At 33.9% G+C, this 71,854-nt stretch overlaps 6 protein-coding genes across 11 annotated transcripts; 4 read left to right on the top strand and 2 right to left on the bottom strand.

Annotated features, from left to right (window-relative positions):
- The first annotated feature begins 1,234 nt into the window (after positions 1 to 1,234).
- On the top strand, positions 1,235 to 6,152 carry LOC140825797 (MADS-box protein SOC1-like). Of its 4 annotated transcripts, none has more exons than XM_073187791.1 (8): positions 1,235 to 1,515; positions 2,130 to 2,327; positions 3,484 to 3,562; positions 4,045 to 4,106; positions 4,227 to 4,326; positions 4,797 to 4,838; positions 5,163 to 5,204; positions 5,874 to 6,152. In XM_073187791.1, exons 2-8 carry the CDS (start codon positions 2,146 to 2,148, stop codon positions 6,000 to 6,002), a joined length of 636 nt encoding a protein of 211 aa, XP_073043892.1. In that variant the 5' UTR covers positions 1,235 to 1,515; positions 2,130 to 2,145; the 3' UTR covers positions 6,003 to 6,152. The 4 variants fall into 4 exon arrangements, with proteins under 4 accessions (XP_073043892.1, XP_073043883.1, XP_073043877.1 ...); XM_073187782.1 differs by having other exon boundaries at positions 1,235 to 1,673; XM_073187776.1 differs by having other exon boundaries at positions 1,236 to 2,000; positions 2,119 to 2,327.
- A 9,488-nt stretch (positions 6,153 to 15,640) lies between these two features.
- On the top strand, positions 15,641 to 19,124 carry LOC140825780 (uncharacterized). 3 transcript variants are annotated; one of them, XM_073187747.1, is made up of 5 exons: positions 15,641 to 15,742; positions 15,915 to 16,279; positions 16,394 to 16,509; positions 16,901 to 17,992; positions 18,160 to 19,124. In XM_073187747.1, the coding sequence occupies exons 2-5, from the start codon at positions 16,045 to 16,047 to the stop codon at positions 18,922 to 18,924; spliced, it is 2,208 nt and encodes a 735-aa protein (XP_073043848.1). In that variant the 5' UTR covers positions 15,641 to 15,742; positions 15,915 to 16,044; the 3' UTR covers positions 18,925 to 19,124. The 3 variants fall into 3 exon arrangements, with proteins under 3 accessions (XP_073043848.1, XP_073043856.1, XP_073043840.1); XM_073187755.1 differs by having other exon boundaries at positions 15,675 to 16,279; positions 16,901 to 17,986; XM_073187739.1 differs by having other exon boundaries at positions 15,675 to 16,279.
- Positions 19,125 to 39,692: 20,568 nt separating this feature from the next.
- LOC140810924 (gibberellin 20 oxidase 1-like) lies at positions 39,693 to 41,587 on the top strand. Its single transcript, XM_073168850.1, has 3 exons — positions 39,693 to 40,398; positions 40,622 to 40,943; positions 41,092 to 41,587. Exons 1-3 carry the CDS (start codon positions 39,857 to 39,859, stop codon positions 41,374 to 41,376), a joined length of 1,149 nt encoding a protein of 382 aa, XP_073024951.1. The 5' UTR covers positions 39,693 to 39,856; the 3' UTR covers positions 41,377 to 41,587.
- A 6,022-nt stretch (positions 41,588 to 47,609) lies between these two features.
- Positions 47,610 to 50,578, bottom strand: LOC140825771 (mitochondrial metalloendopeptidase OMA1-like). The gene is made up of 3 exons (XM_073187729.1): positions 49,345 to 50,578; positions 48,953 to 49,101; positions 47,610 to 48,169 (listed from the first exon to the last, which is right to left on the bottom strand). The coding sequence occupies exons 1-3, from the start codon at positions 50,305 to 50,307 to the stop codon at positions 47,920 to 47,922; spliced, it is 1,362 nt and encodes a 453-aa protein (XP_073043830.1). The 5' UTR covers positions 50,308 to 50,578; the 3' UTR covers positions 47,610 to 47,919.
- A 354-nt stretch (positions 50,579 to 50,932) lies between these two features.
- Positions 50,933 to 57,299, bottom strand: LOC140825757 (DEAD-box ATP-dependent RNA helicase 7-like). Its single transcript, XM_073187705.1, has 14 exons — positions 56,639 to 57,299; positions 55,903 to 56,037; positions 55,409 to 55,549; positions 55,203 to 55,314; positions 54,954 to 55,024; positions 54,662 to 54,816; positions 54,406 to 54,517; positions 53,465 to 53,566; positions 53,290 to 53,350; positions 53,035 to 53,203; positions 52,856 to 52,952; positions 52,678 to 52,772; positions 51,933 to 52,066; positions 50,933 to 51,413 (listed from the first exon to the last, which is right to left on the bottom strand). Exons 1-14 carry the CDS (start codon positions 57,137 to 57,139, stop codon positions 51,184 to 51,186), a joined length of 2,115 nt encoding a protein of 704 aa, XP_073043806.1. The 5' UTR covers positions 57,140 to 57,299; the 3' UTR covers positions 50,933 to 51,183.
- Positions 57,300 to 57,990: 691 nt separating this feature from the next.
- LOC140825765 (K(+) efflux antiporter 5-like) lies at positions 57,991 to 64,527 on the top strand. Its single transcript, XM_073187718.1, has 20 exons — positions 57,991 to 58,376; positions 58,571 to 58,614; positions 59,091 to 59,158; positions 59,268 to 59,352; positions 59,461 to 59,522; positions 59,712 to 59,787; positions 59,947 to 60,021; positions 61,122 to 61,193; positions 61,281 to 61,364; positions 61,453 to 61,521; positions 61,628 to 61,705; positions 61,799 to 61,887; positions 61,973 to 62,069; positions 62,500 to 62,553; positions 62,800 to 62,895; positions 62,996 to 63,184; positions 63,253 to 63,330; positions 63,751 to 63,795; positions 63,874 to 63,969; positions 64,154 to 64,527. The coding sequence occupies exons 1-20, from the start codon at positions 58,157 to 58,159 to the stop codon at positions 64,181 to 64,183; spliced, it is 1,707 nt and encodes a 568-aa protein (XP_073043819.1). The 5' UTR covers positions 57,991 to 58,156; the 3' UTR covers positions 64,184 to 64,527.
- The last annotated feature ends 7,327 nt before the right edge of the window (positions 64,528 to 71,854 follow it).

The following is a 71,854-nucleotide window of genomic DNA, read 5'->3' as shown; positions in this document are numbered from 1 at the left end:
GGTGATTTTAACGCGTTTCCCTTCATTTTGATAGTAAATTGTAAGCAAAATAAAATTGAAAATCTTGGGAGTTTGCACGTTTCCTTTTGTCAATAAATTTTGTGGGCAATATGACTCACTCGCAACACAGGAAATAATAATTGCATATAACCACACGGCTTAAATTCACTTATTATTATTTATATATAAAAATAAAACATTTAATTCACCTAATATATATCAATAAGATTTCATAAAAACTTTGTGCATTATTCTGTATAATAATAGTGAATAATATTTATGCTATAATAAGCTGCAATCCCATTGGTCGAGGTAAATAATATTGTCTAATAAAAGCTGTATGTGTTGTCTCCACTCCATTTGTTGGCACGTCACCTCGTAGTACGATGATGTTGACACTAGGATTCCAATTTATTCACACAATTAACTAAATTTGATCAAAAAAAAATGAGCAAATCACAATGAAGTTTTATTGATATTATCCCTTTTATGGATTCAAAATTGTGAAATTATCAATATATGCATTTTTTTTAATATCTGAGGAGGTGACTAATTATGTCCTAAAAACATTTTTTCTCATGATTATTTTTTTAAAATATATAATATCATACTCAAAGTTACTTGTAAAACTATAACTCAAAGATATTCAAACTCACGGCACCAACATAATAAATAAATGGTCGCATTTGATAAACACAATATAATTATTGTATATTTGTCTCGTTTTAAGTTGTAAAGTTTCAATCTTAGTTCGATATACTTTTTTTTTTGCTAATTTTAATAATTTTTCCTATGTGATTTTGATCTGACATTTGACCTGACTATGTTGTGTCACATCGACGTTCTTAATGAAAAATGACTAAAATTTATCACAGTCGGAAGATAAATTATTGAAAACTGAAATTTGTTTACATAAAAAACCCAAATTGCAAAAAAATAAACGTAAAAGGAAAATGATGCAATTTTTCTGATTAAATAATCTAATTATTATACATGTGACGAATATATAAATGATTAATATATTAAAATATATTACGACGATCTGGCATTATCGGGTACTAGAAAACGACGCATCACAACTTCTGAACAAATTTGGAGCATATAATAATAATAATAATAATAATAATAATAATAATAATAATATGTCTCTAAATATTATTATTATCCAAAAAATTCCTCTTATGCCGACGGCGCTTCTCAATATATAATTTCTGTATTAGCTGTAGTCTTCAACCCTTTTCAGGAACCATCTTTCTCAATTTCTTGAACAAGAAATAACACTGAAATGTCATGTTTTTTTAGTTTTTTTTTTAAAAAAATTTTGATCATGATTATTTTGAGTTATTACTTTCGTGCGTGCCATTTTTGTTTTGCCTTTTTTGTGGGTAAGACTCGATGAAAAAAGCCAGAGAATAACAGATTTGTGATCAATATGGTAATTTTGGGTTTTGTGGCCTGAAAATAAAGAGAGCGTTGCATCAATTACTGATTCATTTCAAGATAAAAAGATCCCTGGTTCTTCTTCATCTTATTCTTTACACACACACACGCACACATATATAAATTTTGAGCTCAAGATTTTTTCTGGGTTCTTTAGTTTATCATCTTTTTTCTAATATCTTGCCGTTCCTAGAGTAATTAAATCTTGAGAGCTAGCTAGCTAGGGTTTGTAGGTTGTAGCTTTCCTTATTTAAATTAAGTGAAAATTTGAAATTTTGGCACTAGATTTTGCTAGGTTTTGTGGGGGGTTTTCTGGTGTGCTTGGATATAAATCTGAGCACTACATACAGGCATTAAAATCTCTCTATTATATTTTTTTCTTCTTTTTGGGGTCTTGTGGATTTATTTATCAGTACAAATCTTCAAGATTTCTCCTTTTCTAGAAGATTATTTTTTTTTATTTTTTATTTTAAGTTTGGCAAGTTACTAGATTCTGATCAGCCGAAGGGCTAGCTACATCTTATCGATCAAGATTCTTGAAGTATATTAATTGCGCTCTGGTAAGATTAGGAAGTCTCTGAGGTTATCTTATGGTTATTCTTGATAAGGGGTTTTTTTTGTTATGAGCTTAATATAATATTCAATTTAATCTAGTAAAAGGGACTTAATTTCGGATAGATTCTTTGCAGCTAAAAAAGAACAAAAATGGTGAGAGGGAAGGTTCAAATGAAACGAATCGAGAACGCGACGAGCCGGCAAGTAACGTTTTCTAAGCGTAGAAATGGGATCTTGAAGAAAGCTTATGAGCTCTCAGTTCTTTGTGATGCAGAAGTGGCTTTGATCATTTTTTCTCAGAAGGGGAGACTCTATGAATTCTCAAGCTCGAGGTGATTATGTTTCGATTAAAAATAATCCGATTTTCGCGGTTTTCTCAAATCCTATCATATTTCTTAATCAATCTCTATGAAATCCCATCTGAATAACTTTTTTTAATCAACAAGTTTCACTTTATTCAATGTGTAGTACTGATTCTTGGGAGGCTTTTTGGAAGCCTTTGTTTGTGTACTCTTTGGCCATTGAGTACCATGTCGAAGTACTAATTAAAAACACTAATTTCTTGATCAGAAGATGGATCAATTTAGGGTATTTTCCTCCTATATCCTTTGATTCTTGAACAGATACTTTATCATTGATTTGTCTCCATTTTCTAGCTTGTTGGATACTTGGAAAACGAGCTAGCTTGTACCCTATATTCTTTTGAGATTGGTCTCGGTTTCTTCTTTTATACAAATCTATGAATAATTTTTTTTTATTTGCAACCTTTGGCACCCTTTAATTATTTTATATTTTTTTCCCCCAAAGCTTTGATTTTTTGGTGTGTAGTTATTGCTCAAGAAATTGGAAATTAGGTTGTGTGAGTGTGTATTTTAAGTTTTTACACATAATTAATGATGGCTACATATGCAAATAGTTTATATTGTGAAATACTGCGGTTTATTATTATTCATTCTACAAATAATTTCATAAAAACTATTCGATCGAGAAATCCAGTTTTTAATTGAATTATGACAAACCGATTATGCTTTTATATGGTTTGGTAATTTCGCATTAGATTTATATCATCTTCTTTTAGGCTGATTTAAATAAATTTTACGTACATTAAAAAATTAATAGCTAAGAAGTAAATATTAGATATCTCAAGCTAATTACTTAAGTTTAATGATTATGATTAATTAATAAACTTGTATATGCGCGCGCGTATGCGTGTGTACGTGTGAGAAATCATCGTATGCTTAATATTCTCAATATATTTTGTTCTAGCTACAAATCGGTGTGTTATATGTGCATATACATTTACCTGATAATATGATTTTCTCCAACATTTAATTCACAGTCGATTGGGAAATTAAAGTGTATAATTAGTTATCGTTTATACATTTATGGATACATTTTCATATACTTGCAACATTGTACAATTGATTATCATAATTTTTTTAGGTGGCTAATTAAGTATTTGAATAAACTGTGATTGAATTGATTCAGCATGCACAATATAATAGAGAGATACCTGGAGCATGCTAAAGAAGACAGAAATATTACCACAGGAGTTGAAGAACAACAGGTTTATAACTGTTATTTATGTTTTATTTATTCTACGCGATATATTTATTTATTTTCTCCAGTCCTAGGTCGAGATTTCGTCCCAAACTTGAAACGTGATTGACAGATGAGTTATAAGTCATCGGCCTCTTTTACACAATTTAAACCTAAACTCCATAGGAAATTGTTCTCATACAATGAAAACACCCCAGAAACATGAATAAGCGGATACCTCATTATTTCTCCAAAATCTTGTACTCTCAGATAGGATTATAATTAATCAACTTGTCTCTAATTCTCATGAATCAGACTTAACTTATTCGACACATGAAGAACTCGTGTAATGAGTCGAAAACTTTGCTATATTATAAATATTAAATATACCGATCGTGTTTATATAATTTTTGTGACCAATTCTTCAAACTCGCCTCGATATAATATCACTAAAAATATATCACCAAGGCTGTTGGTATTGATTAAGAAGCTAATAATCGTTTCATGCAGCACTTGAAGCACGAAGCAGCCTTCATCTCAAAGAAAATAGAGCTCCTTGAGAATGCCCAAAGGTCCTCTTATTTATTTATTTATTTAATAACTAATCATTAGTTTCATGAACATCTGTGTTGTTCCCCCTTTTACTTCTTCTTCTTCTTCTTCTAAATTTGATTGAATTTATGGGTTGATAGAAAGATTTTGGGGCATAATCTGGCAACAAGTTCATTGGAGGAGCTTCAAGAAATTGACAGTAATTTGGAAAAAAGTCTAAAGAACATCAGGGAGAGAAAGGTAATTCCGCTTGGTCGCCTTCGAATACTCGTTTGACTCGAATCAAATCGGGCCTATCGAGCCAGTTAGATTCAACCTTGACCAACTTTTCTCGAGCTCGAGTTAATCCAGTACTATATAGCATTTTGGCATTTACATTTTTCTTGATAAGAGCATTTTGACATTTTTGCTCACAAATTTAGATCATCAAATATCTAGAACTTTTTGCTGTTCCCTTTTCCAAATCTCTTTTTCACAATGTTAACAAAATGCAAAAAATTTCACTATCAATTTTTATGTCTGAAAAAGCTCACAATCAAATTTATATATTCGAGCTCGAATATTAATTTTTTCAGCTCATTAAGTTAGATCTCGAGTTCAATCTATATCTAATTAACACAATAATTCATTTTTTAAGACATTACCTTATATGTAAATATGAAGATTTGAAAAATAAACAATGTCATGATATTTTCTTGTTTGTTTTCCAGGATCAACTCTACAAAGAGGAACATGAAAAATTACAATTGAAGGTACATATGATAGTTTATAATCATGCAATTGTCACGTCTCGATCGTGTCTACGAATACGCTCGTTACCAACTCTAGCTCGATAATTTTGGCTTAGCGACAAGCGTTATTTTTCGTACAATCTCGTGCTTGGTGACGGACCTAGCAAAGGAGGAGGGAGTCGCCCTAAAAGTTTAGTTTTTATATGTAATTTGCACCCTTAGCAATTAGCAATATTCCCTCAACCATTTTCGTTAAATTTCTAGTTTCGCCCCTCATCGCTTTAGTTTACTATCATAGCTTTGGATGTATTGGTTATTAATTGAAACTTTATTACCATTCATCAGGAGAAGCTTCTGTTGGAAGAGAATGCAATATTATGTGAAAAGGTGAGTAAAATTGCCACACAACCCTTGTATTCTTATATAGGCTGAGCTTTCGGTCAAATTTTTTTCCCCTTTTTTATTCACTTATATGAGACGGTCTCACAGGTCGTATTTTGTAAGACAGATCTCTTATTTGAGTCATCAATGGAAAAATATTACTTTTATGCTAAGAGTATTACTTTTTATTGTGAATATCGGTAAGGTAGACCGGTCTCACAGATAAAAATTCGTGAGACCGTCTCACAAAAGACCTGCTCTTTATTTTTTGGAGGGAAAATTTTTAATTTTGGCTTTATATATTTGACTATTTGTTATTTTGGTGCTAGCTCTATATCGACGGATTTAAATTTTCGTCAATTATCTTTTAATTTTTGACAGTTTTAATCAATTTTTTCTGTGAAGTGTTAACTTGACATTACATATATTATTGTCATGTTGATGTCAAATCATTGACTCGTCAGCATCATATGGAAAACAGATTGAAGTTGCAATAAAAAAAAATTCAAAGATAAAAAACTAAAATTGAAATTTGAAAATATGTATGACTGAAATCGCAAAAAAAATAAAACAAATTATATTGATTAATATGATTGAATATGTTTGTAGAGGATGACATTTTTTGGTCACGAATATATATTATTTTAAATTTCTGACAAAACATATCAATTGCAGATCGGGTTGGATCATAGGCAGGCAAAAGGAAAGCATAAAGAAATGGGGAGTGGCAGCCGAAGCACAGTAAGCACGGAGGTTGTGACTGACTTGTTTATTGGGCCCCCAGTTACACGAAATGGGCCTTGATTGTTTTGTCCAATTATTACAAACATACGATGAATAATTTTGATTATGATGATGATTGTTATTATTATTATGGTTTAATTAAGATACACGCTATAGTGGAATTTTGTTTGTCGCATTTTTATATGAGAAAATTTCAAATTTATTTTTTTAGATTTGTCTATTTATTTTGGGGTTTTTAGTTGTCAAAATTTAAAATAATTTTGATAATAATAATAAATAAAACTGCTTAGTCTAGCAAATTAAAAGATTTGATAAATTTATCATAAACGTTAATCTATTTATTGTCTACAAGGGTTGGAAATATATAAATAAAAATGCTTCTAAATAATAATAATTGTATTTTAATTTATATGAGTTAATATGAATTTTTAATTCATATCAATTTTTACAACTTTATTCATAACTAACCAGTACAATTTTGTACAAAAAGAGTTTTTAAAGGTTCTATTGTCTACTACTGGTCCGAATCATGTAAAATCATTCAAATTATATTTATAAGAAATTATATTAACTTGATATTGGAACCGAAACGAAAGTATGCTAACGATGTGAGGATTTCTATCGATTTATTCAATAATAGAGTTTGACATTTGACATCTAACATGAAATTTATAGTAGAGTTTCATAAATTAATGATTCAATCATATATCACATTATATTATGCATTTCTTAATTTATCGGTCATATTGTACTTTATATCGGATTTCTGGATTTATTGGCTCTTGACTGGTTATCGTTCGGCTATTAATAATTTGAATGACTGAATGAACTGAGCCTGAACAACTATTTATGTACCAGATTGCTAGTCCACTGGACAATGCGGCTTCGACATAGAAATGTGATTCTAATGAACACCGAGTTTAAAATCTGGCATATGGTTCATATGAACAACATGATTTTAGTCCAAAAATATGAGTTCGCTTTAGCTCGTGAATGATCGATTATACGGATCCTACTTGAGTATGTAGGGAAAAGTGATACAACGAACATTGATGGAAGTCACCTTTTTAGACAATGATATTCAGTTCAAAGTCCTGAATATTCACTTGATGTCATTTAACATTATATTTTCATTACGATACGTTACTACTGATCCATATCATCTCATGTTGAATTATCGAACTAATATATTGTCGTCTGATTTGTTAACTATGTATAAGACCGATTTATTCTCTCACTAAGTCCAAAAAGACTCAACCTAAATTTTCTTTCTATTTATTATAAATTTCAGATACAGGATTTCAGAACTCCAAATATGATGTAAATTGTGAAAATGAAAATGTTGGCTTAGCAAGGCCATGAATTTTCTGTTAAATTCATATTTTTGTTATCTTTTGTAAATTAAATGATTGTACACGTTTTAGTTACTTTTTATAAGTTAAAGTGATAATAAATATTATGATTTGACAAACCTACAATTTGCGATTTTTGTGTTGTATATTGTCAAATTCAAGTATTTGTCTTTTATATTTGTTTTTTTTTTTTTTCAATTTTGGTTCTTTTTGGCGGAAATCTGATTCGGACTGCTCACGTATGAGTGTCACATCAACACTTCTGTTAAAAAGTAACTAAAATTATAAAAGAAATTGAAATATTAATTATTAAAACATAATTTTAGAACATGACCAAAATTCTGACAAGACGGATATTAAGGATGAAAATCTTTGTTGATGGACATCGAAGTCTCAAAATATTCTACAAAGTTTGGTTAAAAATTCATTTACAAGAAATCCAAAAACGGAGAATATATGCTCGAAAAGGGGAATGGTTATGGCCATGGGGCAAAGTAGAGGATGCTTTATTGTTTTTCATGTTATCCATTTTTTTCATGTTAATAGTTAATGTACGACGTGACATCGAAAAATGAGAAGAAATTGAAATTTGATTTAAATCCAATTGTAAAGTGATTCAATTTTTAAAAAAAAATATAAATAACATTCAGTTATTAAATATTATTATCGAATAAACTTATTTTTTTCTTTTGCATAAATTCAGATTTGTTTCGATTGATTAATTTTTCTATCTATTGTATATATATATATTTTAAATATATATACCATGTCTGATTAGATTCTCCACTGATAGATGAAATGCGAAATTAAATAATATCACGATTTCATTTAAAGAAATTCCCTTTAGTCAAAATACTATTTTTATTTATTTTTTAAAAATAAAAAAAAAAAAAAAGTTGTCGTTAATAGCTGCCAATGATTCAATCCACACATCATGCAGCATGGGAACACAAATGGCTTCAAAATTCAAATTTCACCTGATTACAAAAGTGAATAATAAAATTTTGAAGTGGAATTTCATTTAATCGTGACCAAATATATATCACGGTAAGATTGATTCGATTGATATTTTGGAAGATATATTTATCACTTTCCGATCATATATCATTCTCCCGTAATTACACGAATTTACGATTTAAGAAAACCGAATGATTGAAATTTACTTCGATGTCAATCGTGGGATCGAACTATTTATGATTTAACCAAAGTTATAGATAATTATGATAAACTATATAGTAACTTGGACATATCTATATAAGAATTATTGACATTTTTGTAGGTCGTGTCACGAGGATAGAACTTTTAACTTGAAATTTTGAATCTGGACAGTAGATATGTTAGATTATACATACTCCTGTGTTTTGATTACGAGAATTTCACAAAATTTAGTCGAAAATTATTTTCAAGAGAATTGTTTTTTCGTTATTTATTTTTGGTTCTTTGCGATTTTGATTAGTTACATTGTCAGAATTGAGTTGTAATTAGTTACATATCTTTCAATTTCTTTAGGCAATTTTGATGCTTTGTTTTGAAATTGTAGTTTTTTTTCATGGAAGTGCTTACAAGTTACATGTCATCGAGCTGATCAAAGCCACATAGAATTTAAAAAAGGCTAAGGCAGTGTTTTCAAATACTCTAAAAAAAATGATTACCAACTTTTTCTTCACAAAGTTTTGCAAATTTGTAATGGAAAATGTCATAATCACTTATTTTTAAGTATTTGAAAACACCACCTAAATTTCTTAAAACTGAAATTTGATAAAATATAATGACAAAATCGCATAAAGGCAAATATAAATTATCAAATTTGTAATTTTATTTTAAAAAATGTTATGTTTTTTCATGTGCCAATTTTTTTTAAAACATCTTAATTTAATATATATTCCCTTCATAAACTTAATTAAAATATATCACTTTTAATAAAATACTTGAGTTCATTTGACATCAATATTATATGATACCAAAATACTTCGTATTCTTGATAACTTATAGTCCATTTGATATCAATATTCCAATTTTGAGACGTAATCTTGAGTTCAACACCCAATTGTAACAATCCCCCCTCCTAACTCAAAAAACAAAAATCAACACTCAAATATACAGAAACTAAGATCGAATGAATGGTCGATCAATTATATTTTTGAGTAGGTCTCTTGTGAGACGGTTTCACTAATTTTTATCTGTGAGAAGGGTTAATTATACCGATATTTACAATAAAAAGTAATATTTTTAGCATTAAAAGTAATATTTTTTCATAGATAACCTAAATAAAAGATCTGTCTCATAAAATACGACTCGTGAGACCGTCTCACACAAGTTTTTGCCTATACTTTTTCACCTAATTTCGAAGTTCAAGGATCAATTAATTTTTTATATTATGATACCATTTAAATGTGATTTTAGTTATAATTGTTATTGTGTGTCATTTATTTCAACAAATATTATTCAACAACAAAAAATTTAAATTTTATTGATACCTTTTTTTCGCCCACTAATTTAGTTTATAATATTTTTAAAAAAAAATTATGTAATCGAATCAAAATTTCTTTAAATTTTATAATGAAAAAAAATTTGTTTCAAATTTTCACTCGCTTAAAACATTATATTGATTGCTTTCTTCTATTATAAACGAGGACTTATTATCGCAACATATAGATATTACGATGTCAAAAAACTTGAATTTCATTTCTATCATATTTATATTTACTATGTAAAAAATATATGTATTACTGTAGTTATTTACTCCATATATTATTTTAATTAATAACTAATAACAAATAAAATATATCATTTTTCGCTTTAAAAAATTATTATCGATAAGAACAATACAACTCAAAATTTTTAACTATAGGACAAGTAAAATATTGTATTTCGATTGAATTCACATTATAACTAATTATTGCTCCTAAATAATGTCCTTCACAATAGTTGCACAATCTTATAATGTATGAGAATCACGATCATAATATTGACTCTTATATCAATTGTAATAATAAATTTGTCGTTTTTCTAAAAATTAATTTCGGTCTTAATTGAACAACTCAAATTCTTTTTATTGGAGGAATTTTTTTTAATCATATAACTTTTTATCGATCGTTAATAATGCTTCTTAGCTTGTTACTTGCAATTTTTTTCAATTTTAGTCATTTTTCATCGGAGTCGACATTGTATCAGACACACCAACAATATCAACTCGCCGCATTAGCATTTTTAAGTGTTCCATCAATATTCCGATGAAAAAAATACTAAAATCGAAAAAAAAATTAAATTAATATACTAAGACGGTGAAATTGAAAAAAAAAATATGATAAAAAATGAAAAATATGAAGATGAAATCAAAATTGTAATCTTCTCCTTTTAAATCTTTACTAAAACTCAATATTAGTTATTACTTCCCGAGTAAAAAAAAAAAAAAAAACATCTATATTAATCATCTTTCTCACAAATTTTTCCAGTAAATTTATCTTTAAAAGGTAGAATTGAAAATGGTCCCCAACCAACCATACGAGATATTCGAGAGTATGGTGGGACATACCTCGTACGGAAATGACTATTATTTCAAAAAACATTATACAATTTTTATTATTATTTATCGAACATGTTTTATGAGATGAGTTAACTTGATTCATATTTATATTAATTTTTTTATGGATCAGATCGAATTGGAGATATATATCTCAAAATTGACTTGTGAGACGATGTCATAGAAAATTTTTGTGTTTTCATTCATATAATTTTATTTGGAATAATTTAATTATTTGTGAGTCAAAACACAATATGAATTTAGAAAATATATGCATTTAAAATAGGCTGAAAAAATAAAAAAAAAAATAATAATTCAGGGGATATGGTTCATGTATCATGGGCGAATATGTCCCATTCATGGAGGGCCTGTGCTGTCGGGAATCCTCCAGGCATTAGCATTCATTTTCACTATTGTTATTTTTGCAGTATTATTAATTTAATACAAATAATATTTAGTATGTTCAGTATATTTAAAGCATATGGACTCGCAATTTTTTTTTATAGAGAAAACGATGTTATTTACACTCTATTTTATGTTATATAAATTTTTTAAATATAAAGTTGAGTATATATGATATTTAATTAAATAGCTGTAAATGATCTCATTATTTTAAAAATGATATGATTGAATATATTACAGTGGTTGACGTGTATATTCATATGAATAAGATTTCAATTTTTATTAACGACAAAATTTGACTATCACATCATCCGATGGCCCGACACATATTTTATTAATTTAAGTAATAATTAACTAAATTATATTTAAAAGTTTTCCATCACATGTTAAAACGAGGGGTAAGTCTATGTTCCATTGTAGGTTGATGAGATGCTAGCATAAGGGTAGTACCCTCACACCACATCTAAGGGTTTAATTTTGATTTGGACATGTGGGGTCTACATAAATTTATGGACCCCACATATCCAAATCAATTTTGGGCCCTTGGATCTAGCATTAGGGTACTACCCTTATGCTAGCATGAAATAATCCGTTCCATCGACTGTAACATATTAGATGGAGCACAATTGTAATTCTAAAATTCACGGTTCAAACACGAACTCTACCGGATGAAAATTATGAGCACCTTCGACACATTTGTGTTTCCGGATAAATCAATACAAAATATTGAAAATATGGTACTAATTTATTATATATATGAGTACCTTCTATTTTTGATTTGGTATTATTATATGATTTTTGAGTACTTAAACATTTGTAACATGTTAGTTGTCCCACATCGGTTAGATAAAATACCTGAAAGTTGCATATAAGGATTTGGACAATCCATCTCTTTTGAGCTAGTTTTGGGGTGGAGTGAGACCCAAATTCAAATCTTAACCTAGTATCAAAACTCAGGTTTCACCGATTTGGATTGCCTATAGTTGGGCCATATTTTCTGCCTATAGTTGTGTCATTTGTAAACTCCACGCTCCAGATGTTCATTCCTGGGCGTGAGAGGAGTGCGTTAATTATCTCATATTGGTTGGATAAAATATCTAGGAGCAGGGACGGATCCAGGAATAAGAGTTGGGGTGGGCTTGAACTCAATATGATAAGTTATATATTATTAAAAAAAAAGTACATTATATCGTTCAACGAAGTTGTGCCTTACGTGATTTTAAAACATAAAATTCATCAATAATAGAATTTACATCAATATGTTTAGCTAAATCTCGTTCAATATAGAGTGTCAAACAATCGGCAAGAAAGTCATCCTCCATTTTATTGCGAAGTGCCGTCTTCACATGCTTCATTGCTGAAAAAGCCCGTTCAATAGTGGCAGTAGACACAGATAATGTCAAAATAAGATGAATCAATCTAGTCAACATAACATAAACACTTGACCGTCCACTCTCGGTCAATTGCTGACACAACTCAACAAGTGTAGAAACCTTTAAATTTTGCATCATATCGAGTTTATAAATGTATCAATTCATACTTCAAAACAACAATTTCTTGATCTGTGAAATCTCCAGGATAAAACTTCTTCGCAAGCTTGCAAATATCATCACTGTTAAATGAGTCAAATGAATTTTTAGGATCTAAAGCTATACTAAGAGAAAGAAGTTTCACCGATGACTCATTGAACCGAGTATTTAACTCCATCAAAATGAAATCTATTGCTGCATTATAAACATCAAAGTGGTAATGATGTTCTATTGAATAAACCGTCGCTAATTAAAACCGCCGATCCACCTTTTTTTTATTTTTTAATAATGTAGCGACGGTTTTAGCAATAAACGTCGCTAATAATTGCGACGGTTTTTGATAAAACTGTCGCCGTAAAACCGTCGCAAGAGTAGCGACGGTTATCAAAAACCGTCGCTAAAACCGTCGCTAAATAAAAAAAAAAATGGGCTGGGCTACAGCCCAGTATAGCCCTAGCGTAGATCCGTCTCTGTCTAAGAGTTGCATATATGGGCTTAGACAATCCTACCTGTTGAGCTAGCTTTTGAAGTTGAGTTAGGTTCAAGTTCTAATCTTAACCTAACATACTTTAATATTAAAAAATTGTTACAATTTTATACTCAAAATCTTATCTTTTGTATTTGATCTAAAACAATTGACACTAAAATATTATATTGATATCATATTTTCAATATTCTGTGCTGATTTTTATCGAGTGAAAAAAATACGAACCTGGTGAATACAGAAATATTTTTTTTGGATAAAAAATTGTAAACACTTATTTTTTCAGAGAAAAGCTGAATGTAAAAATAAGTTTGATTGGGAGGATTTAAATCAAATTCGCTCTGGATTCAAATTGGGTTACGGAATAATTTTTTGTATATGTTTATATAAATAAAGGTAATAAAAAAATAATGGGGAAGTTACTGAAAAATCCCCAATCAAAAAATTTCTTTGGCTTCACTCCCTATCCACAAAATTGTGGTACTGTGTCATACAAAATGTGGTACACTTCATGTGAAAATGTGGTATATTTCATGTGGAAATGTGGTACTAAAAAAATACCTAGGGACTGAACACAAAAAAAAATAGCGGCCGAGGACTGAACCCAAATTTCCCGAAGAATAATAATATAAAGTCACGTCACGAATATACATGAGGAGTCACAATCACATTGCAATGATATTGCAGAGATCCCTAGTAATAACCATTTCAAATATGTAATATTATCCATTTATTAGCTGCTTCTATCCTATATTCAATGTTTCTCTCTCACACACACGTGTATATATATATATATATATATATATATATATATATATATATATATATATATATATATGTGTGTGTGTATGTATAATTATACTCTGTCACCTATCTTAAAATTATGAGGTATCACATGATTTCTATTAAATATTATAAAACTGTATATCTAATATATATCTTATCGATATTTACGTAAATGAATACCAGTGGTGTCTATATATATATATATAATCATGTATGTATATATAGAGGATGAATTTTCTTCTAATAATTCATTTTTAAAAAAAATTCTTCAAATAATGAAAAATATATATATTTGGTCCATTAAATTGTTCAATTTTGAGTTTTAATCAATTAGTTTTTCAAAACTTTGTTTTTTAGTACAAAATAACTTTAAATTTTCGGCTATTACAACCTATTGTGGACGTGGTGCTCAACACGTTGACATGTCTCCATGCACGTGCAGTAATTTTCAATATCATGTCAATATTTTTCTAGTGTCATGTCAGCACTTTAGTAAAAATGGAAAAAAAAAAATCCAAAGTTATTGCCCTTTAACCAAAATTTGAATGTTTAATGAAACAAAAGCTAAACAGACCAAAAATTCAATTAATTACCCATTTATTGTCAAAAAATGTGAAAATATCTAATTATAATAGAAATATGTTTATCAAACGTATTATGATAAAAAAAATGCATATTGATAATAATATGATACAAATTGATATGCTTTAGAGAGAGAAAAAAAAATTAACTATAGGAGGAGTCTCACAATAATATAGATATATTGTATGACAGTGAATTTTATTTTTTAGGGTTATATATATATATTTTATTATACCAAGTGATTAAGACTTTAATTTTATGATTATTGAAATCTTATCAATTATTAAGATTTTTAGAGAACTTAAAAATTCAAATCTTATATGATATATAATGAATAACATTCAAAGTATTTTAGGATAATGAAAATAATTTTTTGATTTACTAACTTGTCTGATTTTGGGTTATAGTCTACTAATAAGTATTTAATGTTCGGTTTCGATACAATAATTTCGAGTTTTTTGTTTTTAATCTATTTTTATCGGAATGTCAACGTGTTACTGTAAAATACCGACTTGACATATGCAAATATCCACTTGTGTTGATGTGATAACATAAAAATGATGGGTACTACATCGACACTTAGAACACAATAGCAAGGCAAAAATTTGTGTGAGACGGTCTCACGGGTCGTATTTGCGAGACGGATCTCTTATTTTGGTTATCCATGAAAAAATATTATTTTTTATACTAGGAATATTACTTTTATTATGAATATGGGTAAGGTTGACCCGTCTATCAGATTAAGATCCGTGAAACGGTCTCATATGAGACCTACTCCAATAGCAAGAATTAAATTTAGCGTAACAAGATCGAAGTTTGATGAATTAATGGATTAAATCCAAAATGGGAAAAGATTGTGGACTAAAAAAGTTATTTTTTCTTAAATATTTTAATTTAATTAACTAATTTTAAAAATGGTTTAAATCAATTAAATGTTTATGAGGGAGTAATAAAAAAAAAGTTTTTTTGTTGAATAATATTTTTAACTACAGAAAGGCCATATTTCGGATTTCAGGAGGGTAACATGGTGGACAAACACTGTTATAAAAAAACGAGAGAGCGCGTCGTCATTTCGTCATCCTTTCCTTTCCCGAGAGATAGAGAGAGAGAATTTGGTTGCCATGTTCTGTTAATTCTTGGGAGTGAGTGATCGTAATCAAACTGTTTGATGATATAGCGGGACGAAATTTCTCATGAATTCTTTGTGTAGTATACTGTGTGAAGAAAATAATTAAATTTGATTTTTCTTCGTCCACCGCGCTTTTCGCTTTCATACGACCATTGATTTGCAGCCTTTTCTTGACTCCTTTTCAGGGATTCATCTTGTGAAGAAGCAACAGTACCAGTTGCGTCATTTTCACTGGTGATTCTTTTTTTCTTGGAGGGATTTTTACTAAAGTTGTGTTATAAAACAAGTGGTGTGAAGAAGGAGGAGCAGGTATATATGGGGAAAGAATGGCTGTTTTGGGTTGGTGGAGGTGGTGGATCCGCCGGAAGGAGAGGAAGAATGGCCGAAGGAATGGAGGAGGAGGCGGCGGCGACGGCAGCTTCTGCTGGATGCATGTGTGCTGTGTTTCAGCTGTTTGATTCGAATAATTTTCAGTTCCCTTTGACTACACATCACTCTGAGTTTAAGCCTGATGACTCCTTTCTTCAAGAAGAAGCTTCCATATCAAAAGGTTTCAGAATAAAAAAAAATACATTTATATATTAAGTTTTGGATCCCTTTTTTTAGGTGCATTGACTACTGTTAATGGTATTGAGTTTTTTTTGTGTATTTTGATGTGATGTAGGAGTGGAAGCTCCAAGAAACAGCTTGGAATTAGAGGAGCCTGCAGCGGCCATGAAAGCTGCTTCGATGTCTCTGTCATTAGCTATGAAACAAGAAGAAGAGAATTTGAACTTCCCTGTAAGTAATGGTGGTTATATATTATTATCCATTTATTTAAGTTGAGTGCATGAGTTTAAAAAATATTTTTAGTGTTTGTACAACTTAAACAAAGTAAATTTAAATACATTCCTACTTATATTAACATAATAATTATACTAATTACAATGAATTTTAGATGACAAAATTCCAAATTCATTGTGATGAGTATAATTATAGGTAAATAAGTCGGATATAGGTTTGAGTTTTTTTTGTTTAAGATCTTAATTTTACTTGTGGGCATTTAGCTTTTTCATTGCATAAACATAAAAGATAGAAAATTTTGAACCACTATTTTTCATTTTTTATGAAATTATGGATATAGTTTACGCTGCCAACTTTCTTGATTATGGAAATGTAATATGTTGTTCAGGTGGGAATTAAAATCAAAACACCAAAATCAAGAATCCCCTCATCTGCATTGAAATCAAGAACAGATATTGATGTTTCTTCAGAATGCAGTAGCTATTCCCCTGGAACAAAAACTCCAAATCTTGTAGCCCGGCTTATGGGACTTGATTTGCTCCCAGAATGCACCTCTCCTTCGAATCCCAAGCTGAAAACAAAATCCCATTTCCCCGAAAACCTCCGAAGAACAGAGACAGTCCTCCGGTTCATGTCAAATAGAACAGTTTTCGATGATGACTCGAGTGCTGGCACTGCCCGGTCCTTGCCGGAGACACCGAGAACCTCATCATCCAGAAGGTCTGATTCCGATATTCACAGGTTGTCCCTTCAGTTAAACAAAGAGAATGCGAGTGATGAATTTGGAAACTCGGCTGAACGGGGGAGGAGAAGAAAGGGATCACGATTCAAAGTGCTGGACGAGAATGCTACAAGTCCAGGTAACTATGCTAAGCAAATTGTGAAGCAAGTTAAAGAAAATGTGAGCAGAAGAGTTGGGGTTGATATCACAAACAGAAACATATCGGAACCAATTAGAAAAGATGAAAATCTCGCGCTTCTCAAGCCGAATAAACGTAATCCCACCATTTTTTCAAGATTCGGAGATGATTCAACTCCATCTTGTTCCCCAAAGCTCAGATTTTTAGAAACCACCAAGAATAAACCACTCGCAGAGGCAAACACCAAAACTCTAAGAAACTCAACATCTTCTGATTGTAATCCATCATCACACGGGATTTCGAATTCGTTACCTCCAAAGATTCAAACATTTCAAGAACACCTACAGAAGGATTGCAAGGAAGTAGCTAGGAGAAGAAGATGTAAATCATCAAGTCTGAAGAAATGTTTGCCCCCTCAAGGCTCTGATCATGGCATCAAAAACAAGAGAGAGGAACCATTTGTGCGTTCACCGGCTAAAAGTAAAGCCAGGCTAACTGATAAAAAGTGCAAGAAAACTCCATTTTCAAGCGATGTTTTTTATATCAGTGCCCCAATCCTTTTACCAGTCAAGACAGATTCATCTCCCCCGGTCACAAAATTACCTCAAAAACAGGTACTCGTGATTTCTACTTTCTTTTTCTTTATATTATTTTAAAATATTCAAAACCCATTTTATCTTGAAGATAAAATCAATGATTTTGTGATCAAGAATTGCGTCATTGTCATCTGTTTGGTATAATATATATTTTTCAAAAAATATATATATTTGTGAAAATGCGGTCACAGGTCTCAGATGCTCTTGCATCGAAAAGGCGCGCACAGTTATCTAGTACACCGAGCCATTCGTACAAGCTGCAGCTGCGCACAGATAAAATATTCGACGTCCTAGAAAACGTCGACCCAGACAGCACTAACGGTTGCGCCACCGCTCTCTCCGCCGCCGCCGAGTACGAAAATTACATACAGAAAATCCTCAGACGCACCCGCAAAAAGTGGCACTCTTGTTCACATCCCCTAGACCCGACAATCTTCCACTACCTTGAACTGTTCCACCCCACCACCGGCACCATCTCCGCTGCCGTTTTAAGCCGCCGAAGCAACCGGAAGCTTATTTTTCAGCTGGTAGATGAACTTTTGGGCGAAATCTTGAGACCCCGTCTCTGTTTTATGAAATTGACCCCTCCCATTAACGATCATTCCTACCTGGTCGATGAACTGTGTAAGAAAATCGAGGGTTTCCCGGCGGCGAAATGCGAGGTTCTTGAAGATATTGATGGCTTGATTGAGAGAGATTTGTGTAATTTACCATGGCATAGATCCTTTGAGGAAGAAGGGGACAACATAATGTGTGAGATCGCTGGTGAAATTACGGAGTGGTTGATGCGTGAGACGGTGGCGGATGTGGGTTCCGGTACGACGGAGGAATCTAGACAAATAGTGGCAGATCTCATGTGGCGGCTTCCAAGTGGCGAGATGCCATCGTTTGGTTTTATCGGACCCCGATTTCCAGGAAGCCCTTCCTTGGATACAGTGAAAAGGGAGTGGAACTAGTGAGGTCCACACGAGGGAACTTATTCCATAGTATATAAATTTTCTTCTATTTTACGTGTTTTTCCCCCCGAAAGTAAGCAATATTTTCCTTGTAATTATTAAATTGTATCTTAATTCCAATCATATCAATCATAATGTATAAGTATTTTAATCCAAAGACTTTAATTTTAAATGAACAAATAAAATACCATTTCATTTTATTTAATAAAAATATATATTTTTAATCGAATTCTATTCGTGTGGAAAGCTTGTTTCTCTGATATCGAATAAAAAGATTCTTTTTTTAAAAAAAGAATTATTTATGTGTCATCTATCGGTCTATAACTAGAACTTGGCTATGTTTTTTGTGAGACGATATCACGAGTATATATTTATGAGAAGAATCGATCCGACACATATTTATCATGAAAAATTATATTTTTGATCTGTCTCATAAAATTGACATGTAAAACGCTTTCACCATAAATTTTGTGCTAGAATTTGCAACCAAAAAATCAAAATATACAATTTTTAGTCGTAATATAATAATATCCTAATATTAAAAAATATTTAAAGGGGCATTTATGTCAATTTACATAAAACTCCCACTTATTCATGTGGTTTCAATCATGTGAGACGGTCTCACGCATTTTTATCTGTGAGACGGGTTAGACCTTCTGATATTCACAATAAAAAGTAATACTATTAGTATAAAAAGTAATACTTATCATGGATCATGGATGACCCAAATAAAAGATCTGTATCACAAAATATGATCTATGAGACCGTCTCATGTAAGTTTTTGTACAACAACGTAAAGAAATTGGCTCATCACTTTTAAGTACGAAGTAAAAGGTACCATGAAGAATCAAAAGATATGATTCCCAACAAGTGAAGGTGGGCTTCGAAATCAATCTTAACAATTTCTACAAATAAAAGTATAGAAAGCTAATATTTTTTTTATTAAATCTCTAAATTCGAAAAATACTATGAAGAAATATATAAATTTTGATAGAATTATAGTTTTAAGTGAATTCAACAATAGACTAGAAGATAGTACCGGTTCTGATCAATTAGTGTCACCCGGTTTCTCGAATTTCAATTTTTATTTTTTTAAAAAAATGGGCTAATTGTTTAAAATCATTTTATATGTTTCAAATCTATCGAATAATAATCTATATATTCTGAACAATAAATTTCGAAATCCAAATGGTAGGAATTCTGAAATATGTTTCTGACTCTGATGCAATGAGATGGTAACCTCAACTTTGACCCTGATACGGTGAGAAACAGTTGTTATGAGATTTTCATAGCAGTGAATGAACCAATATTCTGTGCTTATCTCTAGGAAAGTTAATTCTAGATGATTGATATCATTAACCAAGAGGAAATTGGAAAATTTTCAGTGCTTGTATGTGTCGATTTCGTTTCTGAATTATTATGTAAGAAACAACTATGCTATATTTTTTGTTCGAATATGTTTTTCAAAAATCATATATATTATATCATGGTCAATCGGCCCTATTTGATGAGTGTTTTCGCAATAACTCACCTATTAATTTCCATCTCCAGATAAGAGTGAAGAGGAACTCAAAGAGAAAGAGTAAACCTAGGTTTAGGGCAGATAAATAAGAGAATATTTAGAGCTTCTACTGTTATTTCAATTTGACTGTTGTTATGTGTTAGCTTCCATTGATGTATTATTGATCATGAATTAATACACGGTTAGTTTAAATTAATTTTGTTATACGAAACTTGTTGTTTTGTATTTTTTATTTGAAAACAACACCGTTGTCACGTCCCAGGCTAGGGACATGACACAAGCCTCTTGGTCCAGTGACACGTCCCAACAAGGTTCTAGACTTCTAGTTCCAATTTCGTTTTACGCTCTCTATCTTTAACAAGAATCGAACTGCGGTTGGATATACACTTCAAATACTTAGAAAAAGTAACTAAAACCATATCCCAAAGTTGCATTGATACAGCCTAAAGAAAATAAAATAGTATTATAGTTACATAAAATTAAATATTAACAATATTAAACTATATTAAAATATTGTAAATATACAGATTTTTAAAGCCGTGGAGTGTTTCTAATTTGAATTGAGGAATATAAGAGGGAAAAATGAGCAGAAATATTTAAAATTACAGATAAGGCCACCAGACACAAACTGCAGTGATTCCGGCAATATATTATTACTATATATATACACTCTATTATTCAGATAGACTGGTCCTCTTTCTGAATTAAGGGTTTATTAAATATGTATTTTTTAAAAATAATAAAAAATTTCTATTAAATTTGATCCATTTTTTTAAAAAAAAATGAATACATTTCTTTTAATGTTGTAAACCTCACCAACCAAAAAATATCGATGTTTTGAAAGCGAAAATATAGTGTTTTCCTAATTTCTGAATCGGGCGAGACATAATGGGTTGGCTCGGATGGACCACGATCTCTGCCTATAAATTTCTACACATATATTCAACAATTTTTATCATATATTAAAAAAACAAAAATATTTATTAAAAACATATGTATACCTCATTTATTTGATGTGGAAACCTCAAAGTAATGCAATATTAATCTATCGCCTCTGAAATATAGAAAACACTCTACATGATCGAAAAACTCTACGTCGACCGAGTTGAGCACACTCAATATATCTCTCGTCATCTAAAAAAATCTGCTCGCGGATACACTCAACGTGATCCGAATCTAAGACTAGTCATCGTATTACAAATCAAGATGAACTGAAGTAACTCGAGATTACGTCTGATGGAAGAATGATAGGAGCTCGAAAAATCGCAAAATCCATTGTTCGTTACATTTAGATATCTTTGACTTTGTCGGATTTGAAATCAAAAGTTGAAATTATTTTATTAAATTTAAATACAACATATAATCAAGTCATGGTGATTCCATCGTGGAAAAATCATTGGATCGGAGATCAATGATCTCGATCCAATAAATAAATAAATAAATAAATAAATAAAATGTGGTGGAATCTTGAAATAAATGTGGGTTGGAAAGGCTAGTGATGCAATCAATTACCAATGGTTGTTGGGCCAAAAATAATAAATTGGTTGATGGATTAACAATTAATGCTTTAAAAAGAGAACCAGGAACTGATAGCTCTGACTTTTTCAATAATACTCGGGCTCTTTGGGATATGCCATCATCATATGTCCAAGTAGAATCACCTTTAAAAAAAAAAAAAAAAAAACTTAGACGAAAATTCGGGACTATTAATGAAACAAATTTGCCTATACGAGTCGTTTGACCTATAAGTAATAAAAATAGTAGGACCGACCGAGCGTTCGTGCGTGTTTCACCAAAAATTATAGTCGATGACAGTAATATAATTATGATATTTTAAACTTTACGATATTATAAAAGAGTGTTTTGAAGAATTTATACTTATTTTGAAAATAAATTTTAAAAAATAATAATAACTAGAGTTTGTTCGTTTGAAAAATAATTGCATTCAAACTTAATTTTTAGTAAAATAACAACGATATTCTTAACCTATATGAGATCGATCTCTTCAATTATCTAATTTGGGTACAAGCACAATCAACAATGTGTTTATATCATAATTATTACATTTTGAATATTTTATATCAAAACTAATTTAAGTTGTTATAAAATGAGTTCTTGAAAATTTACAAAAAAATATTTATTAAAAAAACTAGAAATGAAAATTATTAAAAAAATACAACATATTTTTTAATAAAAATTAATGTCAATTATGGAATACCATAAGTTTTTTAAGATTAAAAATGTCAAATTATAATTTAAATCATTGAAAACATAGCAGATTAGCATGCATCTATAGTATTTATCAATCATATGAGCAAAGAATAACAAAAACTCCATAAGTTATTTAAGCTCTTACATGATACACACCATAAGAAATCTAGAAAGTTATGAAAGAATTTAGGTTGCTTTTAGATAAATGAATTTCAAATTCATGAATTTCGATTATAGTTTTATGGTTTATAATGAAATAATCTATCAAATCATAAATCCATATATCTTACTTATTTATACATTATTAGTATACAAACATCGTTATTGAATGAACTTGAAATATATTCTAATTAACATGAAATATATTATATAATCACGTAAGATATGAATTTGAAGTTTATGATCTTACTTCTCTAAATATATATAAAAATATATTTGAAATCAATCATTCCAAATTGGTGAAATTCATATCAACCACAAGGATCTAAATAAAACTACAAAATTTATTCCCATTTCAGTCTACTATATATGATACAACATTAATTCATGACTACATGCTCGAGCTCGAGAAAAATCGATTCCCATCTCATCCTACGATACATACAACTCGAATATGAATCCAAAATTTGACCACTCGGATGAAACTCGAGGAAAGTCAGTTCTTGCCATTTCATAGCATTGAAGAAATAGAGAGTGACCGAAAAGCTCAAGTCGTAGTATTATGAAAACTGAATAAAGAATACAAAGAGAATATGTTTATATACCTAGGGTAAACACAAAAAGAATAAAATGACTAATCTACCCTTGAGAGCTAACAATAATATATTCTAACATCCCCCCTCAAACTCACGATGCTACAGCTAAAAGCATGGAGAGTTTGTCAGACAAAAAACGGAAGCGCGAAGCGGAATGTGCCTTGGTAAACATATCAGCTATCTGCAGCGAAGAAGGAACGAAAGGTAACGTGATGGTGCCAAGCTGGAGATGATGACGAGTGACGTGACAATCGATCTCAATGTGCTTTGTCCTCTCATGAAAAACTGAATTGCGCGCAATCTGAATTACACTCTGATTATCACAATATAACGGAGTAGGATGACGAAGAAGAATACCAAAATCCGCAAGCAACCAACGTAACCAAACAATCTCGCAAGTAGTTGAAGCCATAGCACGATACTCGGCTTCGGTAGAAGATCTAGAGATAACAACTTGTTTCTTACTTTTCCAAGAGATAAGAGAATCTCCAAGAAAAATACAGAAGCCAGTGGTTGACTTACGATCCGTGGGATCGCCAGCCCAATCAGCATCAGAGTATGCACGCAGCTCTAAGGAGGAAGTAGAAGGAAACAAAAGACTCTGAAACTGAGTTCCTCGAAAATACCTGAGAATCCGAAGAACAACAGCCCAATGAACTGTAGTTGGTGCAGTGACAAACTGACTTACTATATGAACAGCATGTGCAATATCTGGACGAGTCACAGTGAGATAAACCAAGCTGCCAACAATAGTACGGTATAAGGCAGGATCCGGCAAAGGAGGTCCATCTGACAGAGAGTACCGAGCATTGGTCTCAAGAGGAGTATCAACTATCCTGTTATCAGTTAGACGTGCACGCTCAAACAGGTCTGCTATGTACTTTGACTGAGATAAAAGATAACCTTTTGGAGAATAGGCAACCTCAATTCCTAGAAAGTAACGTAGCAAACCTAAATCCTTCATAGCAAAGCAGCGAGCTAACTCAGACTTCAAAGCCTCAATACCAACAATATCATCACCAGTGATTATCATGTCATCAACATACAAAGACAGAAGTATACGACCTGCACGAGTACACTTGACAAATAATGCGGAATCATGATGACTAGGAATAAACCCAAGAGAAGTAATCACTATAGAAAATTTCTCAAACCAAGCACGGGGAGCTTGTTTGAGGCCATAAAGAGCCTTACGAAGTCTACAAACTTCGCCAGGTTGGTGAGCAACACCAGGAGGAGGAGCCATAAAAACTTCTTCATGAAGATCACCATTCAAGAAAGCATTCTTGACATCCATCTGAGAGATTTTCCATCGACGAACAGAAGCAACAGCAATTAGAGTGCGAACTATCGTCATTTTAGCAACGGGGGCAAATGTTTCCTCATAATCCTTGCCATGCTTCTGAGAGTAACCTTTAGCAACAAGACGAGCTTTGTAGCGTTCAATAGATCCATCAGATTTGGTCTTGATCTTGTAGACCCAACGAGACCCAATGGTGTGCTTTCCGGTGGCAACATAACCAAATCCCATGTATGGGTCTGATAAAGAGCAGTCAGTTCCTCAGCCATAGCCTTCTGCCAAAGTGGATTACCAACAGCTTCGCTATAGGATGAAGGCTCAGAGAGACGATGAACAGAGGCAACAAATGAAGCAAAAAAGCTAGAGTAACACGAGTAAGCAAAATCAGGTAGTCGAGTAGACTTACGAACCCGAGTGGACTGACGGAGTGGAGGATTATCCGCGATGCCAGGAGATGATTGGGTTGTCCTAGGGGGATCTGGAGGAGCAGGAGTCTCGAGTGTGGTCGTGGGCAAAGTCTCGTCGGTGTCGGATGTGAAAGGGTCAATACGAATAAGATCTGCATGTGTCATATTATGCGAACTAACAGGTATAGAAAAGAATGGAACATGTTCAAGAAACACAACATGACGAGAGACATACAGCTTTTGACTAGTTGGATCAAAACAACGATACCCTTTTTGACCAATACCATAGCCTAGGAAAACACACAGAGCAGAACGCGGAGACAACTTATTGCGCTCGATCTGTGGTCGGAGAACAAAACAGGCACAACCAAAGACACGCAATGAAGAATAATCAGGAGCATGACCATACATTTTTGGAAAAGGTGACAAACCTGAATTGTGTGAAGTTGGAATTCTATTGATCACGTGAACAGCAGTAAGAATTGCTTCACCCCAAAATGCACTAGGAACATTAGAAGACAATAAGAAAGAGCGAGCTGTTTCAACAATATGTCTATGTTTTCTTTCGGCAACACCATTTTGTTCAGGGGTTTCTCTACACGAGGTTTGACGTATGGTACCATCAGAAGCAAGCAAACGCGAGAAATCATTAGAGGTGTATTCACCCCCCAAATCACAACGAAAACACTTGATGACAGCTGAATGTTGATTTTTCACAAGAGCTTTAAAATCATTGAAAATAGTAAGATAATCAGACCTATGTTTCATCAGATAAACCCAACAATAACGAGTGCAATCATCAATAAAAGAAACATAATATCTCGAACCCCCCTTTCGTGGGAACAGGAGATGGTCCCCACACATCTGAGTGAACAAGATCAAAAGGAGTAGAAGAAAAAGATAGACTTTTATTGAAAGGTAATGCCGAAAATTTTGCCAGTTTACAACCACTACAATCAGAAATATCATGACTTTTCAAAGTTCCTAGTGCTCCTGTAGACGCTAAAAAATTCAAACGAGACGCGGAAACGTGTCCTAGACGATTATGCCACAAATAAAAAACAGAAGACGACTGACTCAAGCAAAAGGAAGAGAGATCCACACTAGATGCTGCAACATCTGGTACTCTGAGATAATCCAAAACATAAAGTCCCCCCTGTCTACGGCCTGTCCCAATCAGCCTCTGGGATCGCAGGTCCTGCACATGACAATTTGAAGAAGAGAAGTATACTAAGTATCCAGACTCATATAGTTGACTGACCGAAACAAGATTAAGTGTAAGATTGGGAATATAGTATACATCAAGGAGAGACAAAACAACGCGTAACAAGAGAACCAACGCCTACTAATGGCATCGGTGTACCATCAGCAGTCACAATTTCAATGGAAGAATTGTGAGACAAAGAAGCAAAAGATGACAAATCAGGAGACATATGATGAGATGCTCCAGAATCCAAGACCCAGATGGACGAAGATATACCTGAAGTGCCAGAGGATGACAAACCTATATGTGAAGAGGCTGACATAGCATGAGGCTGTGAAGCGAGGAACTGTTGAAACTGCTCAAGCAAATACGGATCCAAAGACGGTGCAGCAACTGCATTGTTAGACTGAGGTGGTCGATATGTCCACTGGTTTGATGGATTACCAGGTTTCCATGGAGTGTTCTGAGATGGCTGCTGATGCTGCTGCTGTGGTTTCTGTTGTTGTGGTTTCCCTTTTCCTTTACTCAACAATAGTGGGCATTGAGCTTTCCAGTGCCCCTTCTCTTTACAAAAAGCACACTCATCTTGAGAAACCTTCGTATTCGACCTGTTTTGGTGATTAACTTGAGGTCTTTGAGGAGCTGCAAAGACAGATGGTGTAGTTGGGATTGTCCCTTTGTCAACGTGAGACTTAAGACGAATCTCTTCAGCTAACAGTTCACTTACAACCGAGTCAACAGAAGGAAGAGGGTTGCGATGAAGAATCGTCCCACGCAGACCCTCAAAATCATTCTGAAGTGCCATCAAAAATTGTACCAAGCGCTGTTCTTCTCTCCGAGCAATATAAGGTGAGAATGCTCGCAATTCTGCAGATTCTGTCAATGCCAATTGATCCCAGAGTGACGACATGGCAGAATAAAAATCTTGGACGCTCATATCTTTCTGCTGAAGGGCACGAATATCTGTCTCCAATTGATATTGTTTGGCAAAATTAGACTGTGTATACAAGCGTGCCAGATGATCCCAAACCTCCTTAGCAGTCTCGTATTTTGCCAATTGAGCACCTATTGAATGCGCAACAGAATTATTAATCCACGTGATAATCTTTGAATTATCTGCCTCCCAAACATCCAATGATACAGCATAATCAGGGTTCGTCTGGTCTGTAGGCTTGTCTCGCACACCTGTGACATAACCCCACATCGATTTCCCCCGCAAGAAATTCTTCATAACATAACCCCAATACGAATAATTTTTGCCATCCAATTGAACACTAATCGACTGAAGAGAATCGTCTTTACGAGTAGCCATGATTCCAAAACCAAACAAAACCGAACGAATAAAACAAAACACAATGCAGAGAAGAAGTCGATTACCAAAGAGAAACTAGACGAACGAAAAGTTGTACGAACACAGCAAAAATTTTGGTCCTGTAGACGATTAACAGGACCATACGATTAACGAAGAAGTTCGATCCGCGAAAGCTGTGGATGAGATTAACAGTTCTTCTCTACGATTAACAGATCCATATGATGCCGGCTCTGATACCATGAAGAAATAGAGAGTGACCGAAAAGCTCAAGTCGTAGTATTATGAAAACTGAATAAAGAATACAAAGAGAATATGTTTATATACCTAGGGTAAACACAAAAAGAATAAAATGACTAATCTACCCTTGAGAGCTAACAATAATATATTCTAACAAGCATGATGCACACAAGTCGAATTTGAATACAGACCGGTTACGTGATCGGTCGAGCTCAAGGAAAATTTTGTGAAAATTCCTTATTTTATGGACACAAACATTATATCTGAATGTAATACGTAGCCTGAGGATAGACCCAAAGTAACTCATTAAAACTGGATAATTTGCAGTATAAGGCAAGTGTAAGGACACCAACTCGAAGTTTTCGTGTTTCCTTTCCTCTGCAGGCTTTGAAATTGTGTCGAAAATTTGGGGAGTTGGGTCTACTTTCAGAAAATATATTAATGCGAGAGCTCTCCAAAGTTTTGGCAATAGCAAAAATAAACGAAACAAAATGTACCAACAAGAACTGGTCACTATCAAGGGAAAACTATAGAATTTGGAGGAAGGGAGCAATTAATAGAATATTGGACCGATTTAACTTGGATTTTTTGTCCGTAACATGGGCTATCCAAGATCTTCCCGACTCATCCCCAAGTGTTTGACGCAAACGATTACGATTCATAGATGCCCTTTTTCTTGAATTTGTTTTATGACTTGAGCATCAGAGAGACTTTACAGGGATATATCGAACGACCCTGTAGCGTATTTTCTTGGATCGGTGAATCGATTTATTTGATCAATTTTGCCACATGGAAAACCAATTTATTTCCCAGGATGTCCTAATAAATCAAAGCCTCTTTCCCCATTTGTGCTTACATTTCAATCAGATATATTATTTTTCCGAACTAGTATAGAAAATAATAGATTCACCAAACAAAAGTACTGGAAATTAATGTATTGGCAATACTGAAGATGCATGAAATTTACTGCCACAACTATAAAACCATGTGAATGGCAGAAATTATTCAATTTGGAAACAAGATAGTTAATGATGTTTTTCAATATTTACCATTGCAAGAACCTGCAGAAATGCCTCAGTACTCGCAATAAAATCCGCAAATTATTGTACAAATTTCAGCAATCTAATAAATTTCTTGGTCTGCGAAGCCTACGGCCAGTGATTTATATGTATGGCAGTTCAAATATTTACACACAAAATACTCATATGCATTCATTCATGTATCTATAGCCAGCCAGATCTTCGAACCGATAGTCGAACCGGCCGGTCACGTTGCGAAAAGAAGTTCGAAGATGCAACTCCTTCAATGGGTTAATCTTGAAATTTTGAAAGAGATTTAATCTCTCTCTGTATTATACAAGTGCCACAAAACATTATCACTTATCTATAAGTTGAAAAATCACTCACAGACAAATCTAATCTACTTCTTCTTTTGTACAGTGGAAATGGTTTTTTTTATCTACTAACTTGTCTCATTTTCGGCTTAGTCCATGAACTTACCAAATTTTGGTTTTGCTGGATTAACTTTAAATTTCTAACTATTTTGGCCAAAATGGTGACATGATGGTGATAGACACCAAGAATTTTTCGGTCTCACGTCAGTACTAGGGCGAAATATGTGTAAAAGCGAAAAAAAATTAAAGTTATCATATCAAAATCAACAAGAATAACAAGAACAGAGAGTAGATAGTCAGTTCTAGGACTCTAGGCAAATGGCCCAATATATGTTTTGGACTCAAACTACATCGATTGCAGGTTGAACACGAATTTATTTTTGCAAAATGTGAATGGATGATTAGTATAGAATCAAATCTCGGAATCACAGCCACAGATTTTCATGACCAAGCAATCCACGTGAATTCCTTCAACGCAAAATAATGTAACAATTTGGATGTAAATTTTAGTCAATAAGAGCTATCCATATTATTCAATTAAATTTACACATGGTCAAGTCTATCCTGCATTGAGAAAACTAATGTATCTATAACATATAAATTGTTAGATAAGTGAGTACAATAACCAAAACCCACAATTTTTTTTTTTTTTTTTTGCATACATCTAACGTTGTATGCTACGCGGGGATAGGCGGTGGTGCGGGGTTACGATATTCTAGGAGCAGTGTTCGTATCATTTCCTACAAGATCAAACACATGCATGAATACTGTTAATAATTAGAAGCAATTGGCCCCTTTAAGCTTTTATAATGCTCAATCTCTTGATTAAAACCATCGTTTTGTGGTTAAATATGCATGTCAACCATGTTCTTCAGCAATCCGTTCTATTCGATTTTGGCTTTTAGCCTTGTATGTATCTCTACGCGATAGTCATCAGTTTACCTTCAACAACTATCCCGACGACACTGTTAATTTTCTTTGAAAGAAATGGAGCAAGATGGCACTAGCCATCCTTGACTTGTGCAGCATTTGTATTTTCAGAACACAGACTTTAAGAATGAGTTCTTGTAAAGAAGAAGTACTACATTTTTAATCCTTGTTCTAAATGGTTATACCTGTAACCCTTACTTTGTGCATGGAGTCAAGAACATCGAAAGTTCAATGAATTCATTGGATAGATCGATCTTGGAATCGACACGAAGATATTGTGTATATATTTTATGTTTCAACCATTACAATGTCTAACAATGTGTCTAATTTTTATGTTATACGACTAACTAACTAGGGGGCCGCATACTACTTAGAATACTCGTCGGCACAATTTCTTTAACACTCATGCTTATTCTAGGGTATATGTCCTTCAAGTGTCCCCTCTTTTTTTTTGGCATAATGTCACTTTCATTATCTTTATACATGGTGTCCAACCTAAGTTACATATTCTAATAAAATCTGACACATTTGAACTATATGAGTCAAATATCTCAGTCACCTTCAACTCCAAGTTGTAGCCACACCTTTGAAAGTATGTCGAATGGGCCTGTTTGTATCCCCTTATATCATGTGGTACTCAATTCACCATTTTATTTGATAGATAATAGGCAGATCTTTTCATTCCCCCAACACCGGATGATTAGTTTCTTTCTTTCAAACCAGGGATGAACCAAATATTTTGGACTATAAGAGACAATTCAATCAATATTTTTCATGTCTTCTCGGGGTATCGTTAAGTTCGGATATAAAAAGGATCATCAACATCACCTCGTATGTTTTGATACACCCCTTTTCGACTGTTGAAAGCTGGCCGGGTTAAGTTGTTTTTCAAGAAGTCATTTCCTTGTCTTTAAGCCAAGGGGATTTTCAAGAATCATAGTGAGCCCTCCAAAAGGTTTCCTGCCATGTGAATGGGCTACACTTAGCTAGACAAACTCTATTATTGATCATATCATTTGCATTGAAGAAACCTGCCAGTTTTACAACTTATTCGAAATATAAATTTTTATATTCTTGTTTCAGTTTTCAATTAATCTCTAATTAATATAACTGAGGTAATATTTCTTGAACCGAGCTCGATAAGTCCGCAAAAGGCATCGGTCTCTACTCAATGTCGTACTTGATATTTCCATGAGCTGAGTCGAGTTAAAAAAGTTGAGCATCAAGCCGATAAAGTGTGCTCTTTTTTTTTTCTAGTGATTAAATAGGATTTTTCATAACTAAACTTGTGTGTGTAAGACTCAATTATGAAAACAAATAATGATTTAGTGGCATTGTTTATCAAATATATACCTAACAAAACGTTATATATAAATATGTATTATTCATTAATATCATCATAAATAAAATTTTTAAAATATACTTAAAATAATTTTTCATCAAGCTATCACGAATGTGAGGGAGAATAGAATACAAACATGTAGTACATTGTAACGAAATTTTTTTTGGGCTTCCTCTTAAACTTAGGCCTGAGACGACGAACTCACTCGACTCATATCCGGTCCAAGTCTGTCTCTAGTAGAGCATGCAGCGATGTGAATTAAGCACAACTTACCGCGCCTTAACAGCTCAAGTCGAGGCACGTGTTGAACACATTTAAATTAATCATCGACATTGTGAACTTAGGTGAAATGTGTGCAAGATATTGTAATATTATTCGAAAGATATTTTTTGCTTGAGCTCGACCTAATCCGACCGCTTTTGATAGCATAAAAAGGGAAAAAAAGACAGTTTTTTATGACTCACTGTGCTCGTCTCATAATAGTCCAACAGCATCACATGACCACTTTGTGGGCAAAACCAAATAATCCCTTAAACATTAGAAACACACTTTTTGGAATATTTTTTCTTGTAAGGCTATAAAAGCCACACCCAAAATCAATAAAAGATCGTGTTTGCTCCCCATTTAAAATTTTTAAAAAAAATATCAAAATCTATCATCAAACCCACCAAATATATATATATATATATATATATATATATATATATATATATATATATATATATATATATATATCTGTGTGTGTGTGTGTGTGTGTGTGTGTGTGTGGCTAACTCATCACATAAAGATATTCGGAATTTTTTGGTACTTAGATCAAATCTTGTGCATGCCATTCGTTCGAGCCCAAGACCCATGACTTTAATTAAGTCTGTAAGTTCTCAAATAATATATAAATTTTGAGTGGCGGATCTTAATCTGTGAAATGGGTCAACCCTACTCATATTTACAATAAAAAGTAATATTCTTAGCATAAAAAGTAATATTTTTTCGTGGATGACCCAAATAAGAGATCCGTCTCACAAATAAGACCCGTGAGACCGTCTCACACAAGTTTTTGCCTAAATTTTTTATCGGGATTTTATCGAAAAAATTATCTTTTTTAAATTTTTTATTTTTTGCTTTTGCGATGCGAGAGTCGGATCTTATTTGGGATTTATTCATCGTGTGTGCTCGTTGCCCCACCTTTGTTCTGCAAGAGGATGGTACCATTCCATCACCATGTTAGTTGTTTGCACCTGTGGACCTCTTCCTTGTTTGTCTCTGAAAACAATTTCGATCGGATCTTATTTAAATTTCGGATAATTGCTATTTTGATTTTGTATATGTTTATTCTTCTTTAATAAAAGTCCATATTTTATGTCTATTATGATCTTGTATTTGACGATTTTGGTTAACTATATGTTCAAATTTCATTTTTAGTTCGTTATATTTAAAAACCGTGACAATAATCACAACAATTCGCAAAATGTCGCTATAACTCTATGACGCCCTCAGCAACCATGAAGGCGAACCTATGACAGTAACGCAAAAACTAAAATTGTAAAAACGTGAAATATATAATATTGAAACTCCTGCAAAAGTGTATATACATATTTATTTACTTTTTTTTTTGGAGTTAAAAAGGGAGTTTGCATGATTGCATAACACTTTATTTTTCACCTCATCAACCTTGTCCGGAATAGTGTAAAAAAAAAAGTACTATTTTCTTAATTTGAGGTATCATTATCTCTGTGTTTATAATACAATAACTCCTTTCAAATACACGATAAAAATAGGTAAAGAATCAGATTCACAAAAATAGTGAAAAATGTATGCAAAGCAGCAACACATTAAGTAAATTGTAGCATTAATAATCATAAATTTGCCTATTTGTATGGGTATTATCGAGCCAAACAGTTTATACCGATCAAAACTCTATTTGAACTCGATTTTAACCGAGATCAAGTCGAATAAGTCATATACCATACGGGTACGTACTTCAAGCTTGAATCCGGGTTAAGTTTTTTCATTACATTTATATCAATGAGTTGGTCTCTTGTGAGACGGTCTCACGAATCTTTATCTGTGAAACAGGGTCAACCCTACCGATATTCAAAATAAAAAGTAATACTCTTAGCATAAAAATAATATTTTTTCATGGATGACTCAAATAAGAAATCTGTCTCACAAAATACGACCCGTGAGACCGTCTCACAGAAGTTTTTGCCTATATCAATATTCTTCGAATTAGGTTTTTAAAAAAATATATATGTATGTATGCATAATGTGTGAGAAGAAAAGAAAGAGATTGAGATTAAAAAGCCTACCAACCTAAAAGGAATAATATTTGTGTAAAGATAAAGTGCATTTTTTCTTATCAAATTATATGATATTTTTAGGGGGGAAGATCTCGAAGTGATGGTCTAATCGAATAGATATGTGTTGTGATCATATTGGACCATATTCAGTGGACACCCGTTGAAAATTTTTGGTTATAAAGATTTCCATTTTGATTGATTGGGTAAAAACTTGGCTAAGTTCTATGAATATTTATAGATATTTTATGTAAATTTGTTCATGCATTATTTCATCGGGTTGCGTATAAATGATAACTTAATATAATGCATTTATTGGGTGTACAACTGATATCAAATCGTGCACTCATTATTATTTATATAAAAACTCACTTAATCCTTTCATAAAATAATTGTGTTTTAATTTATAAAAAATATCTTTTTAATGTTAAACTATTACTTTTTTATTATAAATATGGATGAAATCAACTCGTTTTATATGGACAAAAAACCGTGAAATCATCTTACAAAGACCTACTTATTTATTTATTATATATATGAGAAGATGATTATAAGATTCCTAATTATATTGATTTAATAGTTACACCACACACACACACAAATTCATATGCTAAAAATTTAATATAAAATTATTTGCAAAGAAATGTAATATAAAGGACAACAAAAAAACTTTGACAATTGTCTCTGATGAGAAAACGATCGAATCATGGATATTTATATTATTGTATTGTTTAAAATATTGAAATTATATAGTTATCACTTGATATAGTTTTGGTCAACCGAAAAATCATCGTTCCTACAACTGACATCAAAACCAATATGACATATTCAATTTTCGTGCAATGAATTGTGGAAAGTGTAATAATTATGCACCAACTCAAATACAAAATTATATTTAATTACCGTTCAATTAGAAATTTATGATTCAAGTGTAACTTTTATATCATTAAAAAATGAGAAATTTTAATCTCTCGTCTTGTATATTTGTATATTTGCCATTTTGATCCTCTATGCTGTCAAAATTAAATTTTAATCTTGTCTCTTTTATTTTTTTGAAATTTAGTTTTCTTTGATCAGAGTGTTGATGTGCAACTACAAACATGACCCTCACTTCGACATGAGGTCAATATCACTTCATGTTAGAAAAAATGACTAAAATTATAAAAGAAATGCAACATAGTAAAACTAAAATTTAACAACTTAAATAACCAAAACTGTAAAAAAAGAAAATGGACCAAAAATGTAATTTGCCCAAAATAAATTGTAAATTTTGAAGCAAAATTTACAATTCAAGATTAGATTGGTTTGAAAATGAAACAGACGATTCACCGGTGAAAAGTTGAGCCATACACTATTAAACCACGCATCCACTCAACTCCCACATAATAAATGGATAAATAGGGAAAGTTGTCTGGTTTAATTGTGTAGCCTTTTATATATATATATATATATATATATATATATATAGAGAATAGAAATTGGGGTTTAATTTTATAACATTATCCACGACAAGATTGATGGAAACATTGTTCAATCCTCCTTTGTGTTTTGGCAACATACTTGCTCCAACGGTACAACCTTGTAGCATTGTGGGGAAACAAATATGGGAAGTTGAAAAGACCATCTCATTCGGAACACAAAAATATCTCCAAATACCCTACCAACCTAGCTAGTCAAGGTCGACCATCTTCATAACATATGAAATTTATATCTATTCTAATTAAATAATTCGTTATGGATCTCCAATGGCTGGCCTATTACACCTGACTTTGAAAGCTAAAAATTAATCGCCGAATTATATAACTTTTGTATGTGTGTTAATATAACTTGTGTCGACGTTAGATCCCAGACAAAAACTTGTGTGAGACGGTCTCACGGGTCGTATTTGTGAGACGAATCTCTTATTTGGGTCACACATGAAAAAGTATTACTTTTTATGCTAAGTGTATTACTTTTTATTGTGAATATAGGTAGGGTTGACTTGTCTCACATATTATGACCCGTGAGACGGTCTCACATGAGACTCACTCATGTATACATTTTTTTTATGAGTGAGTCTCGTGAGACCGTCTCACGGATCCTAATCTGTGAGATGGGTCAACCCTACCCATATTCACAATAAAAAATAATACTCTTAGCATAAAAAATAATATTTTTTCATGGATAACCCAAATAAGAGGTCTGTCTAACAAATACGACCTGTGAGACCGTCTCACATAAGTTTTTGCCTTTTTTTTTATAATATATGTAGGCAAAAACTTGAGTGAGACGGTCTCACGGGTCGTATTTGTGAGACTGGTCTCTTATTTGGGTCATCCATGAATAATTATTACTTTTTATGCTAAGAGTATTACATTTTATTGTGAATATGGGTAGGGTTAAATCGTCTCACAGGTTAAGATCCGTGAGACGGTCTCACATTAGACTCACTCATATATGTATCACGTATGCTAAGGTTGTATTCAAATGAACGAATTAGAATTTTGAGATTATAAATCTAGGCAAAAACTTGTGTGAGACGGTCTCACGGGTCAAATTTGTGAGACGGATCTCTTATTTGGGTCATCCATGAAAAAGTATAAATTTTTATGCTAAGAGTATTACTTTTTATTGTGAATATGAGTAGGGTTGACCCGTCTCACAGATTAGTATCCGTGAGACGGTCTCACATGAGACTCACTCATAAATCTATTAGTTTATTTGACAAAATCTCTTGACTATGAATTTCAAATTTTTAATATTTATTTTTTGAATTTAGTGAATCTTAAATCCATTCAACATCTATCAAATTATCCAAACTGGATAATTCTATCCATTATTTTTTTTTTACTCTATTAAAATTTGTGGAGATTTTTTTAGGCATAATCTTGTTATAATCTTATGTGGGGACTCGGACGCTAATCATCTTCTTATCTTCTTTGGGATTGAATTATCAATTAAGATAAAACAGGGTCTAAAAATTTTTCTTTTTAAAATGCGGAAAGTAATTGAATCTAAGTATTATACAAACCAGTATAATAATACAAATCTTGTACAACATACATCTAGTTCAATTAATCTAAGGTTTAACTACTAAATTCAAGTATTAAATCAGGTCTACAATAAGTCCGGAATCACCACGCTAAACTCGTCTCCTCTCATCATCTTCTGACCCCGATCTTGTCCCACCTGTTGTCATGCACACATACAAAACAAGACAACAGCCGGATACTCCGGTGAGAATAAATCCCAGTATAAAACATGGTAAACATGCATATACACAAAGTAAATCATGAAATATTCTATCATGAATAAAACTAAAAACCAACAGATTTCATAATCTGTGAAATCAATCAGACAAACATGCTACTCAAATCAAATCATAAAAACATGCTATCATGACTGAAAGCAATAAAAATGGGTTTCATAGTCTATGAAACCACATTCATTAACACATGCAGTTCTAGTCAAATCATGCCTAGACTTGACTCAGCTATAACTCTAGGGATCCCGGTGTGAATAAGACGATCTATCACCTACCCTTCCAATCGGGGTGACTGTACGTCTTATTCCTAGACTTCGACCTGATCTGTATCCACATCTACAATAGGAGAATGATCTTCCCCTAAGCTGTGATATCATCGAACGTCTAGAATTTGACTGTTCTGTCAAGACTCCCTATCTTAAATGCAATGAATAACAATCTGTAAACAAAGCATAATCATCTCAAAAGATATGAATATATCATCTATAAACATATCATGATCATATCATAAAATAAACAACAATAATTCTAGTATGTGATTTTTGTTGGGAAACTCAAATAGGATCTTATTTGAGTTGTATCTTCCCGAATATCACATGAATTATACCTTTGTCGTCCCTGTCTGACGAAGACGATGACCGGTATTCAAATCTGTCCATATCAAATCTGAAATGACAATATCGAATACGCTGTGTCAGTTAATAACTCAATACACAATCTGTTCGGATCAATACTCAAATCAGTACATAATCTGATCAATGTCTGAACAAGATACAATCTAATTCATGTCATCGATATCACAATATAATCAAAATGATATCTGAATCTATCAATCTAACTCAACTGATGTCTTGACATCATATCAATATCAATGACATAACAATGCAATCTCAATCAATATCAAATCTGATCAGATGTCAGTCTGCTGATGTTTCGACGGCATAACAATACAATCTGAATAACCCCGTCAATCTCAACATCACAGATATAATACTAGAACTCATAATCAATACTGATATATTCAAAATCAGTGATACACAATTCTGATATGAAAATCGTAGTCAATATCTTTCAAAAATCATAACAATTACAGAAACAGTCTTTTCTTTAATATGACTTCAATTCTACAATGTCTACGTTAGTAGAAACACCATATTTTCAAAACATCTCAAAACGTAACAAAACTTACGTCCTTGTGTAGCTTGAGTCAAGAGGAACACGATACTGCTTTCGGATTTGAATTCTGATAGACGGATCTTTCACAATCGCAAGTCTAAAAGGCGTAAGGATTTTTCTCTCAAAACCTCGACCCTTTTCCTGAATTTCTGAGGAATTTACGTGTCATTCATATATATATATATATATATATATACATATATATATATATATATATATATATGTATACTGCATGCAACACAGGAAACGTGGTTTATTTTTCAAGCTACACGCATGACCGCGGGTGCGGTGATTCCAAGAGCGTGGGTGCGCTCATGCTTCGGCTTTGGCAGCTTTTCCGCGGGTGCGGTCCTTCTAGCATCGCGGGTGCGGTGTGGCTACAGCCTTTCTTACAAAATTCCATAATTTATGACCGCGGGTGCGGTCTTGCAAACCCTATTTTCTCATGTCTTTTCTTCCCTCATTGCATCTTATCTTCATTGCATAATCTGATCACTAATCGCTCCTCATATGCATAATCTCATTATAATTTTATTTTTGATTCCTCAAATTCATAATTTTATTTTTTTGATTGATTACAATCCCAGATTTTAATTATTATAGTGAATCTTAAATCCATTCAACATCTATCAATTTATCCAAACTCACTAATCTTATCCATTATTTTTTTTTACTCTATTAAAATTTTTGGATATTTTTCTAAGCATAATCTTGTTATAATGTAATCTTCATTGCATGATCTCTCCTCATATGCATAATCTCATTATAATTTTATTTTTGATTCCTCGAATTCATAATATTATTTTTTGATTGATTACAATCCCAGATTTTAATTGATTATAATAATAAGTATGCCTATAAATAGGGACATTTGAGGGGTCCCTTAGCACATATCTTCAAAGAAAAATTCCACCATACATATAGAGAGTGTTTAGAAGGCTTACAAGCTAATTAAAAGTTAGAAAGATTTGATATCAAAATATCATCCCGAGTTTGCGCGAATATCGATGGCCGGAGGTAATGTTCATCTTCTTCATTTGTCATTTATTCAAATTTATAAGAACATGATTTTTCGATACTCACACAAAAAATTTATTATTTAGATCAATTTTATGAATGATCAGCTAAAGTGTATTTTTCAGATATTTTGATAATGTCTGTTAAAAAAATAAATTATTCCTATAGTATCCCTTGCAATATAAGGTTAGTTGATTAATCATTCCTCCCAACCAAAAGAAACGCCAAAAGCCATCAAGGAATTGTTCATCTTCCAAAAGTTTACAAAATAGTTAATGCACGATGGACCAAAACGTAATTTTCTTACAATTTGGGGGCTCTTTTTGGAATAAAAATCTCACGAAGCCCTTGGTTGCAAGTATCTAACTTTTGTTGTTTATGTTGGGGACACGACGAGGGAGACTATAAAGATTCCAAGATTTGCTCACCTACGAGCGGCCTTGGCTTTTTCTTTATCACAACTCTTAAATTTTCTTTCATTAATTCCCTCTCTTGTTCTCTTCTTCGTTCTCTGTGATTCCGTTTCTTATATATTATCGTTAAATAACGGTTCCGGTTCTTGATCAAGGTGCTCGCGAAACTTATCCAATGACGATAGAGTGCATGATCGAGAATAAGCTTGCCCACAAACACGGAGACGAGCAAGGGAAGTCACTCATTTTCGATCCATCATTGCTCCGACAACAATCCAACATACCGTCGGAATTCGTGTGGCCCGATCATGAGAAGCCTAGCGCGAATCCTCAGGAGCTCAATATCCCCCTCATCGACCTCGGAGGCTTCCTCTCCGGTGACCCTATCGCCTCTACCAAAGCATCCGAGATCGTGGGAGAAGCGTGCCGAAAGCACGGTTTCTTCCTAGTGACGAATCATGGAGTTAACCCTAAACTCATATCGGATGCTCACCGTTACATGGATTGTTTCTTCGAGCAACCGCTTCATGAGAAGCAAAGGGCTCAAAGGAAACTTGGCGAGCATTGTGGTTATGCTAGTAGCTTCACGGGACGATTTTCGTCGAAGCTACCATGGAAAGAAACACTCTCGTTTCACTACTCCGCGGACAAGGAGTCATCGCACGTTGTGGAAGACTACTTTCAAGAGACATTGGGCGACGATTTCTTACGCTTGGGGTGAGTTAGAATGTTGCCTTTTTTTAAGTTCTTGAATTTTCTTTTAAGACAGGAAATGATTGATATATGTCACCAGCGTCGATTAATAATTATTGTCTCACAATAATTAGTAAGACCATTCAATATATGCTCCCACTTTTTCGTTCACGTACCCACCACTAGTTTAAAGTTTATTTTTCTATCTAAATTCTCAATCATTAAAGTGTTGAACGTATAATTTCAGGAGAGTATACCAAGACTATTGTAATGCCATGAGCACACTTTCTCTAGAGATCGTGGAACTCTTGGGGATGAGCCTCGGAGTGAGCCAGAGCCATTTCAAAGAATTCTTCGAAGAAAATGAATCTATAATGAGATTAAACTACTACCCGCCGTGCCAAAAACCAGATCAGACCCTTGGCACGGGACCTCATTGCGACCCCACGTCGCTAACCATTCTTCACCAAGACAAAGTCAGTGGACTCCAAGTGTTCGTCGACGAAGAATGGCTATCGATCACTCCGAACTTCGATGCTTTCGTCGTCAACATAGGCGACACATTCATGGTAATCAAGATTGATTTCTAGAATATCATTTGACTCATCTTTAGTTCAGCTTGCTCTAATGTACTCGCTACAATATATGACCACCCGAATATAAGTTAAACGGATCATTTTCCTATAAAGAATTGTGGGTTTTTTTTTTTCGGGACAGGCACTTACAAATGGGAGGTACAAAAGTTGCTTGCACAGGGCAGTGGTGAACAACAAATGTACTAGGAAATCTCTAGCTTTTTTCCTCTGTCCTAAGAAGGATAAGGTGGTGTGCCCACCACCTGAATTGGTGGACTCAAATTATCCTAGACTATATCCTGATTTCAGATGGCCAAACCTCCTCGAGTTTACGCAGAAACATTACAGAGCCGACATGAATACGCTTAACAATTTCTCCGTTTGGATCCACAACAAGAACAACGGAAAAAAGACGATCCGGTCCTGATTAATTCTTGAACCCTAGCAAGTTAGGGTTTCTTGATTAATATATCAGAAGTTGAAGTTTGATTTTCAATTAGGGATCGCTAGCTAGTTTTGTTTGATCTACAGGCATGAAATATATAATGTTTAATATATATAACACATGAATTTTATGATCTATGTTTTGTGGGGTGTAGGGTAAACGGATGCAAATAGTTGAAGAAGTGGGGTATGTTGTTAAATTTGTTGATAATGGAATAAGATAAATATGATTCGAGGGGAATTTCAAATTTTATCTTTTTATAGTATGATTGTTTAAATATGTCAAATGCATCTTAAGTCAGTGAGATCATCTATTACATGCAACCTTATAATGTTATAAGGTTGGCTTCTCATGATTAACCACCATGTATACCATTAGATATCTAATTATCGACAATGATTCTAAATTTTGAAATTAAGGAAAAGGAAAATTGAAGAATTAATTTTTTTTACATAAAAATAAATACTCCCTAATTTTGACATTTGAAAAATCCATGAGAAAAAAACATGACCCACAAAGTGAATCATGAGTAATAATAATTTGATCTAGCTAGAATCCATTACGAATGGACAGAGCTGTCAATAAAATGGATTTTAGTGCAGGTGTTGTTTAATTTATTTTACTACGTGTCATGAAACTATATAATACAACAAAAATAAAATAAATCGTGAGTAAATTACAATCTTATCATTAATATTCATGTTTTCTATATATATATATTTGAATTTTGGAAGTTTCGGGACATAAAATACAAAAGCGACACTTAATTCCGACATTGTCCTTAAAGTGCTGCAAAATTCTTCCTACGATATTAAGCACACACATTCCTACAAATAAAATTTTTGGAAACGTCGCCTACACGCTCCTGTCGCTTTTCTTGGCTTTTAGTGTGCAATAATATATATACACACATGGACCTAACGTCTCGTAACATTAATAAAATATAAATTTAAAAACTTATGGATTTCAATTATGAATAAATTAACAATAATCATTAATTCTAAAGTATTTTTCAAAATATCATATTGATGAGGCTGATTCATAATATACTAGAGGCGTTAACTCGGACTAATTCGAACTGAATCGAGCACCAAGCTAGCTCTCCATTCGCGTGGTTGCAAGAGGGCACATCTATTCTCAAATTTCTCAATTGTTTGAGCATACTTTGCAACTCGCAGCATCGTATAACTTTGTCTGAGCGCCCATTTGTTGGTTCTGCCTTTTTTTCCTAACAACTAAAAGACAATGCTTAGGATTCTGTCAGAGATCCTACCTATCCTCACACTTGTTTTATTCGGAAAATTACTGAACGAAAAGTTATTTAAATTATGGCGATAAAAATATGAAAAATTCAATCAATGATAGATTGACTCTCGAGACCATAAACCCCTAAAATGATTGTGGCAGAAAAGCCGTATTCCTGTTGATCTTGTACGGAGCATCCAAAGAATTTGTTTGATTCTATATTTTAATATAATTTCTAAGATCAAATTAATATTTAACAAAGTTAAATGATTAATATGACCCACAACTACATCAAAATTAATATAATATAAATAAGACAAAAACTTGTATGAGACGGTCTCACGGGTCGTATTTTGTGAGACGGATCTTTATTTGGGTCACACATGAAAATGTATTACTTTTTATGCTAAAAGTATTACTTTGTATTGTGAATATGGGTAGGATTGACCCGTCTCACAGATTATGATCTTTGAGACGGTCTCACATGAGACCGACTCTATAAATAAATAGGAATGCATTAGATTTAAAAAGGTCAAAAAGATCTAGTTTCATCCGGTCGGTATATCCTGTCGTATAAAATAGATAAGTTAGATTGATAATTTTTCGCAATATAACATGTTGGTTCACCCCGTTAAACCGTTCTGACCGTATTAGTATGTGTGTGTGTATATCCTGACCGTATATATGTAGCACATCAACAATTTAACATTATTCTAAAACATGAGCTAAATATTTATATTTTATAATTTAATAATCAAATGATTTGGTAAATTTTGAGTTGCTGCAGCCTGCATGTATTGGATTTTGTGCACGAATGGTCCCTAATACATGAATTTGGTATGATAACTTCTTGTTTTATCCGCTTGGAAAAAAGACAAAATAAATCTTGTATAATTTTGACCCTTCTCACAATCACGAGTTTTCGAATTCCCGTGAATGAATTAGTTGATTAATGTAATTATACACCAAAAAGTATACAATAGTATTAGAATATGTAAATAAAATATTTTTTAAAAAAAATACATTAGTAAAAATTTGCTTATATACTTAAGCTATTACACGAAGAAATAGACAGATAAATAACGAAATAGACACATATGAAATGAAAAAAATATATATATCTTTTTAGTTTACCTTATAACCGAACTGGTGGCTCATAAAAAAAACGAAGTCTTTGACCAGTCTTGTAGCGATGGTTTATTAATAAGCTTCGCTACATGTAGCGACGGTTTATCATTAACCTGTCGCTAAATATAGCGATAGCATTCATGTAAATAATTTTACTATTTGCAAATTGATGAAATAATTTTTATGTACGACTTCATAATTTTTAAACTGTGGTGAAGTAGATATGTTCTTTTATTTCTTCATGATTTGAATTTATCGAAATATTTTTATTGTATTACTTTAATTTCTTACCTTTTGTGTTTAATATAGAAGTAATAGAGTGTGTTATACTTCAACATAATTTTTATTTAACGAAGTATTTAATTATTACTTCACTAATCTAATACATTTTTGCTAGTTCCTATCACAAACTTGACCATTTAACATAACACAAGCATAACTTCAGTAAATTTGAATAATACATAACACAACCACGAAATCTACAACTGAAACTTATATTTATAAAATCATAATATCCAAAATTGACGAAAATATACGACGAACTAAATATATAAGCTTATTTATTCACATAGATTAAGAAAATTCATTAGAAAAAAACAAAATTTTCAAACAAATTTTCTATTTTATCGTTATTTATTTATTACAAATATGGTTGAACATCTTTCGAAAAATTTAGCGCGATATTAGCAAAGAAAAACAAGAACAAATGTTACTCGAAGTAGAAAAGAGACAATGTATCTGAAACAACTGGAAAAAAATGTTGCATATATTATATATTCGAGACAGAGTTAGTATAGTCTATATATTAAACATTTTAGACTAAGATAGGCAACTACTTATCATGAACATTTGCATTATTATTTATGTATTATTAATGTTTCCATCGAACTGATATTTAAATAATATCAAGATTAATATTTATTATACATTAACACGTGCAAATAAAGATTTGGATCATCTATTGTGGCTGAAAACACAACACATGATGTTGTGCACTTTTTACACGAAATGATCAGCTGATCATCTCGTTTCATCTGACATTTTTCAAATTTATCTGACACTGTGTGAGGTCCAGCAGATGATCAACTGGTACAGCACCAGGTGCATTATTTTTTTCATGTAATTTGACCAATAAATTTAATATTTCATGGTATTTAGCTTACTGATTTTTCATAAAAGGGAATTTTCGTAAATTTAAAAAATAACACGGGTGGCATTTGCAATTTATTATAAAACGATAAACTTGAGCTGTAACACCAAATTAATTCTCAAGTGATAATATTTTATCTTGTTTCTTCCATTCATTTTGTCTTTCGTTTCAGCAAACTTCGATTGGTGACAACGATTTTAAGTACGTACAATGTGCAAATATAAAAATCGGGAAAACGACAAATGCGATTTTTGCTTACTTCGTTAGGATGAGATACGGACACGTTACTTTAAATTATACGTGAAAAGAATGTGGGACTGTATTAAATATATTAGACTGGTCCTCTACCTCGAATATTTATATTTATATTATAATTATATTATTTTGTTCGATCATTTTTTAATTTTAAAAAATAGTTGAAAATGACGCGACTTGAAATATACATATTTGGTTGCATGGAAACTAAGATAAGTTTGGAATGAATTTTCATGTTTAAATATAGTATTAAATTGATTTGTGTTTAAAATAAAAATAAAAACAAATTTCGATGCTTAATCTTCTTATTTTACTATACATTAATTTTTCCATTCAAATTTAGTTTTTTTTAATGGAAAATTACAATTTTCAGTCTGATGTTTCTTTGTCCTTATACAAATTTGGTCATTTGTATTATCGAAATTGAGGTTTGATCATATATATTTAAGATTTTGATAAATTTAGTCATTTTTCATAAGAAATATTCGTGAGACACCTCACGCATGACGACTACGTCGACGTCAATTGAATGTATCAAGTTGAAAAAATGACAAAAATTGAGAGAAAAACATAGATAATGGACTAAGACTGAAATTTAATAACATATTGATCCAAAATTGCAAATTGGAAAATATGCATATATAAATTGTACAAATTTTCAAATCAATTATCCAATAAAAATTCCTAAATGTGTATGTTCTTTTATAGTTTTTTTTTTTAGTTATGTTGCAAAACTGAAAAGAGACATTAACTTTATAACTGGTCATCAGCTATTACCTAATAGTAATTTTAAAAACTATAGATATCATTAATAGTCATTATAATTTGAAGTCTAATAAGCTAGTTTGACAAAGTAATATCTGAGAATTGAAGTCTCAATTTTCATTTATAAATACTCCCATCCAAGAACCATTGAAGGTTACAACATGACATTTTAGAGTTTTTTTTTAGCTGAAGAACAATATTGTTATAATTGAACCTCGAATCCGATCTCTCGTGACACTTGAGTTTCAGTGCATATATTAATGCTCAGCTTTGCCATCAAATAGCAGGACAAAGTTTCCATTACCTTTTATTTTGTTTTTCAAGTCATTATCTGTTCTAGAGTTCATCCTTGTTATTATTATTTGTTTTAAGATTAATAAAATAGACTGGTTTTCGAAATTGATCATGTTCCGAAATTTTATTGTTAGATTACTAAGAAAATCATCAATGTTACGTTTTGGGAGCGATTGAACTCGTATACAATTTGAAAGATTTAGTCACCATTAATGCAGTCTCCGGATATGCAAGCAGCTCAATGTCTGTTAAGTGTAAATAAGCTTGTCTCATTAGCATACTGAAAAATAGATCAAGAAAACGAGACAATGTTGAGCCGATGATTAATATACTATACACATTGAAAACTCGAAGAAAATTAGCAAAATAACTCGCCGCGACGAGTTTCAGATACAAAAAACGAAACGAAAAAGAAGATGTGGTGTGATATTGACGTCTACCAAATTCACCAATACAAAAAGGCTTGAAGCCCATACTGAAATACCCTTCGTCGATAAGGAATTATTCATCTTTTTCTTTGTGACTAGTAAAGTCCTACCTTGATAGACTAATATCGATTTAATTAAAAGCATACCAAAAGAATATATCTTCCATACTTCGAGTTGTTTAAAGGACATTGTAGATCCTGGTCCGACCAAATGAACTGACTCTTGGACGCCCAACCTCAACTCCTTTTGTTGACTTCATCCCTTGGGTTCTATGGAAAGACAATTGAACCATTCGTGTCTTGCATCCGAAGCTTTCATGTCGGTCGATACCAAAGGCATTGCACCAGACAGGCTGTGTCCCTTTAGGCTGCTTATTCCTGATGAACCAATTTCCTGCTGTCGATATATATGTAAAAAGATATATTACAGCTCTAAGGCGGAGATTTACTGCATGTTAGCACAAATCTTAATACGACTTTGTGCCTGGAGGTGTACCCAGTTTAAAAAGATACTGTTTCTTAATTTGTATTTGAAATCATTTATTTGCTGTATCTCTTCTCTGTAAGAGTTGATTTCAGTTAAGGTAAAACGCATGTTATGGTTGGAGGGGAAATTTGAAGCTTACAATTTGGGAGCATCGATAAAAGATGCAAGAATTCTTTATGGCAGCATAGTTTTGAAATCCTATGGTTCAACCAAAGTCTTATGATATAAGGACATTTGTTAGGAATCAATAATTAGGAGAACTACTGAATTTTGTGTTCATTATATCATTTGGTTTATGTGTATGTCACATTGTTTTATACATGTAATGCATGTGTGTCGTCCGCCAAATATAAATAAATAATAATTATATTGATGCAGTCGATAAAATAATATTATTCAATTTAAGAAAATTAGTTATTTCGAGTAGTTAACCCAATGATGTATCAGTCAATGCTCAACAAATACTCGACGGGTACAAATGGGTTTGTTTATTCTCAGTATGGTACATAATACAATGTACGTATCCTTATTTGTAATGAAGAGATAAATGGTATGAAATGTAAACTATTTTACCTGCAAAAATCAACCAGTCAGCAACCAAATAAAGCCCAAGCTGAATCGAGGATTCGAGCGTTCAGCTAAATCACACAATATATAGCAAGTATCTAGAAGATTAATCTTAATATCACCCCCTTTGCTGCAGATCAAAAGGTATACAACCAAAATGTCCACAGGTGTCGTCGCCATTTAGCTTAAGAGGCATTACCGATAACTCTAAAGAAAACCCTCAACCCCTCGCCCAGACTGCACCTCGCGATAGATGTTGAATGCTTCTTCCATAACTTTAGCCTGAGCTAATGTTAGAGCTCTCTTCTTGCCAGAAGGATGAGTAGCAAGATAATCTTGTAATTTCGAATCGCCCACTATTCTTCCCAACTTCTCGTAGACTTGGGGAGCCACACGTGGATCGTATCCAGCTGACGCGATCAGCAGCAGTCCAATATAATCGGCCTCCATTTCCATTCTGAGATTTGGATTTAAAAAAATTTAGTTTGGTTTAATTTTCTTTCCATTTTCAAGACATCAAATTAAACAAAGCAGCCTTACAATTGAACTGGCAGATAAAAAGAAAGAGGTGAACCTTCTGAGAAATATCACAAGAACATGATGGAACAATTTGCTATCAAAGTCAGATGCTTGGATGTTCCTCAAATATTTTCTTGAATTTTTAATCATAATATGATTTGGTAGGAATTTTATTGCTCAAATAATATTTCAATCATACAAATTGCAGTTAAGAAGAATAAAACAGCCCTATTGTGAGAATTAAGGAACGTGTTAGTTCTGAAGAACACAAAGAAAACCGCAATTGGCTCTAGGATGGCAACCAAAATCAGCCTAAATTAATAGTTGTGTAATATGGTCATGTTAAGACTAAATATCCATATGGGCATCATTCATCTATTTATTTTCCATTAGATTGGCCTTTATTGTTAATGAATTTCGTTTCTCATCAAAAAGGAACTTACTAGCCCCAAATAACAAACATGTCTACCTGCTACAATCTCACATAGCATTTGTGGCGTCAGGCATTTAAAATGACAACAAACAGCAACCAGGAATCAGACGATTAATGAAATAGCACAAAAAATGCGTGAGTTGAAAATGTCTGAATCGTTAGAAGTTCAAATGAGGTAAGAAAAATGAGTTTTAACTTTTACTTAGACCACCACATAAAATCAGCACAAAGTCACAAATATGGAGAGACAAAGCATTCCCACAAAAGAGAACATCTAGTTCAATATACCTTCTAGAGAAAGGAAGCCTGAGGAACAGATTCGACATCGTGTTCACAAAATCAGGTATGAAAAACTGATAAAGAATCAACTGTAATATGGTCAACCAGAGGTTTTTCGATATCTGTTCAGCCGAATGCCTTGCAATAGCATGACTAACCTATAGAGTAAAAAACAATGCAGATTACATCAATAATAAATAAAACAAATAACTAATAAATATAATCACAGGAAGCAAACCACAAGGGGAGCAGAGCAGTCACCCTCGAATGAAAAAATTCATCTTCATGCATATTTTTTTTCCTAAAAACACGAATCCTAACCCCAAAATAACTGATTCTATGATAGCCCAGCAAAATATTTTTAGCCAACAATATGAACATATACATAAGAATGTGTGTACCTCATGCCCAATAATAGTAGCTATCTCAGCATCAGCTCTGAAATGGTTGAGTAATCCGGTAAAAACAACAATCTTACCACCAGGTATACAGAAGGCATTAATCATAGGCTCATTAACCACAATAACCTCCCACTTTAACCCCTCCAAATGTCCTGTTTCGGATTTCACCCCCTTCTCTTGACCCTTCTTCCTACTCTTCTGAACCCACTGATCATCAAGAATCTCATCTTCCTTTTCCCACTTATGTTCACTTTGCCATATCTCCTCTTCGCCAATCTTATCACTCAATGCCCTGACTGTCTCGTGTGTATTAGCCTCACTAGGCTGAATCACACTTTCAGGAGAGTATCGAACATCACTCCACACCTCTTCTTTCTTGAATCCTCTCTCCAAAGCCTCGATAATATCTTGGGATATTCTTTGAACCCTAATGCTATCCGGATGAAGGGGAGGCAAGATTCTACCCTTGAACTGATTCTTTACCTGCTTAAACTGATTCTCACCCAGCTCTTTCTCTAGACTTCTAGACAAAAGCACAAAATGGGTTCTTTTTGTGTAAGGTACAGTCTCCAAATTCCCAAAGTATATGGTGATAACAACCCCAGAGCCAACCAAAACCACAATCAAAACATTTCTTGGAGAGAACTGAGACCAACGCTTATATCCCCTGGGTTTGAAGTGGTAAATTTGGTTCCTATCTACATAGTAAAATCGTTTTGCTCCATTAAGGAAAGGACTCTTGCACTGACTTTGTTGAAGCAAATTTGGTAAAGCGGAGTTTCTGAAAAGTGGTTGAGAAAATCCACAAATACTTGAATTCCGAGAAGTGGGTTTGATACAAGAGGTGGAAAAATGGGTTCTCGAGAGAGCTTCCTTATTGGGGTTTCTGGGTACAGAAATCTTCAAATTAAAGCTATGCAAAGAATCATATATCAATCTCGACGATCTTCTACACCATTCCATTATGTGAATCAATCAAAGATGGCGATTAACAATGAAAATAGGGGTTTGGGGGTCGAGATTTGAATGAAAGGGGCATATGATCGATGGCTGCTATAGAAAATGGTGCGAACATTGAAGATATCCAGAAGCAATAAATAATTCCATGTAATCCACACGGGACAGAAAAGGTCAAGTTCTTCGCAGATTTTCAATGGAATCGAGCAGCCGAGTGTTTTTTGGTTGTTCTTGAGCTACTTGGTGTGGAATGAGGTTGCCAAGCGTCAAGGGATAAATAAACCGGGTCTGAACCTTTTCAGATGGATTTATTCTTATTTTTTATTGGGAAAATAATATTTAGTAAAACTAAAGAGCCGAGATTCCGTATCTATGATACAGCAATAAAAAATAATGATATTAATATAAAAAATAATATTTTTTCATAGATGATTTAAATAAAAAATTTATCTCACAAAATATGACTCGTAAAACTATTTTACACAAATTTTCGTCTACAATATATATATGCAAAATAAAAAATTTACAGTCAAGATTACGATAATTTTCTCATCGCGGATTATACACGAGAATCATAAAAAAAAAAAAAAACCTTTTTCACACTTTTTTTCTCCGTTCCATACGTTATCAGTAGACAAATCCCCCAAAGGATCAAAGCTAATATTAAATAAAAATATCGACAAAATTTAAACAATTGAATCAACCCACTCAAAATTAAATCAACTTAAGAACACTTGTTATCATTTAAAGAATAAGGCAATAAAATGTTATGAGAGCCATTTAGTGCTCAAGTACAAGTTTTCTTCAGCAACAAAATTTTTATGCCCCAGCGGAGCATGCTGGATTGCTGGTACTCTATCCCTATGCATAAGGTATATGCTTTCACCACTTGTGGCTGGCATTGCCACGACCTCTACCTCCTCCACCACGGCCTCGCCTATCGGCAAACCCTCCTTTCCCTCCTCTTCCAAAAGAAAATCTACCATTTTGCCTGTCTGAGAAACCACCACGTCCACCACCACCAAATCTTCCACCTCTAGCCGGCTCTCTTTGTTGTAAACTAGGTAATAATTTTACCACCTCCAAGTTCACCCCAGCAGCACTTTCCTGGCCTACAACATGCGGTAAACATCAGTTGTGTAACAACTCAGAGGAATCCATATTCAATAGCATATGAACAAAAACTATTTGGTATTACGTCATCAGTCTTCTTAATAGGTGTTTCCACGAAATGAATTGGGCTTTACAACTGTTTTCTGAAGTTACATTTTCAACCATATATTTGACGCAAGTAAAGACATGACAAGTAATTTATTTAGCTTTTTATATAGTTTGTGTTCGTAAAGATATTTTAAAATTAAAAATACAGCTTATCATATCAGAGTGTAATAGAATAATTGGATTCTTTCTGGGAGTGGTGATAAATAGAAAGGATCGTAATAATAATGGTGTAGGAAACTGAAATGTAGGAAAAAGTGAACAGGACAAAAGTGTAGTTTTAGAAAATAAATTGAGAATGGGGTGAAGATTGTTTATTTCATTTCGATAACAAACACAGGTTAGAGGTATTTCAAGGATTCTTTGCATTGCAGAGTTCTTCAACTTTCATTAAATGTCAGGTAGGAACTCACCAGCAATGAATGTGTCGAGATCTTCGGCAGCCACATCAAAAACTGCCCCTGTCCCATCAGCTGTTAAAGAAAGTCCCTTGATTGACTCAACTTTTTCTTCAGGTAAAAATCTTCGTAGAATCCCATAAACATAGCTGGAATGTCACAATGTCAGTAAGAATGGAAAAGGTGGAGAACATACTAACGAAACATAAGGAGCTAGTCGAGTGCAACCGACATCTCAGGAAATCATAAATATCACTAATTATAAACCTACTATTACACTATAACATCAAACACAAAATACAGAGGTAATAATAACTAGACTGCAAGAATTAAGATGATTCCATAGGCAAAAGACCATGGTTTGTTTTTCACAAACAAAATACAAAATATTGAAAGAACTACTTAGAGAAGAAATTTTACACTCTTCATATTGCAATAATATATCCACAAGACAAATGAGAAAAAAAATCTCTCCATGCTTCGTAGAAGTCGTCCAAAAATTGGAAGGAGTTCTCTGCAGAAATCTTGCCATACCTAATACAATAATGTTGCAGAAATATATTTGCTAAATTTATACAAAACCGAAAATTTTCTGTATGTTTCAAGGGTAACTTGTCACTTAGTGTATCACAGAAGTGGGGCAATAGATCAAACTTTCAACAATCCACATAAATGCAGTGACCTTTCACATATGCCCCAGCACACTGGTAAAATAGATTAATTATAGATTAATTAAAGATAATGACTTGCAAGAACTTACGATGGTGAGTGAATAGGCCTTCCACTTTCGAGGAAAATTGTCACAAAGTTCTCCATAGAAGTGAGAAGTGATCTGCTCTTGATCTCGGTATAGCCCTGCATAACAAACAGAAAAATTTGAGGCAACAAAGGAAGTTATAAATTTTCAAGTAAAACGGAAACAATATATAAAAACTTACAGCAGCCTTGGCCAGAGCTTTTGCGAGTAATTCTGCCGGTGATAAATCAGACGAGTTCAGCAGCTCTTCAGCCACAGCCTTGAACACCGGAATAACACTGCAAGTCAGAGCAATGGATATCTTTTTCAATGTCAGTGAAAACATATACTTCAAATTTTCTGGATCATAATGCTGCATACCTATCAGAGATCTCGGTGATCTTTTCTGCAGCTTCCAAACCAGCAGCTTTAGCTATATCGGCTGGTTGTGGAGCAGATATGTGTTCAAATTTCACACCTGATTCTCTTTCAATCCTCGAAAAGTTTGATTTCCTTGGATCATAAAGCATCACAGCAACACCACTTTTGCCTAAAAAGGTTTCAACGTACTTCCTCAATGGACATGCACCATAAAGATGAACATAAAATGCAAACGATCATATTATTAGCAATCACCTGCTCTGCCTGTCCTTCCAGATCGATGAATGTACGCCTCTACATCACGAGGAGGCTCACACTGAAGCATAACAAATATTGTCATCAGACTTCCATGTGAGGAGTATCATAAGCGCTATATATGTGTGTGTGTATCGCTGAACCATGTTGTGAGATGAAGAAAACAAAATAGTACCTGAATTATTAACTGAACATCATCAATATCTAATCCACGTGCGGCGACATTGGTAGCTACGAGTGTTGAAAATTTTCCAGACCGAAATCCAGAAAGGGTAACCTGAAAACATCATAAGATAATTTTACAAGGATCTCCATGGTGTCTTTCAATTTTGTTAGGCCTAATTGTAAATGTTCCTCACCACCGTATAACAATGAATATCATTGCAATTGCAATCTCAATTTACCTCAATCAAAATAATAGAAAATCAGTGATGTTAAGCTTAGACATGAACAATAGGGTAAATATAGGCTATGTTGCATGGATACGGATACGAGTATCGTATCGAATACGATACGGATACAGCGACACGTCAAATTTTGAAAATATTAGACACGATACGGCTAGGATACGACAATCATTAAAATATATAATATTATATATTATATTTATATAAATTTAGTATTGAAAAGTAAAAATTATAGAAATGGAATGAAAGAAACGGACAAATGTATTTAGGGATTTATAAGTCCAATAAAATTTATTTTAATTATTTTTCTTTTAGTCCCTAGAAATTTTAATTTTTTTAAATTAACCCCTAAAACTTTTAAATATTTGCAATTTTGCCCAAACGTATCCGAAAAAAGTATCCATGCCGTATCCATGGCGTGTCCTCGCCGTGTCCAAAACGTATCCGGCTGGTCAACCCTAAAAAAAGTCAACGATACGGATTTTGAGGTATCCGACACGCGTATCCGCGTGTCGTATCCGTATCTGTGTCGTATCCGTATCCGAACTTCAAAAAAAAAAAATAAGGTATTCGTGCTACATAGAATATAGGAGACAATTTATATACAATGAATAAAATCTAATGACAAGAGAGAACACATTTTAAACCAATTCTTCTTCTTTTAACAAATGAAGATAGAACACATAAGTGCTCAAGGATAACATCTTACTTCCCGTGTTGCCTGCTGTATATCCCCATGCAAAGCTCGTGCTCCAGGCAGTAATCCAGCTAGTGTAGAAGCAGAGTCCTTAGTCTCAGTGAAAATAATAGTGCGGCCTCCACTATAGAAATTATGCCATGGAAAATGGGTGAGGGGATGATAACACGAGACAATAAATAGATAGGAAAGAGGATGATCATAAAAAACAATTAAATTCCAAATATCATGTAAAATTATTGGATGCAGTTGACAGAAGCAAATCAACCTGCTGTAGCAGCGAATGATATCAGGAATAAGCTGGGATCTAGCAGAACTAGAGCAAGGAAGAACAATATGCCTCACACTGGTGCTAGCCTTCATTTTCTCATTTCCAACAAGGTCAGCGGTCTTTTTATCAGGTTTTAAAAATTTAGCTGCAATCTGGCATGACAAATGCAGGTTTTGTTCAAAAAGGGGAAGGAAAACTGACCAAAATGAAGGTTTGAATAACAAAATTATCATGGCATCTTCCGCTTCAAGGAAAACCCAAGAAACAAAGAAATACAAGAAAAACTTACTTGCTTCACCCAGGCTGGTAGAGTGGCACTAAAAAGGAGAGTTTGGACTTTACTTGCATCTTCTACCTTGCCTTCAAATTTGTAATTAAAATGAATTATAATAACAAGATTAAGAACAAAACTAAGATTAGGAAATAACTAAGTACTCTGAAGAAGTCTAAATGAATAATAAGGTCACATCCAAATGCAAATGCTCGATCGTTGCAGCAAGAGGAAAAAATAGAAAAAAAAATTGTCAATCTAACAGACCTAGAATAAGTTCAACATCTTCAACAAAACCCATCCTCAACATTTCATCAGCCTCATCAAGTACTCGGAACTTTAGTGCCCTAAGATCAATATTTCCCCTCTCTATGTGATCCTGCAGATAAATTCCAAACTTGCAATCTATTTAAAAACTGTACAGATATGTCCATCAAAAAGTAGGAAGAAAGTTGCATTAAATAAAATTATACCTTGATACGACCAGGAGTACCAACAACAATATCAACACCTCTTTTCAATTGAATATGTTGTGGCTGGTAGGGAGAACCCCCGTACAGGCAACATGAATTCAACCCTAATGCCCCACCATAGGCTTCAAAGTCAGAAAACACCTAAGATCATATTTACAAAGAAACGTAGGGACCAAAATATATAAGACATTGATACTCAGAGAAGTAATAATCAGAAGAATCTAGAAAAAGAAAAAGAAACACGGAGATATTGTATTGGAATCTGGAATATGTATTCAGATCTTGGATTCAGGATTCCATAGAGCAAAATTGAAAAGGAAGGCCAAAACAATTTTTTTCAGTAATCGCAATAAACATAAAAAGAACACTTTATGTGGTTAACAATCGTGAAACTTCTTTTGAATAAATCAATTAAGGAAATAAGGAAAAATATTATTCTACATTTCTTCACAAAATTACTAGTTACTAGTTATCCAAATATAGAAGATAAATACCTGTGTGGCCAATTCTCTAGTGGGTAAAAGCACAAGAACACTAGGTGTCCTTCCATATCCAGTCTTTCGGGATGCTTTTGCAGGTCCATTTGTCAATGATTCCAATATGGGCAACACGAATGCCAATGTTTTCCCCTGTTATCATACTTTTAAAATTAAAGAAAAGATGTAGAATGCTTAATCAACACATAAAACATAAAGGAATTAAATCATATCTATTTATTTATTCAGAGATAAACAGGTGTCCACCAGAGTCAGGAGACTATAAATCGAACAATTAGCTATTTGGATTTCAACAGTAGTTGCATAGCAGAATGAGTAACCACTGACAGCCTACATCCATATTCAATAAGAAGTTGCATCCCGATCAAGTACAATAGATTGTATATTTCCTGATTACATAAGCTCAATAACACCAGCTAAAATACTAAAATTTTGTCATTTCCAGCAGAACAACGAACATTATCAAAGCCATCGTTTTAAGGAAAATGCAGTCCCTAGAAGATAGAATCCACTAATAACAAGCTACTAACATCCTACGTTCATCCAGTCACTGGAGAGTATATCAACGGAAAACCTTTTGATGTGAATTCAACCAGAGAAAATCAAATAAAAAATCCAGAAAATAAAATAAAAATCCAAAAAAAAAACCATAAATTCAGAAGCCAGATAGCAATTGTAACATCAATTCGCCAAAAAAATAATCTTACTAAACCAAAAAAAAAAAACACCTAACCTGACCAGTGCGCGCCCTTCCAACCAAATCCGAACCATCAAGAACAGTATCGAACGTCATCGCCTGAATAGGAAACAGCGATTCGATCCCTTTCACCTTCAAGGCGTCCCTCAACGGCTTCGATATCCGGAAATTAGACACCGCATTGGGGTTCTCAACCTCTTCCTCCTCCTCGTCTTTCAATTTCATCCTCTTTTTCTTCTTTCCTAGATCATTCATCGGCTCGCCAATCTCCATACTAGTTTCGCTCCTCTCCTCCTCCTCATCATCATCGTCAATTTTCAGTGCCTTTCGCTTAGTCTCTTTGCTCTTTTTCAAATGGGTATTGGAATTCGAATAGTCTGTATCATACTCAGAGGTTAGTTTAGTCTTTTTGCTCGACTTTTTCTCTTTCTTGCCATTTTTCTCCACATAATCCTCCTCAACGGAGCAAGCTTCAACATTTTTCATCTTCAGCTTCTTCTCGAACGATGGAGACTCTGCCGCAACCACCGAAGGCATCGTTGACTATACGTAAACTGCGTGTATGTATATGTGCGTGTGTCTACTGTGTGTAAGAGGGAAACAATTGAGTTCCGCTGCTGCAGGGAGGGTGTATCAATGAGACGCAGCAGCAGCAGCAGCGGAGAAGAAACAAGAGGAGAAGAGAGTGGTTCGCTATTTATAGGCGATTAAAGTGGAGCGATTTCTGGCCGTTGGATGCGTCGGTGGACAGTAAACGAAAACGACGGGAAGTTGAGGGTTCTGGGAAGGTATTTGAATTGGGCCTCATTTTTGTAACCAGGCCCAAGGTTAAAATTGTAAATTTAGGGCTCTCTCAATTTTTTAAAAATCAAAATAAAAAACAAACTATTAAATAATAAATAAATATTACAAAATACTTTTGTAGGTTTTTATTTTATTTCTATTAGTGCATCAAATGCATATGTATATATTATTTGGACTTCAAATTTATTTTCGTAAATTTAAATTTAATTATAATTTTTGGTTATATGTTAAAATAATAGGCAAAACTTTGTGTGAGACGGTTTTTCGGGTCGTATTTATGAGACATATATCTTATTTGGGTAATCCATGAAAAAATATTATTTTTTACGCTAAGAGTATTATTTTTTATTGTAAATATAAATAAGATTGAGTCGTCTCATAAATTAAAATCTGTTAGACGATCTCATATAAAACCCATTCAAAATAACATGACAATGATAAATGAACATAGCAATATTTTGAGTGAAATTGGAAATTAAGTTGTTTTGAATATATTTACAAATAATAATTAGCAAACGTTTTACTGACTTCATGCAATGGACACGTGTCAATAAATGATTTGCCGCCTCGCGTCTTTATTTAAAAATCAAATTCCAATTAACCCAAGAGGATCCTGGGTTCCTTTCGATACAAGATTACATCAAATCCAATACCTTTTGCCCCCAAACTCTATCATTATTCAAAAAAAGAAAATGAATTTTTAAAAAGATGGGTTTTTTGAAATTTAATTGAAGAATTTATTGACGGGAAATGGGGATGGTGAAGGGTTGTGGAGTTTTGGTTTTGATTCTTGTAATTGTTGTTTTTTGCTCGAGTTTTGGTGTTTCGGCGACATCGGAGAAGGAAATTAGGGAAAGGTTTTATGGGGATTTGGTAAATTCGACGGCCGCTGATAATGGAGAGGGGAGTATTGCGAAGATGTTTGATCGTGTTTTGGAAAAAGAGTTTTCTGAGAATGATCAGCCCGAAGGTTAGTTGTTTTTCCTACTTTGATTTCGGTTTAAGTTATACTTTTTGGAAAGAAATGGTCAAATTAAGTTTTTGAGATGGGCTGGGGGGATTCTGTTTGTTTTTTTTTTCCGCACACTGTTTATGAAGTAATTTCTTCGGGTGGTAAACCTTGTCTGTTGTTACTGCTTTCATTCTCCATGTTCATTTATCAAGGTTCTGGCGAAAGCAGCTTCAATAGCAGTGTAGCTGATCGACAGGTCTGTTTTTTTCTTCTTTTGACTTTTGTTTGAAATGCATTGAAGTGGGCATTTTAGTTTTTTTTAATCAGAACTTAAAGCTGTATAGATTTTCTCATTTACTTCATCATAAAGAGTGAAAGATTAATTATTTATCCATCTGGTTTGTGTTTTTGTGCATCATGCTTTTGAAGACTCGTGGTACTCTCTCTTCATACTTTGGATTACTCTCAGCAGAAAGAATTGAATGCAATAATAGTTTTGCTATAAAAAAAAAAAATGAATGCAATAATACTTAGATATTTTGTGAAAGGTAGTTGGTTTTTTGGTCATTCCATCATAATCATAAATAAATAAATAGCTGGTGATTTTTCGGACAGCATATGCTTTAATTCTATATTCTTGTTTATCTTTCAGGTCATAATCGTTCTATTCTTTATGAACTGATCGATGTTTATACCTTTTTGCTAACATTAGATTCTATCATGACTGGTCAGGCTGAATTGGAGACTGTTGCCAAAATCACTCATGAGAAGATAAAGAAGAACGAAACTAAAGAGGCCAAGTAAGGCAGTGAGCATGAATTTGCTTCTTCAATTGAATAATATAGATTGTTGTCAATTTACAAGAAAATGATTCCAGTATTTTGAACCTCTTTTACACTTATTCTCCAGTCGGACCAAAATTTTCCAGCTTCAAGATGTTTTCTCACTTGAGAATGAAGATTCTGATGACATGACAACTCTGATTGATAAAAAGGTGAAACTTTTTTTATGGGCAACGATGTAAAGACAGGAATTCTTTAGCAAAGTTTCAGTGTTGTTGGCGATGAATGAATCCTTTCTCACTCACTATGCTTTATTGCAGGATAATGTGTTTGTGATGTCGAATAAAAAGTCAAAATATCCTGTGCTCCAAGTAGATTTTAGGTAAATCTACTTAAGCAATTCATGCGAGAGAGGGTGTGTGTTAACATACAACCATACAATGTTTGTGTGTTCTGCCCTTCCCGCCCACATACATATTGGTGGAGTTGGGGAGTTTTGTATTTTGTAAATACTGCTGTTCAAACTTTGCATGGTACATATGACATCATATGCAATGTTGAAATCTTGTAGGCTGATTTCAGACTTGGTAGTTGTGATCGTCTCTGCCGCCATTGGTGGAATAATCTTTTCATGTTTAGGACAACCGGTTGGTAATTTTGCTTGTTGTAAATACTGTTTTATTCCATTATTATTTATTCCCTGTGCTCTCTGAATTATTTATTTTGCCTTTGGCTACTTTTACCTTAAGTAAATTATGTGTTTTCAAGAACAACAAATATTCTTATCTATTGGGTTTGGATAAAAGGTTATTGTTGGCTATCTACTTGCGGGATCAATAATTGGACCTGGTGGTTTAAAATTTATCAGCGAGATGGTACAGGTGTGTTATTCTACGATGTTCCTTTATTGCTAAAATAATTCTAAGTTTCCAAAAGGAATGTCTTATACTTTTCTTCCTTTCTGCTGTTTGGATGTTGGAAATCTTTGGCTGAAAGTGAACTTTAACATAGGTCTCTGAATTCTCTGCATTCCTCTTTTACTTTTAAAGTTAGCATTTGTACCAACATGACCTTAAGTATTTTGTTTAGTTCAAAATTTATGTGATTTAAAGTTTTCCTTATTTGTTAGATCTCGTAAATTTTAAATGAAGTGAAAACTACATGGCTAAATTCTGATTATTTACTTTTCTGACATTATTACACTGTTACCTTTTAGATCAATTTTTGCCAAATCAAGGTGGTATTTGTTTTATGTTCTTACACCTGGAAAAAAACAGGATTTTTATCAATGAATTTCCATCTTTTTTAAAAATATATAAATATGTACCGGATGTTTGTATCATTGTATGTATCATTTCATCGTGACAATTTCATTGTTTCTTGTTGAACCCTTTGGATGAGTAAGTTTAGATTTTCTTCTCGAGTGCTCAACAAGATGCCTACGTTAATATATTTTGTCTTAAAACTTTATTCTTGGGAGTTTTAGCTTTTTATCGGAAGTAGGAGATAAAAATCAGTTGATATTCTGTCAAATTTATTGCTTGCTTTTAGATCGGCAAGAAGTTTGCCAAGTGATTCACAGAAGACTTTATCTCTTCTTTATGGTCTAATATAACTCAATTGTCTCTTTATTGGTCTACATCAAGCCATTTCAACAGCTGTTTGTATGAATGTGTTGTATCTAGAGATAATTGTTTGCTAAGTTTACATTTCATAATACAGGGTAACCTGTTCTCAATTCTGAATTCAATTTTTTTATCAGTTATTGTGCCCTTCATTCCTTCTCAAATAGAACATTTTTTTAAATTATAGATACTTTTAACTAATTGCATTCTTTGAATGGTCTCTGTTTTATTTCTTAGTGGTTTTACCATAATATATAATAGCAAATTCTTTTTTAGCAACGAGTTAGGGGCAATTTTATACACTACTTTTTCCTGTATCCCAATTATCTCCTTTTTGTTTTCCATTCATTTTTCAGTGTGAGACTGTGGCTCAGTTTGGAGTTGTCTTTCTCCTATTTGCTTTAGGGCTGGAGTTCTCTTTATCAAAGGTACAATTCCTTTTGTTATGTCATTATTCACAGCATATTTGTCCACCTATAGTTTCTGCATTGTCCTAATATATGTAACTGATGCAGCTTAAAGTTGTGGGACCTGTCGCTGTCCTTGGTGGATTTCTTCAGATAATTATTCTTATGTTTTTATGTGGTATAACTGCAATGGTAAAAATCTGATATCCTACATCTTGTATATTGTTTGGACACTTGCTTTGGCATTTTATGCCAATGACACATGATTTGATGGCTGCAGTTATGTGGAGCAAAATTGTCAGATGGTGTATTTGTCGGCTGTTTTCTCTCAATGTCGTCAACTGCTGTGGTATTTATCTGATTTTCTTGTACAAATAATCAACTACGAGCCTTTGTATCGTGTACCGAAGGATGTAATCACGTAACAATTAATTTTCTGGCATAATTCCTCACAGGTTGTCAAGTTTCTGGTTGAGAGGAACAGTAACAGTGCCCTTCATGGTCAAGTGACAATTGGAACTCTTATTTTTCAGGTTGATTTGAATCTTCCTGATATAGTTGGCCAAGTTATTATTTTTATTACCATTGGGTGAATATTATTATTTTCTATTCAAATAATATTCCAGGACTGTGCTGTGGGTTTGTTATTTGCTTTGCTCCCTGTTCTAGGCGGTAGCAGTGGCATTTTGCATGGAATGGCCTCTATGGGAAAAGTGTAAGTTCATCTTAGAGCATTTGTTACTACTTATTAGTCTGCCATACCATCACTTTCTTGTTCAGTTGTTTGGTATTAATTTCAGGCTACTCACTTTGTCCATTTATCTTGCTCTGGCTTCTGTGTTGACTTGGATTTTTGTTCCTCGGTTTTTAAAGTTGATGACACAGCTATCGTCCCAAGTTAGTAATCATAACATTTTTTTACTATTCTTCACAGTTTTTTTTGTGTATTTAATTTCGAAGAAAACATGGTCTGATCCTAGAAGTTTAATCTGTTGTGTAAGAATTTTTTGACATATTCACGAGTAATGCTTAAGTTTAATTGTTGTAGATAATTGAGAAAATGTTGTTGATGTCTTGTGATTTAATCCAGTACCAGGGTAGTCCTCTGAATAGTTATCAACCATTGGTGTAATTAATGCTGTAAAAGAGATATTAACCTCAAGTAGGGTCAATCGTCATGTGCTAGTTAAAGTTGTTTTCCAATCTTATGGCTGTAAGAATAGAAAGATGACCATAAGATTACTTTTGCTCTCATTTTTCATGCACTCTGGGGTTCTAAGATACATCGCCTGAATCTTACTTGTGTGTTTGTTTATGTGATCATTAGACAAATGAACTCTATCAGCTGGCTGTTGTGGCATTCTGCTTGATGTCAGCTTGGGTAAGGATGGCGTAATCCTGACTTTTTATGTAAATTTTCTTTTTTTTTTATTTTCCTGTTTAATATGGTTAACCCTGTAAACACCTTGTTTGTGGTCCCATTTATGGTGAGTAAGGTGAAAAGTCAAGTCTAGAAAATTATAAATTCCTCGTAATCAGATTGTCGTGGGGTATATGTGTCTCTCGTGACATTTATATCAGTAAATCAAGTTATTGAGAAATAAAAATCTCATCTTGTGTTTTTCAGTGCAGTGATAAGCTGGGCCTTAGTCTTGAGCTGGGTTCCTTCGTGGCTGGGGTCATGATATCCACCACTGAATTTGCACAGCATACCTTAGACCAGGTATTTTCCAACAATTTTTTCTTATGAACTGTTTTACTCTAGTTTTCAGTAATTCTGAATGAATCATTCGATAATTCTTTGAGTGCATGTTTTTTTGTAGGTCGAACCGATTCGTAACCTCTTTGCTGCTCTCTTTCTTTCTAGTATTGGAATGCTCATACATGTGCAGTTCCTCTGGACACATGTGGATATATTGCTTGCATCTGTTCTTCTGGTGGTGGTTGTTAAGACAACAGTCGCTGCAGTGATTACAAAGGCATTTGGCTACAGTCTTAGGACATCATTTATTGTAAGTCTGACCTTTCCTATTTTTCTCAATCAAGGATCTCTGACTTATGGTTGCTATGTGCTTTGCAGGTTGGTGTGCTATTGGCACAAATCGGGGAATTTGCTTTTGTTCTCCTTAGTCGTGCATCAAACTTACATCTTGTTGAGGTGATTTCTCACTGTTTTCAATCAGATATGGTCCTGACAATACATGAATTTTTTGTTCCACCTCCTTTGTCATGCATGGTTCAATATGTGTTGGTGTTTTGAATTTGACATAGTGTTGTGAGTTTTAATTTAATGAAATTTTACACACAATTGCCGTGTAACATTTGGTGAACATTTTCAGTTTGGCATTTAAAGTTTGACATGCAAGGCATGAGCAGCATTTATTATATCATGATATGCATTTGTTGATTTATGTTCAGAATCACATTTTTCGAAGTAAATGAAAGTGCAATTCATTTGCTAGCTAAGGAACATGCTACTTGGGAGTCAAAATGCTCTTCATGATGCTAATATGTTTATACCATGATAGTATTTTTCTTCGTTCCATTCTGACTTTGGTTTCTTTTCAAAAATATGTAGGGTAAGGTCTATCTTCTTCTACTTGGAACAACAGCTCTCAGCCTTGTAAGTTTTTTAAATGTTCAAATTTACTCCAAGAATCCCCATAGTCGCCTACTCACAAGCCATCGCTTAACACTACAGGTCACAACGCCCGTCTTATTCAAATTGATACCTGCTTTAATGCACCTAGGTGTTCTTATGCACTGGTTTCCTTCAGAGACCGTGACTAACAACGAGGTGATTGTATAATCTTCCTGGCCCGTTACTTCAGAGACGCCAGCAATTATTCAAATGAACAAAATATATGGTGCATAAGATCCGAACTGCCCACAAGTCAAAATGTCTAAGCTTGAATCTCTGGATTATCTCATATTTGACGTTACACAATCAACTAATATAATACTAAACTCATTTTCTGCAGGAAAAAGTCTCAATGACTCGAAGCGCGTGAAATCTTTGTAATTACATGATTTCTTTATGGTCTGACTAGATCACGGTACAATTAGAAGTGGATCATATAGACAGTTTTGTTATAGAAAAGCAGCAGCAAGACTGATGGATCAGGCATACATCAAAGCTTGTTGGAGAGACTTAGATTAGATTCTGTGCGCATATACACCTTTGGTTATATTCATACAAGCATTTGACCGTAGTAGTGAAATGCTTAGAGCAAGATGTTATTCGGGTCTTTGTTCTTGTCACAGATTTCCTCGATATATTTTTATCATTAATCAATTATTTGCCACACGGCCGCCATGTTGCTTGGGGTTGTGTTCAGTGATTTGTCAATGGAAATTATACCCTTTATTTTTTAAAATTCCACCGAAATTGACTGATGAACTAAAGGTTCTCGGTGTTTAATTTATGACTTGGAATGCTTTCAATCTCATTGAGTGTGCTAATATAAATTCTTGTATGAAAGGTATCCCGTAGACTTCTTGCGAATCAAGACCATCAACATTCAACAACCCTTTTAAAGATTTCTCATTTCTGCACTAGAAAACCAAACACCATATATGATCCATAGTGTCTGGAGTCCCACATGAACAGCAGCTCGAATGGCAATAAATGGTTTTTTTAGATTGTTACGACTGAGTTTGAAACACAAAGCTTTGTCTTTAAACTTAAAATTTTCGTACGAGATAAAGATGGTTGGTTGTTCTTGGAGTCAAAACAAAGAGGGGGCAATATTGTTGAAAGAATGTATGCAACATTTATGTGTCTTAAAAACCTGTAACAGATTGTATGATATGACAGCTATCAGCCTATCACGGGTCCTATTATGCCTTAATAAATTCTCCCCCTTTAATTTTCTATCGACAAAACGAAGCCCATTTTGTCCCAACATTTATTACTTACGATATAGAGTGATTCTCATATGAGACCGTCTCACGGATATTAATCTGTGAGACGGGTCAACCCTACCCATATTCACAATAAAAAGTAATACTCTAAGCATAAAAAATTATACTTTTTCATGGATGACTCAAATAAGAGATTCGTCTCACAAATTCGATCCGTGAGACCGTCTCACACAAATTTTTGCCTACGATTTATAACTTCTTAAAACAGTAACATGGTGTATTTTTTATATTTGATTTGCAAAAATTTGTTATTATTACTATTATTAGTCTTAATTATAAATCTAATATAAATATTTTTTTACGTATCTTAAAAAAGTTAAATTTTTTTTTATCAAAACTTATGCATATAATAAATTACAAAAATTGTGACTATTTGAAAAATATTTATTTATTGTTCAAAATTTTAATGAACAAAATAATATAGGATTTTCTAAATTTTTTATTTGTTATTAGTCTACTCATTCAAGATAACAAAGTCAATTTAAATACAGAAGATTGTTATCCTAGTTTTGAGAGTTATATCAAATGACATTAATATTTTGTTATAAAAATCATTATTCAAAACCTAATATTTATTGATTTTAATCATTGATTATAAAAATAATACTTATTGCATCGCAACGAGTGAAATATTAGTAGTAATTATTTATATAATAATTAAAACAAATATTATAATTCATACTATTTCTTTGTACTAATTTTTTTTTTAAAAAAAGAACATTAAATTTCATGCTTTCAGATAAAAAAAATTCATCTCGATCTCGGACTATTTATTTAGTTTAATAAAGGGGTATCGATTGTAATGCCCGAGAATTGAATCCTAGTAATCTGTAATTATTGAATTATAATTTGATATGATTATGAAAGGATTAATCGGGACATGCAATACAAGTACGTGTGAAAAGTGTGTGTAGGTGTGAGGAGCCCCACGCACATGCGCGAACCAATGCGCGCACATGCGCGCAGCAGGCAGTGGGCTTCGCGCATCTGCGCGGGTGAATGCGCGCATCTGCGCGAAGGAGGCAGTAGGTACCCCAAAATCGCACAGGACCTCGCGCATATGCGCGAGGCGAGGTGTACAGCACGCGCCGAGACATGGTCTCGCGCATATGCGCGAAGACAATACGCGCATATGCGCGAGAGGCTGGGGACGAATTGTGAGAATGACACGTATGGAATTTTGCATGCAATATATATAGGAACAATTGCTTCATTCTTGAATAGAAACAGCAAAAATCAACCGAGGAATAAAGCGTAGCTTTTGTGATTTCAAATTCCAACCGTGCAAAATCTGTCCGTCCGAATTGTAATCCGACTTCGGTATTGAGTTCCTATCAACGTAGGCTACAACTTGACGTAAGTTTTACTACGTTTTGACAGGCTTTGAAATTATGCTATTGTCAGAATTGAATGGAATTCATATATGGTGTTCTTGACATGTTAGACATCATAGAATCGAAGTCAGATTAAGAAAATGATTGATTCTGGAATTATTATGAATTTTTAGGGTATATTGATTTATACCGGATAGATTTGAATTGTGAAGGGATTACGGATTGTATTGGATATGGGTTATAGATTGTAACTGTTATCTGGTGAATTGGTATTGACGGGGATATTGGAATTGTACAGTTATGCCGTCAATTTTGAATCAAATCCAGATTGATCAAATTGTTATGGAATTGACTAGTATATTGATATGAGATTATTGATATTGTCAGTACCAGACAGATTGTGAGTTCAGGACTTGGACTGAGCAGGAAACCGAGACTGCAACGAAAGGTATAAGTCAATGTGGTATTGGGAGATGGACTTGAGTCGGTTTAGACTTGGGTTTCCCTAAATCACATACTTTACTTTATTTGCATTGAGTTGATTGATATACTTGTTCTCTTGATTTTAGACAGCAGGTATTAGACGAGTAGTCTTATGACAGAAGTGCCGTTAGTGGTGGGATCACTACGGGCACATTGCACGATGTCATAAGATTGTGTATTGGCGGATGTGCCAAAGACTGTCACTGGATGTTTGGCTATCGATGTGGATAGGATGGTGGCTTTTTCTATTACTGTTAATCAGTATTGTATCGATGTGGATAGATTAGTAGCTCTTCTATTACTGTTAATCGATGTCATATCGATGTGAATAGAATTAGAGTTGCTTCTATTACTGTTAATCGGTACTATATTGATGTGGATAGAATAATAGCTTCCTCTATTACTGGTAATCGATACCGTATCGATGTGGATAGAACTGGAGTCTTTTCTATTACTGTTGATCGATACCATATCGGCGTGGATAGAACTGGAGTCTTTTCTATTACTGCTAGTCGATATACGCATGCCAACTTCTGGAATCGGGATCCCTAGACTAGGATTGAGTCTAGTCTGAATGATGTAGCTACGAGTATTGTCGACAGTTTGATATTGATTATGTTTCAGACTTTGTTACATATATCTGTTACCTGATTACATGCTTTATATTGTTTATAAGATTGCATGTTTCGTTGATTTATACTGGGAGTATATTCTCACCGGTTTATCCGGCTGTTGTCTTGTCTGTATGTGTACTTGACAACAGGTGGGACAGGATCAGGGTCCAGAAGATGAAGAGAGAGATCGTGATTAGAGTGGTGGCACCGGACTTGGACTAGAGATAGGGTTGAACACTTGATAGTAGTTGTCAAACCCTAGTTTGAATAAATGTTGTAATACAGGACTTGTATTTTATATATACAGATATGTATATATAGTTTGATTTCACTACGTTCCGCATTTTAAAAAAGAAAAATTTTTAGACCCTGTTTTTAATTGATTAATTAGTCTCAATTATGATTAAGAACTTGATTAGCGTCCGGGTCCCTACAACAGGTGGTATCAGAGCCATAGATCCCTTAGACTGAGATAGAAGCTAGTGAGCGGGGTAGATTGATTTTCTTTCCTGCTTTTGATTGCTAGCATGATTCCTGTTTTAATATATGCTACCTGAATTATCTGATATTGATATGGTATTGTATATTATTGGAATGGATCAGCTGTAAGATGATCCGAGGAGGATTGAAACTGGTAAGTGGTATTTGGAATTACTAACCTCTTCGATTATCAGATATGTCTCCGAGAAGGATACCAGAACAGGGAAGTACCTCGAATCCTCCCATGGATGTGACCCCTACTCCAATGGAGCAATTGTTGAAAAGATTTCAGTCATTCCATCCACCGACTTTGAAAGGGACGGAGAATTCCGTGGAATGTGAAAGTTGGTTGGACGATATTGAATCGTTGTTCGAATCTTTGGAATATAATGAGGAAAAGAGGGTGAAACTGATCGGACACCAGTTGCATGATGTTGCTAAACACTGGTGGAACACGACGAAACGGGCGTTGGAATTAAAAGGTACGGCCATTACCTGGAATGTGTTTAAGACTGAATTTTATCTACGGTTCTTTCCAGTTTCATATAGGAAGGACAAGGGAGCCGAGTTCGCTAACTTGAGACAAGGCTAGTTAAACATTGAGGATTATGTGGCTAAGTTCTCTACTCTGCTTCGATTTTCCCCTCATGTGGCTGGGAGTGATGAGGCCGTTGCAGACCAGTTCATAAATGGTCTAAATCCTGAAATCTTTACCCTGGTGAATACCGGAAGGCCAAACAATTTCACTGATGCTCTGAATCGAGCTAAGGGAGCTGAAGCCGGATTGATAAGACAGAAAGAGGCTTCGTTTGTGCCTTCAGCACCGAGTTCACAGATGCCTCCACCATTTCCTCGATTTGAAAGTGGTAGTGGAAGCGGGAAGAAAGACTTCCTGAAGGCTAAAGGGAAGAAATTCAAGAAAGCTGGGAGTAGCTCCTCTAGTTCGAGTGGCTCTAGACAGACTAGTCAGGGCCAGAGTTACACAGGACCATACTGTAGCACCTGTGGAGGGAGGCATTCCACAGAGCAGTGCAGAGGAGTATTCGGCAACTGCCGCATTTGTAAGCAACATGGACACTTTGCTCGAGTGTGTCCACAGAGAGGTGCACAGGGATCACAGGCAGCTGAGTCATCTGGATCAGTTGCTCAGACAGGGAGACGTGTAGTGACCCGTTCCAGAATCACCTACTAATTGAAAACTAAGCATGCAATTAACTTAATAATTACTAATCAGAGATAATAGCGGAAACAACTAACAAATGATAGTTATACAACCCAAACGAACTCTAGAACAACTCAAAATAAGGTAAAGAATATCTGGTACAACCATATCGAATCAAATGATACCGAAACTAAACCAACCGGCTACTCAACGTCCTCCTCCTGCTCCTCCGGAACCATCCAACCTGAGACCTGCCCCATGGGAATGGGGTGTCCAAGATAAACAAAACCGAGGACGTGAGCGATAAGAACGCCCAGTACAAAAGTATGAGTATACAGACCTATATGAAATGCACATGCTATGATCATGATACCGGGGTAGTCAAGAAACAGGAGTCACAAAAGGATCTCAACAATGCTCAGTCTAGAGGCGCCAAGTGGATAGTGCCGCGCGGTCCAACCTCTGGGTCACTGCATCCACTACAAGACAGACGTGGACCTAAAATGTCCCGGACCACCGAAGCCCTCCCGACCCGTCGGCCACTGTGTACTCTCGGTGTCCATGCGTCCACAAGACAGGGCTGAGCGGCCCCAAGATATAGCTTATCTCGAAAGAGATACAGCTCAACAGCAAAGGCTATCTCGAAGGAGATACGGCTCAACATGAAATGCAATATGCATCATAACTCGTGACATAATAGCATGCATCATATGACATATAACAATGCAACAGATAATCATGCAACACATATATGAATGTATACTCAACCAGGATATCTCGGATAGTACTTTCGTACCTCTAACACTGCAATCCTAATCCACTGGAACAACCAGACAACAGGTCTAATCCAAGCCTATTCATCAAAAGCATACCCAATGAACAATACTACCATGCTCGGCTAGCAAAACCAGTACTCCCTAGTACTACCAAAGGTTTAGGGTTTACCTTCGTCCGTCGACAGCCCTTTGATGTCGATTGCCTCGAAACTCAGGCGTCGCTATGGTACCACTCCTGGCAGCTCCCGGCTATCGCTCGACCAACAATTAATTCCTAGAAACCTTCCAAACTCTCCAAAATGAGAGAAACTCAAGAAATTGGCAAGTAAAAATGAGGAAATCCGAGCACTATTTATAGGCCATGTTCGGATCGTCCGAACCCTCTTCGGAACGTCCGAACTCCTACGTGTCCATCGGCTCTTGACAGCTCATGATCGGATCCTCCGATCATACACTTCGGACCGTCCGATCATGCACGTGTCCAGCTGCTCTTGACACCTCATGATCGGATCCACCGAACTCACTTCGGACCTTCCGAACTCTTCGGTGCTTCCGAACCATCTTCGGACCTTCCGATCATGATTAATCACCATTAATCCGTTAATTACCCAATTCGGCATTCGGGCTACTACATTCTCCCCCCCTTAAAAGATTTCGTCCTCGAAATCAGGCTTAGAGAATGAACAAAACGAAATAACAACATCGTTATTATATCTTAATTGTTGTTGAATACAACTGATATCTCGATTACAATTGAAAAACACAAACATATACAAAGCACAACTCAAAAGAGCTCTGGATGCTCTGAACGCATACGACTCTCTAACTCCCAAGTGGCTTCTTCAGTGCCTCTGCGCTGCCACTGTACTAAGACAAGAGGAATGATCTTATTCCGCAACACCTTGTCTTTGCGATCGAGAATCTGAACTGGTCGCTCCACGTAAGACAAATCTGATTCAAGTTGAACTTCAGAGGGATGCAAGATGTGAGACTCATCTGCTACGTATCGTCTCAACAAAGATACGTGGAACACATCATGAATACCGGACAAATACGGAGGTAATGCTAACCTGTAAGCTAAATCTCCCACACATTCTAGAATCTCAAAAGGACCAATGAATCTCGGAGATAGCTTACCCTTGAGACCAAATCTCAAAATCCTGCGAAAAGGCGAAACTCGGAGAAACACTTTCTCACCTGGCTGAAAATAAAGAGGTCGCCGCTTGGTGTTCGCATAACTAGCCTGTCGATCCTGGGCAATCTTAATCCTCTTCTTGATTACTGCAACTTTATCAATAGCCTGCTGGACTAACTCCGGTCCCTCAACATGTCGTTCACCAACTTCGTCCCAGAATAAAGGAGTACGACAACGTCGCCCATACAACGCCTCAAATGGTGCCATACCAATACTACGATGGTAGCTGTTGTTGTACGCGAACTCAATCAAAGGCAAATGATCCTGCCAAGCGGGTCCGAAATCCATAACACAGGCTCGCAACATATCCTCAAGCGTACGGATAGTCCTCTCTGACTGACCGTCAGTCTCCGGATGATAAGCAGTACTCAGACTCAGTGTAGTACCCAAAACTGACTGGAAACTACCCCAAAACCGTGAGGTAAAACGAGGATCTCTGTCACTGACAATACTGACAGGCACTCCATGCAAACGTACAATCTCCTGAATGTACAATCGAGCCATACGATCGAAAGTGAAATCCCGGTTATAAGACAGAAAGTGAGCAGACTTGGTGAGTCGATCCACCACTACCCAGATAGCGTCACTATTCCTCGACGATAATGGCAAGTGAGTAATGAAATCCATCGTGATATGCTCCCACTTCCATTCAGGAATAGGTAGATTCAACAATAATCCTCCAGGTCGACGGTGCTCTGCCTTAACCTGTTGACA

This window comes from Primulina eburnea, chromosome 1, assembly GCF_022965805.1.
Source record: "Primulina eburnea isolate SZY01 chromosome 1, ASM2296580v1, whole genome shotgun sequence".
Lineage (NCBI taxonomy): Eukaryota > Viridiplantae > Streptophyta > Magnoliopsida > Lamiales > Gesneriaceae > Primulina > Primulina eburnea.
The sequence above is the reverse complement of the archived record's forward strand: the minus strand, read 5'-3'. Positions and strand labels throughout refer to the sequence as shown.

Bases quoted from the DNA above. Each gene is read 5' to 3' on its own strand.
- LOC140825797 (XM_073187791.1), top strand. From the start codon at position 2,146: ATGGTGAGAGGGAAGGTTCAAATGAAACGAATCGAGAACGCGACGAGC. The intron at 4,107-4,226 runs GTCCTCTTATTT...ATGGGTTGATAG, and splicing joins CTCCTTGAGAATGCCCAAAG to AAAGATTTTGGGGCATAATC. The intron at 5,205-5,873 runs GTGAGTAAAATT...TATCAATTGCAG, and splicing joins ATGCAATATTATGTGAAAAG to ATCGGGTTGGATCATAGGCA.
- LOC140825780 (XM_073187747.1), top strand. From the start codon at position 16,045: ATGGGGAAAGAATGGCTGTTTTGGGTTGGTGGAGGTGGTGGATCCGCC. The intron at 16,280-16,393 runs GTTTCAGAATAA...GATGTGATGTAG, and splicing joins AGAAGCTTCCATATCAAAAG to GAGTGGAAGCTCCAAGAAAC. The intron at 17,993-18,159 runs GTGATTTCTACT...ATGCGGTCACAG, and splicing joins TACCTCAAAAACAGGTACTC to GTCTCAGATGCTCTTGCATC.
- LOC140810924 (XM_073168850.1), top strand. From the start codon at position 39,857: ATGACGATAGAGTGCATGATCGAGAATAAGCTTGCCCACAAACACGGA. The intron at 40,399-40,621 runs GTGAGTTAGAAT...GTATAATTTCAG, and splicing joins GACGATTTCTTACGCTTGGG to GAGAGTATACCAAGACTATT. The intron at 40,944-41,091 runs GTAATCAAGATT...TTTTCGGGACAG, and splicing joins ACATAGGCGACACATTCATG to GCACTTACAAATGGGAGGTA.
- LOC140825771 (XM_073187729.1), bottom strand. From the start codon at position 50,307: ATGGAATGGTGTAGAAGATCGTCGAGATTGATATATGATTCTTTGCAT. The intron at 49,102-49,344 runs GTACACACATTC...TTTACTCTATAG, and splicing joins CTACTATTATTGGGCATGAG to GTTAGTCATGCTATTGCAAG. The intron at 48,170-48,952 runs GTATATTGAACT...TCCAAATCTCAG, and splicing joins AGGCTTCCTTTCTCTAGAAG to AATGGAAATGGAGGCCGATT.
- LOC140825757 (XM_073187705.1), bottom strand. From the start codon at position 57,139: ATGCCTTCGGTGGTTGCGGCAGAGTCTCCATCGTTCGAGAAGAAGCTG. The intron at 55,550-55,902 runs GTATTTATCTTC...ATATGATCTTAG, and splicing joins CTAGAGAATTGGCCACACAG to GTGTTTTCTGACTTTGAAGC. The intron at 53,351-53,464 runs GTACTATTTTGT...GTTATGCTTCAG, and splicing joins ATGTTCAGTTAATAATTCAG to TGTGAGCCTCCTCGTGATGT.
- LOC140825765 (XM_073187718.1), top strand. From the start codon at position 58,157: ATGGGGATGGTGAAGGGTTGTGGAGTTTTGGTTTTGATTCTTGTAATT. The intron at 60,022-61,121 runs GTGTGTTATTCT...TTCATTTTTCAG, and splicing joins TTATCAGCGAGATGGTACAG to TGTGAGACTGTGGCTCAGTT. The intron at 61,888-61,972 runs GTAAGTTCATCT...TATTAATTTCAG, and splicing joins ATGGCCTCTATGGGAAAAGT to GCTACTCACTTTGTCCATTT.